The sequence below is a fragment of the Enhydra lutris genome, unplaced genomic scaffold (assembly GCF_002288905.1).
Source record: "Enhydra lutris kenyoni isolate GAN:26980312 unplaced genomic scaffold, ASM228890v2 scaffoldscaffold50, whole genome shotgun sequence".
NCBI lineage: Eukaryota > Metazoa > Chordata > Mammalia > Carnivora > Mustelidae > Enhydra > Enhydra lutris.
The window spans coordinates 16826957-16899045 of record NW_019154134.1 but is presented as its reverse complement, the minus strand read 5'-3'; positions in this window follow the sequence as shown (position 1 = coordinate 16899045).

The following is a 72089-nucleotide window of genomic DNA, read 5'->3' as shown; positions in this document are numbered from 1 at the left end:
GTATATTTGTAAACAGATATTTTCTCTGCTTCACACACACACACACACACACACACACACACAGCTTATGTGTCAGGTTCACCAAAAGTGACGAAAGTACTATGTTCAGACAACTAGGCTTTTGCATCTTTCAAAACAAAACAAAAAAAAATTAACACAATTACAAAAAATAACTCCTAAGCCTATTAATCCCAATCAAGTTTATGAACGTTCCAGTAAAATAGGCATTATGTCTGATTAATATATTTGTGAACCAAAAATTGAGACACAGTGTCTGACATGTGGAATCTGCAGAAAAAAGATGCCAGTCACAGGAAATCCTGGACATGTGGTTGCTGTAAGGATTGCACAAGTGAAACAGCACCAATTTTTAAAGTTCTTCACTTGTAAAAATTGTGTTCTACTTAGTCCTTATACCACGCCATCCTAAAGGACCTAAAATGTTACTGACCATGCAGCAGGGGTCAATATGTGTGGAAGGCACTTTATGGTTTACAAAATATTTTATTTATTTATTATTTCTTATTTCATTTAATCATCAGAAGGACCTTGAGGGGGACTTGGGTGGCTCAGTCAGTTAAGCAACTGATTCTCAATTTCAGCTCAGATCATGATCTCAGTGGGGTGAGATGGAGCCCAATGTCCAGCTCCCTACTGAGCACAGAATCTGCTTGATGTTGTCTCTGTCCCTCTTTCTGCCCCTCACCCTCATGCTCATTCACACAGGCACTCTCTCTAAAATAAATAAAGAGGCACCTGGATGGCTCAGTTGGTTAAGTGTCTGCCTTGGCCTTGGGTCATGATCCCAGGGTCCTGGGATCAAGCCCTGTGTCAGGCTTCCTGCTCATCCAGGAGTCTCTTTCTCCCTCTGCCCCCTCCCCTCCCCCCTACTTGTGAGTGCACTCTTTCTCTCTCTCCCTATCTCAGGTAAATAAATAAAATCTTTAAAAATAATAATAATAAATCTTTTTTTAAAAAGTACTTTGAAATGAAAGCAAAGAAGCTTTTATGACTATACCCATTCTATTAGAAGTACTATTAAATTAACCATTTTGTCATTACAGGAAAAAGGACTGGATGTGAAAGGTCACATAAACAGCAAGGGGCTGAGCTAAAATGCCAACACTCACTGATTACCAAACTGATTCAAGGAATTGCTCTCTGTTACCTATGTTATTGGCAAACATAAAAACTGAAACACTTTGCTGACGTGGTTGTATGTGCAATCCCAGGTACTTTGGCTCTGAGCACACACTGGGACAAGCTCTCTGTGAAAGAATTTGGCAGTACACATGACAAGTCTTTAAATCATTCCAATTTTCCCCAAAACCCCAACTCTAGGAGGCTTCCCTAAGGAAATCCCATGTCCAGCAATGGTGGACTGACTAAATTATTTTGCATCCATACAAAAGAATACTCTATGGCCATTAATAACTTCAAATGATATTTAAAGACAGAAAAAAAAAACTTGATAAAATATTAAGTGACAAAACAGGATAAGAACCTTGACTGAAGAATGCTTTTTTGAAAAATTGGAAACAAGGCAATACAGCAAAATGCTAGCAGTAATGATCTTTGAGCAACATGCTATGGTGACTTTTATTTTCCTTTACACTCTTCTTTATTTTCCAAATTTTCCTATGATCAGAAAATAGTCTTTTTTTTCCCCCATGGAAATAAGGAAGATGCCTAGGCCTTACCTCTAGGGTCTCAAATACCAACAATTTTCAGTAAGTGAAATCATGGCAATAAGGATGGTCAATGATGAGAACTGGCCCAGATGACATGAGGCTGAGAGGCCATGCAGAGAACACTGGGGCCTCAGTCACTCCAGGGCACTGCGTGGTAAGGAGGGACTGCAGGATGGACATGACCAGGCCAGGGAGAGGAAGGAGAAGGGACTCAGTGCTCCATTTGCCTCCAGCCTAGCAGAGTACATGGGGTTATGGAAATGCAGTTAGAGGCAGTGATGGGATAAGCCAAGAAGAGGAAGCTATATTGTCTCTAGGCTTTCCTGAGTCTGAGACAACATACCCTATCAAGTCAGCTCCAATAAAAAAAAAAAAGTATAGTAGGAGTTGGGTAGTAGAGAAATGGTAGAGCGTCCTTGAGCAGTTCCACCTTCCTCAGCTTTTTCAAACCACACAGATGCCCTGTTTCACAGCCACCAGTTTCCTAAATCCTGACAAAGAGGTTCCTAGCCCATCAGCCTACACATTCTGCATTAAGAGAGACCTGAGAGAAGGAGACATACTCAAACTCTGTCTCAGACACATCCCCTCACTACTCCCTTTCCTACCTACTGACCTGCAAACTTTTAGCTACTTCCTTCTTCCTCTTTGCCACTTGCCACCCCTGGTTCTCCGTTCCTTGTGTGACCTAAACTGTGTATGGGCTTGGAGTGGGGGCCCTCTACTAAGTACTTCTAGATTCTTAGCTGTAAGCTCTACCAGCCCACAGATACTTCCCCGTCAATGGAAGGGAGCTTCACCTTCTGGGTCTACAAGACAAGACAGGTACAAAATGGAAAGGACTCTGCCTTCCACTTTACCACTCTGCCCATACCAGGGCCTTTTTCCACAGCACTGAGTGCCAGCAAAAAGATGTTTGTTTGTTAAGAAACAAGACAATATTAGACCAGGCCTCCCCAGACTTGCCACACCAAGAGAATAGTGTTGTCAGAAGCCAGCAGGATCAGATGAAGCTGTCTCCCATGTCTTACTAATGCTGCGGCTGGCACAGAGGCAGTTCAACATAACGCATGGAGCAAACTTCCTTCAAATCCATGCTGAGAGTATTCTCTTGGACAAGCTAGTTAATATATCTAAACCTTGATTTCCTTACCTTTTAATGAAAAAATACAAACACCTTACATAGATGGTGTAAGAAAGACTATGAGACAAAGGTATAAAGTATATACAGTTTCTGAAATGCAGAATTTATCCAGTTAATGGTGGCACATAGGAAGGTAGATGAAAAATAAGGACTGAAATCCAATACTCTTACACTAACACCCTTCTTCCCACTATACCATTATCTCCATTTGTTACTGGCTTTTTCAGGGAAATTAGAGAAGATTGACAGGCTAGATAATAGTTCATATTTTCACCATGTTTCTTTGTGGTTTTGTTTGATATTCATATTAGAGAAGTAGGCTTATACACACAGAGGTCAACTTCATGACATATTTGAAGATTATTTTTAAGATTTTTTATTTCTTTATGTAAGAGAGAGAGATCGCAAGTAGGCAGAAAGGCAGGCAGGCGGGGCGGGGGGGGGGATGCAGGCTCCCTGCTGTGCAGACAGCCCGATGTGGGGCTCGATCCCAGGACCCTGAGATCATGACCTGAGCCAAAGGCAGAGGCTTTAACCCACTGAGCCACCCACGAGCCCTGACATATTTGAAGATTAAAGGGGATAAGGAATAAAATATAATACATAAGATTAAAGGGGATAATGTATAGGGAATAAAATATACATAAGATACATAAAATATATGAAGTTTGAGAACACTCAGAAATAAGTACATAACAATGTGTATCTGGGTGGGGAGTGAAACACATTAACTACTATGAGAACCAAAAACAGATATTGTAAGAAAACTATCAATATCAATATCCTTCATGAACAGAGATGCAAAAACCCTTAACAAAACATGAGCAAACTGCACTAATAATATATAATAGAGTAATATATCATCACCACGTGGGATTAACCCCAGGAAGGAAAATTTGGTTCAACATTTGAGAATCAATCAGTATAGTTCACTGTCAGCAAACTAAATAAGAAAAACCATATCATCATCTGAATAGATGCAGAAATAGAACTGATAAAATTTACAGCCATTCATGATAAAAACTCTCAGCAAACTAAGAATTAGAAGGAACTTCTTCATGTTCACAAAGGATATCTATGGGAAACCTACAGCTAACAGCATACTTAAAGTTGAAAGAATGAATGTTTTTTTGACTGATGTTGGGAACAAAGCAGGAAGGTTCACTCTTACTATCCCTATTCAACATTTTACTATAGGTCCTAGCCAGTGCAATAAAGAAAGAACAATAAAACAAAAGAAATAAAAGGCATCCATATTGCAGTGGAAGAAAGAAAACTGCCTGTATATCCAGAAAATATGATTCTCTACACAGGAAAATCTTCAGAACTCACACACACAAAAACAGGCTATTAGAACTAATAAGTGAATTTATTTAGCAAGTTCTAGGAGGCAAGACTAGTATTTTCTAAAAGTTATCGTTTCCATACACAAAAAATGAATTATAAATTGATATCAATTATAAATTGAGAAAATTCTAAGTGGATTTATAAAAAGACCTAAGTAAATGGAGAGCAAAAACATGTTCAGAAAATTGAAGACCCAGTATTGCTAAGATGCCAATTCTCCCCAAATTAAGATATAACTTCATGACAAACACAGTGAAAATCCCAGAAGGACTTTTTTGAAGAAATTGACAAGGCCATTCTAAAAGTTATATATGAAAAAGCAAAAGATCTGAAAAAGCCAAAACACTTTTGAAAAAATAAGGGAAAAGGTGGATGTTTTAGCAAATGTAACTTGTCCTCCTTTGTGTCTCCTTTACTCTCACATGATTACCACACTCCCAACACTTCTGACATAATATATGCGGGTTTTCTCCACACCGAGCAATTCTTGGCAACACTAGCTGGGTATCGTACAATTTAATTCAATTCCAACACCATCTACTTGGGAGATAGCATCAAATCCCACAGGTTAAGAGCTCAGTCCCACAAGATGACACCACCTCCTGTCTTCCACTTCAGATGTCAATCACAAGTCCCACACTGTCACCTATACATATAACTGACCAGCCATAAAGTAGAGTTCCCACAATTAATTCCTTGAGTTCAATAATTTGCTATTAATTATCAAAATCTTGAACAACGCAAGTGAATATCAACTGGAAGGTAGATCAGTTGTGGTACATGTATATATTGGAACACTACTTGGTCATAAAAAAGGAACAAACTATAATACATAAAACAACTTGGATGAATCTCATAAACATTACTTTATGTGAATAGACAAAAGGCTCCTATTTTTATGACACTGTACCGAACTAGCATATAAGAAATTCCATCACCTCTTTTCTCTACACCTCCTCATTTTTGCCCCTTCTTTGCCAACCTGGTCTGTAGCAACAGAATATCCAAGTGCCAACTTCAGACTCTTTGAAGCCAGAAAGACTTAGAGTGAGACCCCTTCTCACTTGACCATCTCCATGGGGGCTGAACAAGTGAGTTCTCTCTGAGCTCTCAACATCACACCCAGTGGTAAGCCTGCTGAGAGAGAGAAGCAGAACCACACCAACTGCATTAGAACCTGCTACTTGCCCACCAAATGCCATTCTCCCTTCCTCCTTAGTAACAGACACCTATGCAGTTAGACACTACAATGTGCCCAGCTCAAAATCCACATTTACAAACCTCCTTTACAGATATAGGCAGGCCATGAGATTTCAGGTGAAGTTACTGGGGAATGTTTCAGGGAAAGACCCTGAAAAGAAGTTGATTTCAAGTACTTTTACCTACCTCCTTTCCTTCTTCCTCGTGCTTGCAAGGCAGAAGTGATGGATGGAGCGCCAACAGCCATCTCCTGACAGTGAGGTGACCTTGAATACGAAAGGCATGCAAAAAGACAGAAGCAGCCTGGGTTCCTAACGATGATGGAATCACTATACTAGTTCTGGACTGCTTGGTTCTGTTTTACATAAAAGGGACAAAAAGAATCTTATTTTGTTTAAGCCATCATTATTTTGACTCTGTTAATAGCAGTCAAAAGCAATACCTAAATGACTCAATGATCTACTTAACTTTATAAAATGATACTGAAAACTAGAGAGTTAAAAATGAAAAATTGTTGATAGTTGGATTTTTCCCTTGGTTTAACTTTCTGAGAAGAATTTGCAGATCTCATAGATGAATTCTATTACCTTAATTCACTAATGTTTGCTCTTCCTTTCAGTTAAACTGTAAATGGATAGAAATGTACAAGTTATAAGTCACACTACTCTGTGTGCCCAGAACTGTAGGAAAATAGTATCCAGCCCTGTTACTTATTCCAAATCAGGACTAAGTTACCTTAGCTACCAAATTACTAACTGCCTATCCTCTTATATTAATACTCAATGAACTCAAAGAGCATCAAAACACCTGCGTAGGGGGAGACATGATGGCGGGGAAGTAGGAGGAGGTACCGTTTCAACCTGTACCCTAAAGTGAGCTGATTACCTACCAAAGAACTCCGATCACCCATGAAATCAGCCTGAGATCAGAATTATACACGTCTGGATCTCTACAGGGGCAGAAGACACCAGTGGGCAGGTAAAGCAGAGTGGGAACGTGGGACTGATATCGGAAGATAAACAAAAGGGGAAGGGAGCCACCAGAGGCGACCGACTGGAAAGTCATATCCCAATACGAGAGTGCCCTGCGTATAGGCACCAGCATTAACTCGGAGTCTGGTTGAAAGCACTCAAAAAGAGCAAAGGATCACGGGGGGAAATTGTGGGAATCGGGGCAGTTAGGGACAGGGGCTTAAGTCCCTGGACCCAGGACAGTCTCCCCTGGCGCTGAGCCAGAGAGTGCGGCAGAGAAACCAGGTCTTGGTCCCTGAGCCTCCAGCATGCCCCAGAACACATGGGGTCCGGCTCCTGTGAGGGGCTGGGAGCCTCGCCAGCTGGCAGAATGCCGCACGGTGCTATCAGAGCCTGAGACACACGCGCCCCACACCCTCCCCTGGGAGAGGTGCACGCAGGCCCCAGCCCAGTGCTCTAGGACCCAGAAAGACCAGGCACTCCCAGCCCGGGCCAGCGGGAAAATCTCAGTATGCGATCGCTGCTTGGAACCTCTCTGGCGGTCTGGAGCTGCCCAGACAGCCACCGCTGCCGTGGTTTTGGGTACAAGCAGGAGATCCTGCATCCCCAGGGACCGCGACTCGGAACTAGCTCTGCCAGCAGCCAAGGGGGAACTTATGTGCTCTGGAGCACTCGCAGGGGTGCAGAATGAGGCTTCTCTCTGAGAGGGAGGTCGCAGTGCAGTTTGGTTTCCTCTAAACCTCCAAAAACCATCAAAAGCTGTCAAGGCGAGAGAAAACAAATGAACAAACATAAAAACCTCCAGAGAACAAAAGCCTGAAAAACCAGTTTCCTCAGAGCCCACCCCCTTGAGGGAAGTGGGAGGACTTAACTCAGGGAACATCATTGACTGAAAATCCACGTGGCAGGCCCGCAGAAAAACAATCAGGAAAGAGAAAAAAAAGACGACAAGAGAAAAACCACCACTATTTCATAGATACAACTTTTATTTTTAACTCATTCCCACTATTTTGGTTCATTTTTTTTTAATATATAATATTTTAACCTATTTACCATCACAGTGAGATGTCCAGTACATCAAATTCCATAATAACCTTCTAACCTGAACTTTTTGATACATACACCCATGTTTTTCTTTTGCTTTTCTATTTTTTTAATTTTTTTTTAAATTTTAGTGTAGTTTAGTCTATTATTTTTTTATTTTTATTTTCTAATAGTCATATAGAGTTAAACTTCAAGGTAATCCCCTTTCCCCAATCAATGCTACCCCTATAGGTAAACGATTTTTAATCCCCCTTTATCTTAGGAAAGTTGAGTCCTTTAACAAAGATATCAAGATACATCCAGGAAGAATCAAAATAACCTTCCTCACCCACACTGAGAATTTATAACCACTCTCCCATCTTTTTCTTCTGCCAGTGTTTCTGTGTATTTGTGATTGTCCTGATAGTATATAAATCTTAAACTTGGGGTTCTTTTTGACGAGGTTCTTCCTTTTTTTGCTTTTATATATATATTTTTTTCTCTTGTCATATACTTTTATGTCTTTTTGTTTGTCTGTTTTTGTTTGTATACTTCATAAATCTTACCTTGGGGCCTATTTGGGCTGAGCCTTCTCTTTTATCTTCCCTTTTTTTCCTGTCTCTCTCTCTCTCTCTTTCTCTCTCTTTTTTTTCTTTTCTTTTTTCTCTCGTTTGGGTGGAGAATCCTGATTGCTCAGAAGAGTTCGAGGGTGCACCTTGACTGCGCCATGGTCGATACATCCAGCTACATCCGTTCAGTCATCTCTCACCAAAATGACTAGGAGGAGGAATGCCCAACAGAAGAAAAATACAGAGGACAGGCCTTCTACAACAGAGCTAATGGCTATAGACATAGACAATATGTCAGAAAGGGAATTCAGGCTAACAATTATCCAGGCAATAGCTAGGTTGGAGAAAGCCATGGATGACCAAATGGAATTAATTAGGGCAGAACTGAAAGCCACCAGGGATGATGTTCACAATGTTAGGGAAGAACTGAAAGCTACCAGGGATGATGTTCAAAATGCTCTCAATGAGTTCCAATCTAATCTAAATTCCTTAAAAGCTAGGGTAACTGAGACAGAAGATAGAATTAGTGATCTGGAGGACAAACAGATAGAGAGAAAGGATGAGGAGGAACCTGGAACAAAGAGCTTAGAAGCCACGAAAACAGAATCAGGGAAATAAATGATGCCATGAAACGTTCCAACATCAGAATTATTGGAATCCCTGAAGGGGAGGAGAAAGAAAGAAGTCTAGAAGATATAGTGGAACAAGTTGTCCATGAAAATTTTCCCAATCTCACGAATGGAACCAGCGTTCATGTACTAGAGGAAAAACGGTTTCCCCCCAAGATTATAGATTCTTGAAAGTCCTCGAGACACCGAATAGTAAGAATGAAGAATTATAATTGTAGGCAGACCCTCTTAAAAGCAGCTAGGACAAAGAAGCTCCTTACGTACAGAGGAAAGCCCATCAGAATAACGTCAGACCTGTCCACAGAGACCTGGCAAGCCAGAAAGGGCTGGCAAGATATATTCAGAGCACTAAATGAAAAGAACATGCAGCCAAGAATACTTTATCCGGCAAGACTGACATTCAAAATGGATGGAGAGATAAAGAGTTTCCAAGACCAGCAAGGCTTAAAAGACTATGCGACCACCAAGCTGACACTATGGGAAATATAAAGGCGGGTTCTATAAAAGAGAAAAAATCCTAAAAATATCATTGAACAGAAATATAGAGACAATCTACAGAAAGAAAGACTTCAAAGTAACACGATGTCAATAAAAACGTATCTATCAATAATCACTCTCAATGTGAATGGCCCAAATGCACCCATAAAATGACACAGGGTTGCAAACTGGATAAAACGACAGGACCCATCCATATGTTGTCTACAAGAGACCCATTGTGAACCTAAAGATACACCCAGACTGAAAGTGAAGGGATGGAGTAGCATCTTTCATGCCAATGGGCCTCAAAAGAAGGCCGGGGTAGTGATTCTCATATCAGATAAATTAGATTTTAAACTAAAGACTGTAGTCAGAGATACAGAAGGACACGACATAATTCTTAAAGGGACTATCCACCAAGATGATCTAACAATTGTAAATATCTACGCCCCCAATATGGGAGCAGCCAATTACATAAGAAAACTATTAATCAAGATAAAGAGTCATATTGATATGAATACATTAATAGTAGGAGATCTTAACACGCCTCTCTCAGTAATAGACAGATCATCCAAGCAGAAAATCAATAAAGAAACAAGAGCATTGAATGACACATTGGACCAGATGGACCTCATAGATATATACAGAACATTCCACCCTAAAACAACAGAATACTCATTCTTCTCAAGTGCACATGGAAGCTTCTCAAGAATAGACCACATACTGGGTCACAAATCAGGACTCAACCAATACCAAAAGACTGACATTATTCCCTACATATTCTCAGATCACAATGCTTTGAAACTGGAGCTCAATCACAAGGAAAAGTTCGGAAGGAACTCAAACACCTAGAAGGTAAAGACCACCTTGCTTAAGAATGCTTGGATCAACAAGGAGATCAAAGAAGAACTGAAACAATTCATGGAAACCAATGAGAATGAAAATACTTCGGTCCAAAACATATGGGATACAGCAAAGGCGGTCCTAAGTGGGAAATACATAGCCATCCAAGCCTCCCTCAAAAAAATTGAAAAATCCAGAATACACCAGCTGTCTCTACACCTTAAAGAACTAGAGAATCAACAACAAATCAAACCAACTCCACACATAAGTAGGGAAATAATCAAGATTATAGCAGAGATCAATGAGGTAGAAACCAGAGATATAGTAGAACGTATCAATGAAACTAGAAGCTGGTTTTTTGAAAGAATCAATAAGATCGATAAACCATTGGCCACACTAATCCAAAAGAAAAGAGAGAAAGCCCAAATTAATAAAATTATGAATGAAAAGGGAGAGATCACAACTAACACCAAGGAATTAGAAACAATTATCAAAAGTTATTATCAACAGTTATATGCCAATAAGCTAAGCAACCTAGATGAAATGGATGCATTCCTGGAAAACTATAAACTCCCAAAATTGAACCAGGAAGAAATTGACAACCTGAATAGACCGATATCTAGTAATGAGATTGAAGCAGTGATCAAAAACTGCCCAAAAAACAAGAGACCAGGACCTGACGGATTCCCTGGGGAATTCTACCAAACTTTCAAACAAGAAATAACACCTATTCTCCTGAAGCTGTTTCAAAAAATTGAAGCAGAAGGAAAACTTCCAGACTCTTTTTATGAAGCCAGCATTACCCTGATCCCCAAACCAGGCAAAGACCCTACCAAAAAGGAGAATTTCAGACCAATATCACTGATGAATATGGATGCTAAGATTCTCAACAAGATCCTAGCAAACAGGATCCAACAGCACATTAAAAAGATTATCCACCATGACCAGGTGGGATTCATCCCTGGGTTACAAGGATGGTTCAACATTCACAAATCAATCAATCCAATAGAACAAATCAATAAGAGGAGAAGAACCACATGGTCCTCTCAATTGATGCAGAAAAAGCATTTGACAAAATCCAGCATCTGTTCCTGATTAAAATGCTTCAAAGTATAGGGATAGAGGGAAAAATCCTGAACTTCATAAAATCTATCTATGAAAGACCCACAGCAAGTATCATCCTCAATGGGAAAAAGCTTGCAGCCTTCCCATTGAGATCAGGAACATGACAAGGATGCCCACTCTCACCACTCTTGTTCAACATAGTATTAGAAGTTCTAGCAACAGCAATCAGACAACAAAGAGAAATAAAAGGTATCCAAATTGGCAATGAAGAAGTTGAACTCTCTCTCTTTGCAGATGACATGATTCTTTATATGGAAAACCCAAAAGACTCCATCCCCAAACTACTAGAACTCATACAGCAATTCAGTAACGTGGCAGGATACAAAATCAATGTACAGAAATCAGTGTCTTTCTTATACACTAACAATGAAAATACAGAAAGGGAAATTAGAGAATCGATTCCATTTACTATAGCACCAAGAACCATAAGATACCTGGGAATAAACCTAACCAAAGAGGTAAAGGATCTGTACTCGAGGAACTACAGAACACTCATGAAAGAAATTGAAGAAGACACAAAAAGATGGAAGACCATTCCATGCTCTTGGATGGGAAGAATAAACATTGTTAAAATGTCTATACTACCTAGAGCAACTATACTTTTAATGCCATTCCGATCAAAATTCCACTGGTATTTTTCAAAGAGCTGGAGCAAATAATCCTAAAATTTGTATGGAATCAGAAGAGACCCCAAATTGCTAAGGAAATGTTGAAAAACAAAAATAAAACTGGCGGCATCACGTTACCTGATTTCAAGCTTTACTACAAAGCTGTGATCACCAAGACAGCATGGTACTGGCATAAAAACAGACACATAGACCAGTGGAACAGAGTAGAGAGCCCAGATATGGACCCTCAACTCTATGGTCAAATAATCTCCAACAAAACAGGAAAAAATATACAGTGGAAAAAAGACATTCTCCTCAATAAATGGTGCTGGGAAAACTGGACAGCTATATGTAGAAGAATGAAACTCGACCATTCTCTTACACTGTACACAAAGATAAACTCGAAATGGATAAAAGACCTCAACGTGAGACAGGAATCCATCAGAATCCTAGAAGAGAACATAGGCAGTAACCTCTTCGATATCAGCCACAGCAACTTCTTTCAAGATATGTCTCCAAAGGCAAAGGAAACAAAAGGGAAAAAGAACTTTTGGGACTTCACCAAGATCAAAAGCTTCTGCACAGCAAAGGAAACAGTCAAAAAAACAAAGAGGCAACCCACGGAATGGGAGAAGATATTTGCAAATGACAGTACAGACAAAAGGTTGATATCCAGGATCTATAAAGAACTCCTCAAACTCAACACACACAAAACAGATAATCATATCAAAAAATGGACAGAAGATATGAACAGACACTTCTCCAATGAAGACATACAAATGGCTATCAGACACATGAAAAAATGTTCATCATCACTAGTCATCAGGGAGATTCAAATTAAAACCACATTGAGATATCACCTTACACCAGTTAGAATGGCCAAAATTAGCAAGACAGGGAACAACATGTGTTGGAGGGGATGTGAAGAAAGGGGAACCCTCTTCCACTGTTGGTGGGAATGCAAGTTGGTGCAGCCTCTTTGGAGAACAGTGTGGAGATTCCTCAAGAAATTAAAAATAGAGCTTCCCTATGACCCTGCAATTGCACTACTGGGTATTTACCCCAAAGATACAGATGTAGTGACAAGAAGGGCCATCTGTACCCCAATGTTTATAGCAGCAATGGCCACGGTCGCCAAACTGTGGAAAGAACCAAGATGCCCTTCAACGGACGAATGGATAAGGAAGATGTGGTCCATATACACTATCAAGTATTATGCCTCTATCAGAAAGGATGAATATCCAACTTTCGTAACAACATGGACGGGACTGGAAGAGATTATGCTGAGTGAAATAAGTCAAGCAGAGAGAGTCAATTATCATATGATTTCACTTATTTGTGGAGCATAACAAATAACATGGAGGACATGGGGAGATGGAGAGGAGAAAGGAGCTGAGGGAAATTAGAAGGGGAGGTGAACCATGAGAGTCTACGGACCCTGAAAAACCACCTGAGGGTTTTGAAGGGGCAGGGTTGGGAGGTTGGGGGAACCAGGTGGTGGGTATTAGAGAAGGCACAGATTGCATGGAGCACTGGGTGTGGTGCAAAAACAATGAATACTGTTACGCTGAAAAGAAATTAAAAAATAATAATAAAATAAAATAAAATCTTTTGTTTAAAAAAATTTTTTAATTAAAAAAATCTGTATAATTTTGCATTTTGTAGATGCAGATTTATTTGGACTCTAAAGAATTCAGAAAATTCTCTTCTGATAATCAAAAACATCATTAAATGTACAAAACAGGTATAAGAGCTGCAAGTTCTAAAACCTTAATAATAATAATAATAATAATAATAACAATGTAAAGCCCCAGATGAGAGAAGAGACTAGAGAGAACTGCTGACTAAAATGGTTAAATGCAAGTTTATAGGGGCTCCTGGGTGGCTCAGTTCGTTAAACATCTGCTTTCCCCTCAGATCATGATCTCAGGGTCCTGGGATCTAACTCTGTGTCAGGGTCCCTGCTCAATGGGGAGTCTGCTTCTCCCTCTCTTTCTGCTCCTTCCCCAGCTCATGTCCTCTCTCTGTCATTCTTTCTCTTAAATAAATTTTTAAAATGTTTAAAGCAGATTTATAAAAAGAATAGCTAGACTAAATGATAAAATATAAGAATAATAATTATAAAAAACCCTTTTCGGGTTATAAAATAGAAGAGGACCAGCTGCTGGTGTGACTGACTGCCCATGGGTCTAAACCCTTGTGGCCTCATTTCTGTTTATAACAGCCCCCTTCGCACCAGTTCACAAATCCTCCATTCACACCACCTCACACACCATCTTGGGTGAGCCAACTGGGGACTGCAAGGACTATAAACAGAGGGAATAATAAACAAGATCACAGGCACTGCCAGGTACAGGACTTAAGGCAGAATAGTTCATCTACACTGGGCTCCTAATCTAATCTTACCCTCATTTGAGTTTCCTTTACCCCCACAATGTTTTGTAACAGGCAGTTTCAAACCAGTGTGGGGAAAAACAAAAGTGACAAGTTTTTGTGGGGTACACTTCCAGTTGAAAGGAAGCCACTGTACACTCACACAAAGGATGAGAGATGGAGCACTCCCCAGGGAGCCACATCAAGGATGCTTCCCAAACAACTGCACACATCAAGGTGTCTGTTTATGACATTAGGTGACAAAATTGAGAGGAACAAAGAATCACTTCAATCACACTTGAATTTCAGCTCAGAAACTTAATCTGAGCAAAACTAAAAGCTCATTCACACCATGGAGAGCAGTGACTTTGGCTTGGTAGGGTGCAAAGAATCAAGATTCCAGCATCTGAAGGCTTGGACACGAATCTCCACAATTTTCTTATTCAACCTTAAGTTAGTTACCTAACCTCCTTGAGTTTCAGCTTCTTCATCAGGAAATTATGTTGATAATGCATTTATTCCAGGATGAGGTGAAAAACAACGACCTATAGGAGCTCAGTATATCCTGGTTCCTTTGTCACTTCTCTATATTCCCAAAACCTCAGCCTGTAACCATAACCAAGAAATCAACCTGTAGAGCAAAGCTGGCCTAAAAACATGTTTTTGCTGCAAACTGTGTATGTGTGTGTTTTTAAGGCACCACGATTAAATTCTTTTTCAGTTTTTATTTAAAGTTCAGTTAGTTAACACACAGTGTTTCAGGTGTATAATGTAATAATTCAATACTTACATACAACACCCAGCACTCATCACAAACACCCTCCTTAATCCCTATCACCTATCACCTATTACCCCTTTTCTGGTAATCATCAGTTTGTTCTCTGTAGTTAAGACTCTGTTCCTCGGTTTACCTCCCTCTTTTTCCCCCCATGATCATTTGTTTTGTTTCTTAAATTCCACATATGAGTGAAATCATATGGCATTTGTCTTTCTCTGACTGACTTATTTTGCTTAGCATAATGCTCTATAGCTCCATTCACATCATCGCAAATGAAAAAATTTCATTCTTTTTATGGCTGAGTAATGTGCACACACACATGCACCACTTCTTCTTTATTCATTTATCAGTCAATGGACATTTGGGCTCTTTCCATAATTTGGTTATTGTTGATAATGCTGCTATATAAATACCGAGGTGCATGTATCCCTTTGAATTAGTATTTTTTTGTCCTTTGAGTAAATACCCAGTAGTGCAATTGCTGGATCATGGGGTCATTCTAACTTTTTGAAAAACCTCCATACTGTTTTCTAGATCAAGACAATATGGTACTGGCACAAGAACAGACACAGAGATCAATAAAACAGAAAACCCAGAAATGAACCCACAACTAAATATTTTTCTAAAACTACTATTTCAGTTTATCTTGAAAAATTGTAATGGTAACACTGGGCCCGCATTCCTCCATGGCCACATGACTGCTGGAGTTGATTGTTTATACAGGGCCTCTACTACACAGCTCATTGACTTCCTAACCCAACCATGTTCATTGCCATGAGTTAACTGCCTGACAATACAAACATCTGAATCTGCCAGAAGTGGTAGCAATCACAAAGGTGTCGTCTCAAACCACCATCCTTGCTGCCCTCTACCACATCACAGGCTCCTTTGGTACCCTAGTACAGAAGTAAAGTTAAACATGCCATTTGAGCTTATTCTACTCACTGATGGATCAATAGACTGCATGTGAAATGGAAAGTTTAGTCAATTACATGAAACCAAGTAATGAGGGAGGGAGGCCAAGAAGACACAGCCAGAGAGACAGACAGACAGACACAAACACACACTCCCAACCTATGATAAACTGACCAGATTCAGTTAAGTTCATTTGTTCCCCTTTATAAATTCAATGAAATGAGTTTGCGGGAATATACAAAAGTATAAATCATGCACTTTAATTCTACAAGTGTTAATTAATGTTTAAATGTATTTCTTTATTCTAAGATAATTTGAGTCAGCTTACTCCTACATGTAAAGTCAAATATTAAATTAATTATGAAATAACTAGCTAATGGGAACAAACTGAGGAGAGCATGGAGAAACAGGCACTCTCATATTGCAGATCAGAGTACAAAATGGTACAATACCTACAAAGGGGAATTTGGGAATACCTACTAACACTCCAAATGAATTTACCATTTAGACCCCAAAGAACCCACTTCTAGGAATCTATTTTGAAAATACCCCTGTGTGAGTGGGAAATAACATATGCATAGGTGTATTAAGTATCTGTTGCTGCATTATAAATGTGGCAACCAACCATCCTGGTTTGTACAGGACTGTGGGGTTTACTGAAACTCAGAACTTTCAGCACTAAAACTAAAACAGACCCACAAAAACAGGGACTGCTGGTATTCCTAGAAACAAACTACTCTCAAATTTAGAAAACATAGGCAATAAGCTCCTTGACAAAGGTCTTGGCAATAATTTTTTTAATCTAACACCAAGAGCAAAAGTAACAAAAGCAAAAATAAACAAGTAGGACTACATCACAACATCTTCTGCACAGCAAAAGAAACCATCCACAAAATGAAAAGGCAACCTACCAAATAGGAGAAAATATTTGTGAATCATATATCTTATAAGGGATTAATACCCAATCCAAAACATATAAATTCATACAATTCTATAGAAAAAAAAAACACAAAAAATCTAATTAAAAAATGAGAAGATCTGAATAGACATTTTCCCAAAGAAGACAGAGAAATGGCCAACAGACATATGAAAAGATGCTCAACATTATTAATCATCAGGGAAACGCAAACCAAAACCACCATGAGATATCACCTCGCACCACGGCCATCCCCCCAAAAGAAAAACAGAAAGAAATATCAAGCACTGGTGAGACTGTGGAGGAAGGGGAACACTTGTATAATACTGATGGGAATGCAAACTGGTGCAGCCACTGTGGAAAACAGTATAGCAGGTTCCTCAAAAAATTAAAAATAGAACTAGCATATGATCCAACAATTCCACTTCTAGGTATGTGTCCAAAGGAAAAAAAAAACACAAACTCAAAAAAGATAGCTGCACCAACCCCCACATGTGCAATGCAGCATTATTTACAACAGTCGAGACATGGATAAAGAAAATGTGGTGTATATATACAATAGATTATTCAGCCACAAAAAAGAATGAAATCTTGCCATTTGCAACAACATGGATAGACCTTGAGGGTATTATGCTAAGTAAAATAAGTCAGAGAGAGACAAACACTGTTGTGTAATCCAAAACAAACAAACAAAAAAACAACAAATGCACAAATAACAACAAAAAATAAGCTCAAAGATATAGAGAACAGATTGGTGGTTGCCAGAGGCAGGGATGTGGGGGTGGGAGGAATGGGTAAAGGGAGTCAAAAGATATGAACTTCCAGTTAATAAAATAAAGAAGTCATGGGCATGCAATACACAGCATGGCAACTGTAATGTATATCTGAAATGTTAATATTACTGTACTTCATATTTGAAAGTTGTTAAGAATGTACTGTAAAAGTTCTTATAACATGAAAAAAATGGAGAACTATGGAGGGTGATGGACATTAACTAAATTTATCATGGTGATCATTTTGCGACTCATACGGATATCAAATCATTATGCTGTACATCTGAAACTAATATAATGTTAGATGTCAGTTTGACCTCAATAAAGAAAGAACAAAGAAACTATCAGGGCTAAAACCAGAACAGCACCAGGCAAATGAAGCTGTTGGTCATCCTGGTAACACAATGCCCTAAAACAATATATATATTTTTTCTCTTTTTTGAGCTTGCAGTTCCTGTGCGTCAGGAAACCAGACCCAGTTTCGCTGGACCTCAGCTTCACAGCCTCTCAGAAGGCTGCAATCCAAGTGTCAGAGAGGGGAGAGGTCTACTCTGAATGTTCAATTACAGGAGGACTCACTTCGAAGCTCACTTGTGTGGTGGTGATAGGCAGAATTCACTTTCTCAGGGCTGTTGGAATAAAGGCTTCAGCTACTTGCTGGCTGTGGGCCAAAGACCACCCCCAGTTCCTTTCCATGAGGACCTCTCCAGTATGGCAACTTGTTTCATCCAAACCAACAAAAGAGAGTTTTCTAGCAAAACTTGAAGTCAGAAAAAATTTTTTGACCCAGTCACAGAAGTGACAGCCCTTCAACATTGTCATATTCCAGTGGTTAGAAGGGGAGGGACTTACATAATACCAGGAGGTAGAAATCACCTGGAACCAGTGAAGACTCTGACCCCTCACCTAAGTAGATCTAACACATCTGTGTTCTATTTCAAATCTTCTCAACTCCCACCCCCTACTCTAGCTAACACCATAGTAGAAGCCCCAGATAGTGATCAACTTGACACAGGTGTAACCTGGCTGTGCTCTGCTTCAAGCCTGTGATGGTGGGCATACAGATCATGGTATTTTGAGGGTAACAGACGGACAGCAGTAGAATGTTTCTTGACATTAAAAAAAATTTTTTAAAAGTAAGAGCTGTCAGGCAGAAAGTTGAAATCAGAAGCCATAATAGAAAAATCATGGTGTTCCACCAGGGTTCCAGCTCAATCAGTTCATAGACCCAGAGCCCACTGACTGAAGGGGAGGCAGTTTTCCTTGAAAAATAGCCCAAGTCTATTACAAGTATATACAGTAAACATCCTTCCCCAAAGTGACCTGTGACCACTTCTCAGAGTAACTGTACAGGAGAAAGGAAAACACAGAGATGTTTTGACCTTACATTGCTACCAAGAAATCATAAATGTCACTTACTACTATTCTCTGGTTAGAAAATAAAGTATAGAGGGGCGCCTAGGTGGCTCAGTGGATTAAGCCTCTGCCTTTGGCTCAGGCCATGATCTCAGGGTCCTGTGATCGAGCCCCGCATTGGGCTCTCTGATCAGCAGGGAGCCTGCTTCCTCCTCTCTCTCTCTCGCTCTCTCTGCCTGCCTCTCTGCCTACTTGTGGTATCTCTCGCTCTGTGTCAAATAAGTAAATAAAATCTTAAAAAAAAAAAAAAAGAAAGTACAGGTTACAGGGGATAAATGAAATTCTGGTCCAAATCCATCCCACAGTAGACTCATTAGTTATTTCTCCAGTAACTGAGATCATAATTGGGATGAACTTAGAGGATGGAAACCCTCAAACTACTTCCCTGAATTCTGAAGTTAGAGCCTTTATAAGGGCAAAGATCATTGTGACATTTATTTTTCTTAACAGCAAAGCACAATCAGGCAACACCCATTTTCTTCCTGGGCATCATTTGAGATGAGGCTGAAAATCCTAAACACAGAATGTGTCCTCTGGGCACACTGGGCAGGTCTCCAGCCCCCTAAGTAAGTCTTCCACCCCTTATTCTATCTTTGCCAAGAAGGGGGAGACGATTTAACAGGCCATTATACTCTCTAAACCACCCATCAGAGGATTTTTTTTTTTTAGCCTGAGCTAGATACTCTCACTCACAAGATGACCATAAACCACAAGTGGTGTACCTAGAAGGATGCAGAGCAGGACCCCAGGGCACGAGCAGGGCAGAGCCAGGGATTGCCTTCAATGAAAGCCCATTTATCAGCCCACACAGCCATTCAGCACCGACTTTTCCCCAGGGACAGTTCAAGGACAAGGGATGAGATCCACAATAGCCAAGTACGGGAGCTAACCTGGTTTAAAACCCTCAGTCCCCAAAGGAGCCAATATCCCTGTAACAAGTCCCTAGACATAGCTTTCATCACCCCTACAGGACACCCATTACACAAGTCACCACACTTAGGAAAGCCCAAAGCATGTCTCCCTAGCAGGAATTTATGGTTCTTTGCAGTTCCTCCCACTCCAGATACAATTCCCCACTCAAGGGTCATTTATATCATCAGCAATACGGTAGAGTCTGCATAAAGAGGTTGCCGAAGCAACGGAGCTACACAGCTAACCAAAGGGCAAATTCTTCTGCAGAAGAAAAAGGTTTGTTTACCGTTAGCCCACCCATCCTTTCATGAAAGAGTCCATAGATTCTGCTCTTCAGGAAGTAGCTACTGTAGCTACAGGTATTCCAATGTCTTTGGGGGAACTACACAGAGAGTCACAGATGGAGGGAGAGGAATTCCAGAACCAACTTTATCTCCTCCACTTGTTTTTCTGCAACAAGCACTACTTGAAGTATGAGATCAATATGGGGTTTTTTTGTTTTTGTTGTTGTTATTGTTGTTTTTTGTACTGATGGATTATTTGTTTCAAATAGGGAGGCTACTGTAGCAAACTCCAGCCAAATCTTAGGGCTTCATGGGAAAGCCAGAGACTGAGGTGCTTGGGACTATTAATGCAGGACGTCCACATTGCCTACTCTCTACTATGCCCTTCAGATCACAGGGCAAGACAGTCTCACCCAGGGTCCAGAAAGTCACCTGTCAAGCCACCTGGTAAGTTTACCCTGGGAGGGTAATCAGGAGCAATTCTCCTTAACCTCTGGGATCTCCACTAGCTCCCATGTGGGCCTGCATGCTTAATGACTCATGTTCTGGGGCATCAAGGACCTCTCACCTGTAGCGGTTCCTCTGTCAGGCCCCTGAGCCCAAAGGCCCCTTCTAACTCTCTGCTCCCTTTTGTAGTGTACCCTCTTTCCCTCTCCCAGATTTTGTGACTCGGCTCCATTCCATGTCCCCTGGGATGGAGCTGGAGAGGATTCTGGGTCCATATGGATGAAGGGCAGAATGAAGGTCAAGCATTTATTTACACAGCAGTCAAATCATTTTCCTAATGAGAGTGAGTGGCTCCATAAAAATCTCCTGCTCCATTTGGCTCAAAGGATCTCTGTTTTCTCCCCGTTTAAGTTACATTAAGAACAGGTCCTCTTCTGTCCTCTTAGCCTCATGGGTGCCATACCCCAGGGGATGGGGGAGAGGCAAAGAATTCATTCCACACATAAATGCTTCCAACTTTCCAGAAGCCTGCTTGGTTTGTTCCAAGAAACTGAACATCCACAGAAAAAGTTTCTGCCTGAAAGAAGATCTCACCTTCTCCCAAGGGTGTATAGCAGGCAAACTCTTCATGGAGACCCATGTTGTCATCTTCAGGCTCTGCTCTGTCCTCCTTGAGGCCAAAATCTCCCCATGCAGCTTGTGGCCTGGCACCAGCCCAATGGAGAAAACTCAGTTCTTTTCTCTTGCAGCAAGTCAATACGTGTCCTTAATGATTCTAGTGGTGCTTTGGTCAACTGTCCAGAGAGCCAAGAACAGGCTCTATGGGGAGAGTGGGGAGCTGGCATCTATGGGCCAAGGAGCATTGTGCAGTGACTCCTTAATGACTTTGTTTAGTGGGAGATGAAATATAGAGCAAAGTCCGAGAAGACAGAGCAGGGGAGCTAGGGAAAGAGAACAGATGTTGTAGAAGATACCCTTTCATGTTTCCTGTGCACCAGAAATCTGCAGATGTATGTTGGCAGGGCTACAATCAGAGAGCAGAGGGAGGCTGGGGTTTACACATCTGGAAGTCATTTGGCAGGGGCAGAGTTCAAACGCTTTCTGCTTCAGCTGCTCTTAGACGTACCTTGCCATGCCAGCGGTTGCGGAGTGAGGGGTCAGCCGTTCCCAGAGTCCCTCTGGCCTCACTCTGGTGGAAGCCCTACCTAAGCTGGTGGGTTTTCCTCTGTATCAGTTCAGTCACACAGAAAAGCTGAAATAATTATAAAAAGAGAGAAGGGGACCAGGGAGGGAGGGAAGCAAAGAGGAGAATGCACCACAACTGAGAGAAGCCTGGCTGGAAATCAAGAAACAAAATGTACTTGGACCAAATCCAGTGCATGAGTTAACTTGAGAGCAAAAACACCATTCAGGGGGGAAGGAGGGAGGGGCTTCTCTGCAGCATAGTAACACCCAGGGATCATGCTCACACCACATTTACTTTTCTCAGAAATCCCTGTACATTTTTGCCTTCACTGATTTTAGGAATGTACAGGACTCTCTTGATCCTGAAGGAATTACTCCCTTTGGAAGGATTTATGGGGTTCTGTAAAGAGAGAAAGCAGGGTCTCTGAGGGCCTGGTCATCACCCCACTGACCTCCAGCCTCCTGCTGCCACCCTGAGATACAGCCCTCCCTCTCAGAAGGGGGCAAGGTCAGCTCGGGTGTTTTGCTTCCCTCAGAGGAGAACACATCTTTGGGGTGAAACTGTGTCCCAGCTCAAAGTTCCTGCCATGTTCAGCTCTGCAGACCATATTGCCTGCAGCTGCTGGCAGGCCTAGCTTGGGACTTCGCACAGCCCCGTGCGGCGAGCAGAACTGGCAAGGGTGGGGGCATGGTAATGAGTTTAAAGGCTCCAGGGCATCCCCAGGTTGGCTAGAAGACCTCAGAAGGATCACAGCCCACCAGGGGAGACAACAGAGTACTTGAAGAGATGAGTAACAAAATACAACCAAATATAATAAATGCCAAGTGTGAGATAAAACACGTTCAGACAGATCTTCTCATAATTCTCACCCCCTCAAACCTGCTTAACTTCCTGTACCCACTAATTTGATGGATATCTCTGTCATCCCCACAGTTCTGCCCAAGACAGAAATGTTCACTTATACCCCTCCATCACCCTATGTGTCCAATTTGGCCCCAGGTCCTGCTGATGCTATGTTCGTCCCATCTTTTGAACCTGTCCACCCCCGAATCCCAGCTACCCTGAACCATGGTAGCTGCTACCAAATTGGTCTCCCTTCTGCCAGTCTTGACCCTTGAGTCTATTCTCTGAGTTCCTTCCTGAAATATAAATTTGAGTGTGTCCTTTCTCTAAACAGCTCAGTGATTCTCCACAGCTTTGGGGTCAATGTTCAGCCTCCTAAATGTGAGATAGAATATCTTCACATCTGGTTTTTGTCCAGACTTCCAAACCTCATCTTCAGGGGTAAATGTTGAATAATGAGACCTCCAGACACACCATGTGTTATCTTCCAGACACACTTCCCCTAGAACAACAAGGAACTTCTACCAACCTCCTGCTCATACCCTAATCTCTCTTTCACCTGGACTTCTGCATATATTTCTCTCTCTCTGCCCAGAAGGACCTTCTTCCTTCCTCCCTAGTCATCCTTCAAGACATAGCTCCTCCCAAGAAGTCACCCCCTAGCAAGCACAGTGGCCATGAAAATGCTGCACTGTAATTGTGTGCTGTGGGGGCTGCTGCTTGAGCCAGGCACGTGAGAACAGGCACTATCTTTATCTTTGCACCCATACTGCCTTACACTGTGCCTGGCACACAGTAGCTACTTAGGAATCACTGAATCAAAGATTGCAAACAGTGCTAGTTCTTAATTCACTACTTAACTCTACCCTCTTGTACAAAGAATGTAAGTGCTATAGGCCTTCCATGGGCCTGAGGACTACATAATCAGAGTAGCTAGAGAAGACATCTTGGAGCAGAGTTGCCAGATTTAGCAAACTAAAATATAGGATGTCCAGTTAAATTTGAGTTTGACTTCAACAATGAGTAATTTTTTTTAGTATAAGTGTATCCCATACAATATCTGATAAATATTTACAGTAACAAAATATTTATTTATCTGAAGTGCACATTTACCTGGGTATCCTGTAGTTTATCTGGCAAGCCTATCTTTTGAGGAGGCTGCATCTGAGCAAGAACTTGATAAATGAGTCAGATTTAGAGAGGACAAAGAGAAAGGGGGGCTGGTTCTTCTCATTGGAGACTGGCAGGAAGGGCCATGTGCAAAGAGCACAGAGAATGGAAAGATGCAAGGAATTTTCAGGTTGGTCTGGCAAGAGGATGAGGTCTGTGCTGACGAAGGATGAGAAGCTGAACACAAAAATGGACACTGAAATTGAAGTGACCTGAGAGGGAAGAAATATAATTATTCAGACACTTGTTCAGAGTTTTTAAGTCCTGACCTGGCCCAGAGGTGACTGGAAGAAAGGACGGGAAGAATGGGCAGATTACTAGATGGAGCAGGGGGTTGGGATAAAAGGGAGGATCTAAGGAATCCTCGAAGACTGAGGACTCAAGAGAAGAAACCAGACTGGAAGGGGCAAGCAAGGAGGATGAGCTTCATTTACACAAAGTGACTTCAGTGTAACAGTAAAATGCACAACAGAGTTGGAGATGGGGTGCCAGGCCCTTGATGTGACAATGACAGTGGAGTGACTGGGGTGGTTTGCAAGGGCTCTCTGTCACTTACATGACACAGAAACCTATCCCAGGCAGCACAGGAGAACCCTAACATGCTGCTGTGTTCAAGACTCCACATTCCGGAGCTTCTCAAGAGTCCTCCAGGCCACCGAGAGGATGTCTCACCCTTTGGCTTCCTGACAGAATGACTGATGTCGTTCACCATAAGACATTCCTAAGATGGAAAGGAGCATTTTTCCAGTAAGTCACCTAAATGTGTTGTTAAACCCAAATGTAATAGAGTTCAAATCCAATCCCGAACAGAGCCAAGTACTTATGTACCTGAAACTGGCAGAGGCACAGTCTATAGAAATAATAGATATGAAAGTGCTTTGAAAATTATAATGTACAAGAATATTACTATGCACACAAACTGAATATTTCCCAGATAACTGAAAATAAATGCCCAGACATTTAAAATTACATTCTTGTACTGCCAAACATCTGGATATCTCAAGACAATCAAATCCAACTCTTTCCTTGATATTCCCTATGTCCTTTCATCTTTTTCATAAATACAAGTTACCACCATCCATCATATTCTATAAGCAATACCTTATTTTGTGTTTTCTCTGACCACCCACCAAAGAGTACAAGCCTGGAGGGCAAAAATTGGTATCTTTACTTTCTTTTTTTTTTTTTTAAGATTTTGTTTATTTATTTGACAGACAGAGATCACAAGTAGGCAGAGAGGCAGGCAGAGAGAGAGGAAGGGAAGCAGGCTTCCTGCTGAGCAGAGAGCCTGATGCGGGACTCGATCCCAAGACCCTGGGATCATGACCTGAGCCAAAGGAAAAGGCTTCAACCCACTGAGCTACCCAGGCGCCCAGCATCTTTATTTTTCAAAGGGCTGGCTGCGTCTGCATACAAACATCTAGGTAGCTCAAAACTGTCCTGAAAATACAAATATGGAAAAAAAAAAAAAAACTCCAAATAACAACAGCCATTGTCCCATAAGTGGGCATCCAACGTCATGCAGGCGTATATAGGAGACATGGTCCATGTGAACAACTTGATTGTCCTCCCAATAAGACAATTGTAGGCCAGTGCCTAGGTCCTTCCTGGTAGAGAGAGGGTAGTACAGAAATGCTGGGTGACCCACGAGAGTTAATTTCCCTACTTGCTAAGCTGGGCTCTTTGGTATTTCCTCTCATACCCCAAGAGGCCTCAGAGCCTCACCCACCCCCACTGAGGATTGACTCATCAAAGACAACATGTGGACCATGCTTTTCTCATCGTCCTGGGATATTGTGTTTGTTTCCAACAACAGAAAATAGCTGTATTTGAATTCAGATTCCAGAAACCAGCATGTCTACTTGAGCCTGTGGTTCTTTTTGCACAGTTCAATCTCCTGTCTCTGGAGTAATCCTAACTGCCATAGAGTGTTGACTGAACACGGCCTTGCACATGCTGCTCTACAGAGCAAATGGAAGAGAAAGGATTCCTGCTCAGCTTCCCAGCGTGAACTGGCAACCCCGATATAGACAAACACAAGAAGTACACTGCAGCTCAAGCTCAGATGAGCCTTGAAAGACATCCAGCTGCACTCTTCAACCCAGCTGGTATGTGTCCTGGTTAAATAACGGAACAGACTGGCAAGTCCTGGAGAACCCAATGCTAAAGTCCAAAAAATTGTCATGTTTCTTGAGTCTGCTTGCCCCCCCTGGGAAGCAGGAGGCTGGGGGGAAAAGGATTCAGTAGCAGGATGTCAGAAAAGATGGAGGTGTCCTAAGTGAGACAGACCCTACTAAAGAACGGACTCTTTCTAGTAGTCTAGTGCCAAGGAGACGGATGGAAATCAGCAGGGACAGGCGGGCCCTAAGGCCCACAGGGGGCAAACTAGAGAACCTGAGGAAGTCATGGGCGGAAGCACCTGAACTCCCAACAGGTCATGGTGATAAGAAACCTGCTGCCCTTTGCTCCATTCCTCGATTGACTACTCTGTGTCCTCTCTCATCTGTGTCAGTCATACGGCCACCCACAAGGAGGCTAGAGAGGAGGCTCCCCTGCTGTCTCCTTCTAACACAGGGACTGCCTCCTGCAAGTCCTCCCCTTCTCTGTAAGGCCATCCAGCCTCACGGAGACTATCAACCCTTCCTCTTTTCCATGCTCGTCCCCAGTTGATTCATTGTAGTATTCCTCGGCCTCCTAATTACTGCCAGACACGAGGCTGATGGGTCGGGCTTTACAGACACTATTACTGCCAGATCCTCTTCCTTTCATTGTCTGGAAGCCTGTCTCCTTTTAAGCCCTAATCCTTTTTGCCATGTTTGACCTAGTTTCCATCATTTTATATTTTTCCATATTAAGTTAAATAAGCCACTTGTCAACCTGCATATGTCTTATTGGATCCAGTTTTTCTTTTGTGACTCAAATGAATGCCTGATGGAGGGGAAAAAAAAAATATATATATATATATCCCAGCCAGTACTAGAGATTTATCCACTTTCTTAACTTACATCATAAAGGACTAGATGGAAACCCCTTTAAAAAATTCTGGTGATATTCCTTAACAAGGCAAAGCTTTGCTATTACTCATTACCCACCTACTCTCTGCTGTCTTCAGACAGACCAATGTGTTTAAATATATAAAAAATATGAAGCATGTGTGGATAAATCCCTCCTTACAACTGTTAAATCTAGCCATTCCTGAATAAAAAGTGCTAACAGTTGATGAATGTGCTCCACGGATAAGGAAGAAGGAGTAAGTGAACAAGAGAAGAAAGAAAGAATGAGGAATGAAGAGTTGAACAACAATAATTAGACACTCATTTAAAAAGCATAATTAATCCCCCTTCTTATCTTAAGCCCCAGATAACTGTATGTGAGGCTAGGCAAAAGCCTAAGAAGCATGCTGTGGAAAATATTTCTTGAAACATACATGGCATGACCACAGGTACGCAGGAACAAAGACATGTTTCATGATAAAAACGCACGGACTGGTCCACCGCCCCTTTCTGGGTGTACTTCACAAGGAATCACACGTACTAGATCTATACCACAAAACCTTTGCACCAAACCAAACTTTTAAAGGCTCTCACTATTGCTTTAATATTCTTCATCTTGCTTATCCAACATATAGGGAGACATTAGGACTACTTAGGGTGTTCTCAGGTACTATTCTTAGTCTTTTTTTCTTCTCCAAAATCAAACAGTCTTACAGCTGACAAACTGAAACTGGAGAGCAGTGGGATTCTCAGGGATTGTACCCAGAAATACTCATGTCAGTGTGGTTTTATAATCCTGGTAAGGAGTGATAACTGCCTTGCCCTGTGTGGCAGAACTTGCATTGTGCAATCCAGAGATGACATTTGGGAAAAGTGAGAAATAAGCAAATTGATTAGTTTTGACCTGCCGAGATGACAAGCTGATGCTTATCCAATCCTCATTGAACGACAGATTCTATTTTAAAAGAATATTTTTATGGATATAATATTCTTTTAAAGACTTATTTGTTTTATTTTTTAGAGAGAGAAAGAATGGGTGGGGGTGGAGGGGAAGAGGGAGAGAGAGAATCTCAAGCAGACTCCCTGCTGAGAGTGGAGCCTGATGCTGGGCTTGATCTCAGGACGCTGAGATCATGACCTGAGCCAGAATCAAGAGTTGAACACTTAACCAACTGAGCCACCCAGGCGTCCCTAAAGGAATATTTTTAAATTATTGATAAAATACCAATACTAAAAAATAAATTAAAATAAATAACAGGAATAGCTGTGACAAAAATATGTTATGCACTTTTTATGCATTATTTTAACACAGCTATCTATCAGGCAGGTATTATTATGATGTACTTTTTATAGATGGAAACCTCAGGTTTAGTTAACTAACCAATGTCAAAGGAAATTAGGTAGATGTGCACAGGTCCATCTGACCCCTGAGCCCATGCTCTTAGGTACAATGCTTTAAAATACATTTACAATAGAATTTTTTCTAATTAGATATGTAAAAAGGATAGCAAAACAAACTACAATTACATTCACTCACAGACAACTTGGCAAAATCTCTTCTACATGTATCCTACATATCCCCACAATTTAGCAAAAAAAGGGAGCAGAGATCATTCTTAACATATTGTTGTATAAGCTCTGTATTTTCATTTGAAATACTGTGTGGAGGTCTTTCATGTCAATACGCTTCTACCACATTGTATCTAATGACTGTTTTTCATTGTTATCCCTATACCATAATGTATAATCAGTCCTCCCTTGGGACATTGTGGTTCTTATACAGAGTGATGAAATAAATATCCTAATAACTGACTTCTTACACACGTTTTTACATCCTTAAGATAAATTCCTAGAAACAAAGTATAGGTTTATCACATATTGCCAAATTACCTTCAGAAGTACAAATTTTCATTCTTACCAGCAATGTATTAAAGAGTGCCTCTTTCCCATGCCAGCACTGGGTGTTAGCATTTTATATCTCTGCCAATTTTAAATGGGAAATAATAAAATCTCATTGATCTTTTATTTGCTCTGCCTTAATTAGCACTAGGGCAGGGCATTTTTCATGTCCTTGGTATTTGTATTAGTGCTTTTGTCAAATATCTACTCCTGTCCATCATGATTTTCTTTCAGGGCTCATTAAATAGTAATCATTTGCCAAGATAATGTATTAAATACATTTCTTCCAATTTTTGCATTTTCTAAATTTTTTTTTCAAATGCAGAGTACTTAAAATTTTTCTTTTCTTCCTTGGTTTCTGTTATCATCATCATCCATAAAAAGAATCTCTACCTTGAGGTTATAAAAATATCTAAGTTTTCTTATACCTCAAAGTATTTTTTAACATTTCAATATTTAGTTTATCTAGAATTTCTTGGTGTAAGATGTATATTATTTCTTATAATTTATTAAATCAAATGTCCAAACACCATTTACAAAACAATCTATAAATTCATAATTCATTCGTAATTATTGATTTTATACCAAAACTTTATATATACTTATCTTCACTTCTAGCATTATTGGTCTATTTCATAGACCTATTTCCTTCTAATTCCTATGCTACTATTATCTATTTTAGTTATTACAGCTTTAAAGCCATATTAATGTCTCAGGGGGCAATTTTCCCATCATTATTACAACTGTTTATTCTTTCAAATGCATTTAATAATTATTCTGTCAGTTCCCCCTCCAAACAAAAATGACATTATTGTTAGAACTGTATTAAATCATTAGAATTATTAGGAAGGAACTGATAGCCTTACAATTTGAGTAAATTGTTCCTTCTAGGAACAAGGAAGGCATGTCCACTTATTCAGGTTTTTTTATTTTTCTCAATAAAGCATTCACTTTCTTCATACATAACATGTACAATTTTATGAATAAAAGTATCTTCTTCCTGTTATATTTTACAACTATGATGAAACTCATACAACTGGAATCCAAGTGGTCCTCATTTTGACGAGGGTAAAGCTGATCCGCAGTCACCCTCTTCATGTGCAACACAACAGGATATATTAGAGGCAGCAGTTAGTCCCCATGACACTGTCTCCAGGCCATATCCCTAAAGATGTGTCCACGATTCCCCATCACCACCCTGCTCACGGCACCAGTGACTTTGATGACTTTGTCTAGGCCGTTATTTGTATAACTTCCAAACTGACACTCCTGATTTCACATTTCACTCTTTAATCTATTCTTTGAATTTCAAAAGTAAACAAATCATACCACTCCCCAGCTTAAATTGGACTCTTAAATCCAAAATCCAGGGCTCTACAAGATCTTGACCCTGTGTGCCTTTACAGCCACGCCTCCCTGCGCTCCCTTCTCGGCGTGTTCCACCACTCTTGCTTTTGTTCAGCAGCCCCACCATCCCTCTGCCTCAGAGTGCTTCTTCCAGAGGGCTGCCCCTTCTGACCACACTCAAAGTTCACCTTAAGGGTCACCTGCTCAACAAGATCTTCCCTGATCATCCAATTTAAAGTAGATGCCATGACTCTTATCATATCTTCCTGCTTTATTTTTGTAAAAACATTGATCATGAAAGTTTAATTTGTGTATTATGTATCATATCCTCTCAGTCTGTCTCCCCCAACTCCATCTCGGAGGCAAAGTCTTAAAATAATGACTTAAAATGGTCATAATTTCTGTCTTACTGGATTACAAGGGACTAGTTAAGTACCTGGTACATAGCAGATGCTCAATAAAAATCTGTGGAACAAATGACTAATTGAACAAACTCACATTTCTCTGGGTCATGGTGAGCACCATTTGGTGGAAGCAGCAGGCATTTTACAACAAAGAGGATCTGTGTTTGCATCTCAGTCCTAGTCCTTGTGAGTTCCTGGGGAAAATACCCAGTCTTGGAATATTGGTTTTTTCAGTCATAAAACAAGGAGATTAGTAATATTCTATGCAAATTCTATGCATAATAGAATTTGACAATTTAATAAGAAAACACTAGTATAAACACTAGTACAATTCCTAGCACATAAAATGTACTCAAGATAGGTTTGTTCTTTTGCCCATTCCTGAACTACTTTGACTTACCAACTAGCATGTTAACCTATGTCGTACCTGGGAAACTGAGAAATTTAGTGCCCAGAGAGTCTCAATATTAGGTTAAATCAGACTTTCAAAGTAGGTATAAAACAGGAAGCGCTGACATCTGAGATAGGTCTTTGCTGCAGTTTGCTTTCTGAAATTCAGAGGGAACAGACATTTCAGCAAATTATTCCCTAGCCTAAACTACAACATACAGTCAAAGACAAGGACAGTCAAACAAGTCAACAACAAATTTCGTTTTGCTATAAATCAACACAATTAGGGTATTTAATCTTAAGTCCAAATTAGGGGGAAATACTCATTGCTCAGATGCCATACAGCACATTGGAACTATAAAAGGGGGCATTAAACACTCTCCAGGGGAGGATCCAAAATTCAAATAAATCGATGATTATGGTTTCCTAAAGCAATTTCACTTAATTTCCATGAGCCATCAATATCAGGGGAATACATAAATTATATAAGACTATAAAGTCTGACACAGTAAAAGTGGTTCATTCTGAAAAAGGAAATGAATTCTTTGACCTTGACTATCAAAACACTACCACTGATTTTTTTTTTTTTTTTGCACTTTCCTTTGGAGTTTACACTTGAAAAGCCAGTTCATTTTGTTTCCTCTTTTGTTTATATTTTTAGGGTTTAGCCCCATGGATACAATGTAGTTTCCTAAATCTCAGGAATTGTAGGCTTGTCATTGAGAAGGCCAACAATCCCTGTTCATGGTACCCTTCCAATCATGAGCAGCCCTTCTTAAAACCAGGACTCACTCCATTTGAAATACTACCTGGAAAGTAGTGGGTACAAAATTATAGGTCACACCCTATAATGAAGAGGTTATGTGAGCCTTTAAAAAAAAAAAAATGCAGCATATGCTTTCCCAAGAAGTTCTAGAAGAGAACCAGCCAGCACCAAGAAGGAGGAGTATCAGCCAAGCATAACAACTGAGAGTGCAGATTCCACACCAGAGTGCTGAGTTTGAATCCCTGTTCTACAGCTTACTAGCTGTGTGAACCTTGGCAAGTTACTTTTCCCTTCTGTGCCTCACTCTTCTTGTCTGTAAAATAAGGAAGATAATAGTGCCTACATTACACAGTTTTAATGAGTTAGGATTTTCAGGGAACTCAGTAAAGCTAATTAAAGGCTTTCTATAACCCAGTTACAACTCAAGGGAGAAGTTTCATGTCTCTGTTCTGTGAATTTGTGTCCTTAGTGAGATGAGATGAGCCCCTCCCACAGCCTTAATGGAGTGATAAACAGGGACTCTACTCACGTTGTCCCACATTGTTCCTCCTTTGTCCCACAAGGTGAAAGAGGTAAACATGAGTCATCCACTCACTTTTATCAGTGAAAAAATGACATCAGTGAAATGAATAAAAATCCAGTTCCACTCATCTTAAAAATCAAAGAAGGATACAGTAATTAAACCCTGGTCCTTGGGTTTCCAGACCTCCACACCACTTCCTACAGGTGTCATAATAAACTGTGACCTATTCTCAGGGCAAAGATGCTGAAGGTAAGTATCCACTGCATGGGCAAGTATAAAATATCAAAATTTCTTCCTTCAGAGGGTCCCCACAGAGTCAAAAGTAGACAACACCATTCTAATGCTCCCCAAAGTATAAAGCTGGAGCATGAAAAAAAAAAAAAAACCCTTGAAACTCTTTAGAGGGCCAATCTAACTGTGCCCCATACCTCACTACTCACTACTCACTACCATGCTGTCTCACCTTTGCCCCCTGAGCACTAGATGATCTCTTTGAAATCTGAAAATAACTTGCATTCCCTGCCATGAGAGGAGCCCATCTGCTGAGAAAAAATTTAAGTGAAGGGTTTGTTTGTTTGTTCGTTTGGGGGGTTTTTTAAACCATGAGATGGGAGTGATTTTAAAACTAAGGTTTGTAGGGGGAAGAAGAACCTAATCTGGATGCTAACCAAAGAGGGCTGTTCACAGGTATTGGGCAGCCAGATAAGCTATGGGTCTCCCTAAGAACCAGTGCAGACTCTTAACTAGAGGATAATTCAGGAAAGTGAGAACTAAGACAGCAAGAGCCCATTCATCACAACTGTAATAATGAATAGCCATAATGACAATGAAAGGAGAAAGCAGAGAAAATAAAATGTTTCAAGATGGACAGGTGGTTAGGAAAATTGCATACTGATCATTTTTCTTCCAGAAACACCACTGAGAAAAATTAAGTCTTTAACCTTTGATGGCTTCCTGCAGCTAAGCCACAGAAATCTAATTGAGAGACTCAGGTCCATAGAAATCCACCATCTGCTCTGGCTTCAGAATCATATTATTATAAGCCTTTGACTTGATTACTGTAAGAAACAAAGAATTATTGCTACAGCACCATTATAAAGACTGTACATCCAAATGATGCTTTTCTAGTCTTTGTTTACTAGTCTTTCCCCATTACCTCCAGCAAAGAGATGATGGAGATACCTCAGGGGACACTGTATTCTGTTTGGTTCTGGGTTTTTTCCAAATGTATTTTGTATTTCCATTGTAGAAAAGACACAGAATTGAGTGCCTGTATAACAGACAAGAGGACAATTACTTTTGGGATAGCACTGTAGTATTACCAGTATTACAATACACTTTTTAATCTTTGGGTTTAGGAAAGATGTTGCAACCATATAGCCTCTCACAATGATGTGCTTGCGTGCTTCTTATATTGCCCACTGCACATTCAGAGACAGTGCAAGTGTATTGTTCCATTTGCTCCCAACGTTTAGCTCTAGCAGTATCTGCACAGAACAAGCCCCAGCTAAGAACTGGGTCTCCAGGTAGCTTTATACTTTTTCATTTTCTAGCTAGTGGCAGGTATGAACAATTTGACAAAGCCAACAGGCTTTCAGAGGAGGAAGAGGCAGCTAAGATGTAATCTCAAAACTCCCTCTGTACTTTATTCAGTGTTGACTTAAACCTCCATCTCTTGTTCATCAGGAAAATCCCCATGACAAACATCATCTCATCTGGTGGCCTTCACTAGCTCTCTCAGAACAGAAAGAACGGCCGCCATCTTCTCCTGCCCAAGCAACTCCCTTTACACAAAGCTTTCTCACACTCATCACTTCCAACTCCAATGACCTCTCTGCAACTCTGCTTTCCCAGTTTGGTTTTTGAAAACCTAGCACCAACCCCCATGCCTGGCTCTCAGGAAATGTTCTCTGAATAAATGAATGGATGAATGAATTAATCGACCAAGGATTACAATTAAATGGTTGGGAAGCCTCAGGAACATGAGATGGTGACATCTGTTAGGAGTACAATTCTCTCTTTAGGTATGTAGTTGACACTACAATCACAAAAACAGGACTCCCAAGAGAACATGGCAATTTTTGAATAACCAAAATATCCAGTATTGGTTGTATCAGCTTCATCGTTTATGGCATGCAGTTTACATAGCCTGTGGGGATAAAATTTAGTAGCCACTATGTCAGTTCAAGGAAATAATAATGACGGTGCTGCTAATGATAACGAAACCATCAGTAAGGGGCAATACAGGTTAATTTACCATAAAAGAGTAGCAGTAAGAGTAGGTTTTATTTTGGGTGATGGCCTTGTTTTGGGGTTGGGGAGTAGGTTCACAGGTGTTCATTATCCTATTAATGAACTACACATGTCTTGAACCAAAGATCATAATCAATAATTAATAAAATCCTGTGCTAAAATAGAATAAAAAGTAAAGAGAACAAACTTCTTACAATGTATAATTCTCAACCTATTATTATAATTATTTATCTTTGGATAGCACTTCAACTTAAATAGCACTCAGTGTTCTACTTCATGAAATGATTTAGATTTTTGTCTAAAGTTTAATGAAATCCTGTGTTAATATGGAAAGTGGTAGAGAGCGCTCAATATCCATAAGTGAGTTGAGCATATAAGACTTTAATTATAAGCAGATGTTCTGTTTTAGGGGACACTATAGACTCATGACCTATTTGTATCTACACAATAAACTATATTAAAAATAAATTAATAAATAAAAACAGCAGGGTTCTATGATATTCAGACACAAAGCTCAAAAGGACTTGTGAAAATCAATTCAATCCTTATTTTCCTTCATTCATGAGCAATGCCCTTAGTTGTCATAAAAACTAATCCTGGTTAAAGTTCAATTCAGAGGACAGAATTCAATTAACCAATGTTCCAACAACAATAAAAAGAATAAAAACCAAGTGATAACTTTACACTTGCATAAAGTTTTACTGTTTCCATGATATTAGAACCTCTATTTGTTACCAATGCTAGGATCATTCAGCACGCAGTCAGCAGAGCAGAGCACCCAGGATGAGGTGGATAAATATGCATTGGTGTCAGTGATCATGTTGACAAAGCCATCCACAGTGCTATGCATCATTCACTCAGGACTCTGTATGATATCTGACCAGAAACACTTCATTTTATGGCCTACTTAACATTTACCTTCAGAGGGCAACACAATGAATAGGAATGAAGTTAGAATTGAAGTAGAGGGAGCATTCTACCCTGTGAGGCTATAAGGGTGCCTAAGAGTCAACTAGCTCCAGGTACAGAGCCAACCTTGAACACAAGAGGATTTTTAATCATGAAGAAACTCCCATTTTGCTATGTTATTCTAGTGACCTCTGGGTAACTTTTGTGAGTTACAAAAGACTATCATTCCTGTTGCCTTTACAACAACTGCTCTAAAGGTGAGTCTCCTGAATTGTAACCTGTCACGCACAGACATTAGAGGAACTGCAGTGTCACAGAATATGGGTTAAGGAAAAGGCTTTATCAAAGAAAGTGGCAGCTGGCACATCCAGGTTCAGCAAGAGGAGAGGTGAGGAGGTGGGATCACCCTTTGCCCTCTGAAGAGTGGCCGGCAGGACACCCTACTAAACAAGCAGTATGGCTTATGGTCCAGTAAAGGAACACAAGGCCCTTTCCTCTGTATCTCTGTTAAGGACATGCAGGAGAAAGGGGCCTTGTTATAGGAAATGCAGACAGATTCCTGTTGCTAGGTGGACTGTGTTTATTTTTTATTTATTTATATACTTTGATATAACTGGTGATTTTTTTTCAGTGTTCCAAGATTCATTGTTTATGCACCACACCCAATGCTCCATGCAATACGTGCCCTCTTTAATACCCACCACCAGGCTCACCCAACCCCCCCACAACCCTCCTCTCCAAAACCCTCAGTTTGTCTCTCAGAGTCCACAGTCTCTTGTGGTTTGTCTCCCCCTCTGATTTCCCCCAACTCAGTTCTCTTCTCCATCTCCCAATGTCCTCTGTGTTATTCCTTATGCACAAGTAAGTGAAACCATATAACTGAGCTATGTTTAGATGCTAACTGTTACCATAATTGTCCAGGAAAGCCAGCCACCCAGCACCCAGAGATCTTGAGGCCCATGTGGGATTACAGGCCTCCCTGCCGAGAGAAAAGCCACCCGTCATATGAGAAGCTGAACTTGGGCACATCTTCCCCTGGCAGAGGGAAGTCCCTAGGACCAGCTGAATCATTGTAGAGGCAACGCAGAGAAGGCATCTATGATTGTTTGCAGATACCTGTTACTTGTATCACAGTACGACCCGTGAGTCTACAAAAGACTAGGAAATAAAATTATGCTAACCTGAATCTTCTGCTTCCCTGTGTCTTGACTTGCCTGTATTAGAATGATTGTTACAGCCAATGCCAAATACACATTCTGTAGCTTCCTGTAAGAAGAGGACATCCCTGCCCAGGTTCCTTTCTTTTCTAGAAATATTTCTCTACAAAGCAATTCTAAATCCTTGGCTTCCTTTTATTTTGTAATCCTATTATACTAAGACCAATGAAAGGAAAAAATACAACCAAGGTATCGATCACATTTGTCATCAGAGCTCCTGACCTGCACAGTTCCTCTCCCTTCGCAGGTACCAGATTCTTGGGTTGCCCACCTGGGACTCACCCTCAGGGTGCTTTTGCCAATAAAATGTACCTGTTTTCTGCCCTATCCTATAACAATAAAGGGTAATTCAATATACAGATAAATCAACCCTCTTAAGCTTTTTCACAATCTAGTGTGCAGTGCAATGAATGATTAAGGAGTGATGAAAATTCTGGGCACTCAGAGAGGATACTTTTGTCAGGGAAGGCTTCCGTGTTCCTTACTTTCTGCCTGTGGTCCTTTTTACACTTGACTTCAGCCTGGCTTGCTGTCAGCCAGGAGGCTGGACTGTAACAGCTGGTGAGCCTTCAGGTAACATTGCTGGAGTCCTTTGGTTAAGTTCACACCAGCTTTTTGTCTTGATCTCTATATTCCGGCTCCTCTGTTTTCTACTTTATCATTATTTATTGGACATTTTATTTCTGTAGACCAGTAATTTCCTTTAGAGAATGAGGTTCTGTGTAAATAAATAAGTAATACACACACATTTTGAGTGTTGCTTCCTAAAAGTTAGTTTTTTGTGTACATGAATCTCAAAAATGGAGCTCCAGTCTCAAGTTCTTGTTGATCAGCTATTAAATACTTGGTTTGCTAATAACAGTGCCAAAACAGTGTACTGAACCTGGAACCCAGAAATCTCTGTTTGATTCCTGATCCTGCATTTGGTTTTCTTCCCTAAGTCTCCTCTTTTCTCTATTGTTTCTCCATACTGGAAAAGAGTGGAGTATCATAAGAAAAGAAATGCAAAATGTACACACCACAGGAAATCACCACTATATATATATCACCACTATATCACCACTGCTATATTCTTGGCAACCCTTCATGGTCAGGGGAAAAGTTCTTTTAAGAAAAAAGGAAATAGCATACTGAAATAATTTATTAACTGATTAAGTACCAAGATAAGTATGATTCAAATCTCATTAACAAACCAACTTCTAGCCAACCCTTCAAATCTCTTTTATGAGACCTTTAAAATTCCTTACATTAGGTTTCCTAAGGTCTAAAACAGATTGCTTAAACTTGAGACCAAATGAAGAAAATTCTCCCAAGTATTCCCCAAGCCCTCTGGGTGATGGCCTGACAGCTGGGCGTGGGCAGGACGCAGGAAGCGCAGTGTGTACTACCAGGTACGCACCAAGGAACGTCTGCAGCCTTGGAGAACCAAGCAGGTACCTGTCTAGGTTTCCTGTGGTCTCCAGGAGCTGCGAACTGGACTAAATCACACAGAGTTTCAGCTGCAGCAAAAGAAGCAAATGGCAGCGGTATAATTCCAACAACAAGCAGGGGGCACTTTTTTGACATCAAAGAGGTTATCCTGAGAACACCATTAATAGGCTAGAAGACAGACAACAAACCTTTCTCATAGGCAAAGAAGACTTGAAGCTCTCAGTTCATCTAGGTCTTCTGATTCCCTTCTCTATATTGGGCATGTGAGACCCCTTCATAATATATATGAATGCATAAATGCACAAAGAAACGGCCAAATAAATGACACTCCTATTACTGTTTCAGAACCACTAGAGGACACAATTAGAAACTGCAGCATAAACCCCAGGTCTTCTGCTTGTCAAAATGATTCTCAGTTGCTTTTACTTCTATGTTAATCAGCCTCTGGCTGGTTCAAGATATGCTATCATAGAATGAGATTCTTCCCTTTGTTTTTTAAATCTCAAATTAAGAATTCAAATCCTTTGTGATGCCCTTCTCTGAGATCTATAATGATTTTTTTTCTTCTCACATACTATGTCATTCAATTCTGATAGCTATAAGATACAGGGCATCTTTTCTCATTTTAAAAAAATCATCAAAATACCTGAATATTTTAAGTATGACTGTGTGATGAACTGTCCTAAATAAACCACTTAGACTTCCCATGTGCTATAGGACTTGACACCAAAATCAAATATCCCAGTATACAAAAGTATGATATGTATCAGAAATAGCCCACCTGCTCCAGAATAAGTTCAGGTAGATGACCCTAGCCCATCTCCCCCATCACTCTCCCTTCACACACCCCAAACAAAATATTTCCCTCTACACAACTTCTCAGATGGACACATAGGTATCTCTGCAAAATAGAGGCTAAAAACTACTACCCTAAATATAATTCAATTTTAAAGTCTAATTGTAGATATGTAATTCTTGCAGATACTTCAAAACAATAAAAAACGATTGGTTATACTGCTCAGATGGTTAAAAAAAAAAAAAAAAAGATGGTTATACTATACTACTATAGGCTTAGATTCTGCCAACATGTTGAGATCACTGTCCTTAGACTTACATACTCTCATTAACATAATTTTTCCCTAAGCAGGAACCAGTTGCTTTCTCCATCATGAATTGTATTTCCAGATGAGTCAATGTCTCTGTAGCATTAATTAGCTGGGAGCTATCACAGCTACAATTTTCATACCAACTTATACTGCTTCCCCAGCTATGGTAAAAATCTAGTTTTCCCAGGTCCCCTGCCTTGTGGGTAGCGGGAAATGTTAGTTATGCTTACATGGAAGTTGATGAAAATTGTATGAGAAGTAGAAAAATATATGTATGTATGTATATACACATGTGTGTTTATTATTCTATCTATAGCCCTCATCTGGTTGTAGGGAAAGCAGGTTTCTTTTCCTTTCAAAGTGATCCACATTATGTTACCAGGCCTTATCTAAATACAAATTGCAAGACAACCTAGACCTTTCCTTTTCATTTCCTGTATTTCCTCCCTTGAATAATTTCTGAACTCAACTCCTGATCTGCCACACAGTGGCTTTGAGACAATTGACATGTTACTTAACTTCTCAGAACCCCTCCTGAGAATGGAGATATTAACATCATCTGATTCGGAGAGTTGCTATGGGGACAAAATAAGGGAACATCCATGCAAAGTTCTGGATGCTTCTACTCATTTGTGTTAGATAACTTTCCACTCCTGCCTTTATTCAGGAGTAAGATTATTTGGACCATTATATGAACACCCTCCCTTCAAAGCACAAGCTTGAAAAAAAATCAGCTTTTCATCTCTCCATCAGTAAATGATACTCTAGACACACACAGAATGCACAAACATGAAAACGTTCACTTTTAATAACAGTATTAGTGGCAGTTAGTGGCATCAAGGGAGTCACATAAAAGACACTATGTTTTAAAGTAAGGGGTTATTTTCCAAGTATTAACTTACCAACTTTCGACACACCAAGTTCCCACAGCAGTCAAGAACATCTGAGACACTGCTAGCCTCAAGTTTCCCCTAATGGGGCACTAATTATTTTCAAATAAAGGCCTCTAGTGTGCAAGCTGTCTATGTAGAATGCAAGTACATTAAGTAATAGTAAACTTAACCCATCATTCTGATGTCTACAATGTCGTGCTTCAGAAGAGTCCAGGAAAGATCTGGTTGGAACTAAAAATATTTGAAATCCAATAAAAATATTTAATATTTGAATTACAAGAGTATCAATCACTGAACACCTCCCTCAAAAAACAAATACAACACAATTCTATCACTGCTCCCCATAACATTTACTTTTCCTGAAATGATTACATCTTTAATACTCATGCTCACACAAATAACCATCACACATGTGCATTCCACTCCTGTGATACAAAGTATTTTCTTGTGAAAGGCTCTTTAATTTTGTGTTTTCCCTTTATTTGCAACCTGTTTTTAGGACTTTAAAATGAGGTGTTTTACCAGCGCCACCTTGTGGTAATAAGCCACTTTTAATTCATCTACCCACTGACTCTTCCCCCACCTTTTCTGTTTTGCGAGTGTTTTTTTTCATTTGTATTCATTTATCATTCATAAGCGTTAGTGTTACTGAAGATAGGATTTCATCAAAACAAAGTAAGCCATTAAAAATACTAACAAAAAAGCATTTTTTTGCCATTAAAAAGCCATTAAAAATACTAACAAAAAGCATAATGTGAGCAGAACAGTAGAACCCATACACTTAAAAACATGCCACTCTTCTGGGCAAGAAATGTAGCTACAAATCAGAGATTTATGAAGAAGAAGAAGAGGGAGAGAGGGAGGAATCCCAAATGGATTTTAAAGGGAAAGCTAACCTGATTTAAGGCATTTTGGCTACTTCTCTTCATATATCCAACACATTTTCTGCCCATTGCCAATCTGAGAGCCAAGCAGCTTAGAACAGCAAGCAAATGCTTCCCAGCCACAAACAATAGAATATTAAAGCCATTGATATTCTTCTCACAGCAGCGGGAGCCAAAGCCAGGTGCTAAAGGAATCAGTTGTTTATGAAAAAATAATCAAATATTCCTGCCTTCTTTCCTTCCTCCTCATTTCAGCTTCCTCTCACATAACTACCAGCGTCACTTCTCCCAAGGGCCAGAGTGCTACTTGGGGAAAATAATAATGTGTAATGTATGATTTTTTTTTCCCCCTAAAACACTTCAGCACTAAAAATTTAGACCTTCATTAAAGAGCTTTTACACCCAGTAGCAGGTGTGGCCAGCTGGCCATCAAAACAGGTGATACATGTACTTTTTTTGGTTTCGATCATTAAACCCAATGAAAACTTCATCCAGCCTCTGAAAGCCCTTGACTCTTTCAACTCTGAAACAGATCGTGATGTGGATCCACCTGATGAAAGGGAGTAGCGATAAGACTTGAGAATTATGGACAGAGAATATCCACTCATGAGTCTACCTAAGGGCATCCAGGCTGCAGAAGGAGCTTCCCTGAGCAAAGAGGCCCAAGGGTGACCTTCTGATTTAAAGGTCAAAGTCAGATATACGCATGTATGTGCACACATAGGCACACACAGGCAGACATATGAAGACTCACACACAGGGACAATCACCCAGTCCACTGGCATAATAGGGTTCAACCCCACTCCTTACACTGATCTTCTATGGAAAGTCATGCCTTTCCTACGGCTTCTAGAGCCTCAGACCTGGGACCAGATCCCAGGGATGGAAGCATGCAGCAGGAGACACAAAAGTCAAGTTGTCAAGTTTGTGTAAGATAGAACTGAAAGAAGAGAAATTGTGTCTACTGGAGATTTTGGTTAACAGAAAGAAATCTTAGCATCAGCAGATGCTAAGCCAGGGTGAAATACTGGGAGGAATCATGGACCGGACTGTGAGGAGGGAGAGATGATTAGAGCAATGAAAGGAAGCTCTGAGTGAGCCACTGTAATCACCAAATCCAACGTATTATTCCATGAGTGCAGAGCCCTGGAGGCCTGCCAAAATCAGACATGCATCCTAGCTGACCTTTCCAGGTCTCAGTGACTCCCAACCAGACCGAAGACTGTGACTGAGGAATGAATTCCTTTTCCTTCCTGGTGACCCCACATTACTTTCCAGTAAGTTCTCCCACAATACAATTGTTCCTTTATCTGCACAGGAAGGGTATTTGTGATTCCTTCTGGAAACCGGAGCACTGTGGGTGCCAGGCTCACTGTCTTGGCAGCTGGCTCAGAGTCTGACCATACACAGACCTAGAAGGAAGCCCAATCATGTGTGGGCTGTGATGCAACAGCCCAGCTCACCTCCGGGCTAGGTGGGGGTTTTAACTCTCCAGGACCCAGTAGCCTGTTAGTGACCAACAAGTAGAAGTTACTGTAACTCCAGTGGTATAAAACAGGGGTCAGCAAATTATAGCCCCCAGGCCAAATTAGGTCTGCCACTGTGTTTATAAATAAAGCTTTGTTGGAACACAGCTATGTTCATTCATCTCAGTATTTTCTATGGCTGCTTCCACACAAAAATGGCAGAGCTGAACAGCTGCAAGAACACCATTGGCCTCTAAAACCTACATTACACTATTAGGGCCTCTACAGGGAAAGTTTGTCAACCTCCACTTTAAAAGAAAGGTCCTCAAAAGAAGGCAGTGTGATATACCACAGAGATCAGGAAATGGGGACTCCAAAGGCTAGTTCATAGTCCTGGCTCTGTTGAAACTATCTGGGTGTCTAGTTCTCAGTAACCCTGAATGCCTCTGCTAAGCTGAAAAAGACACAACAATTCTGTAATTTATGCATTTGGTAATGCACAGCATTTCAAATGCCAATTTTACTATACATTTTCCAAAAAATGTCATTTTTCTATTTGTAATCCAAGGATTGTGATGTTTAAAATCATTATGTTGGAATCTATACCTTCTGCTTAAAAGGGAAATATATACACACAAGCACACATATATACACACACCAGGGCAAGCCATCCAGTCCACAGATATAAGAATAGGGTTTCCCCACCCAAGCTCCTTAAACAGACCTTCTGTGGGAAAGGCATGTGGCTTTCAGGGCCTCACCACTTGCTCAGAGAAAGCTGCTGTGTGTCTAGGGCCTCACCATCTGTAAAGCTGTGATCAAAACATCACTATCAGTTACCACCTAAGGCACAGCTGTAGAATTATGGAGAAGTGTTTTTACATAACTTAACAACTGTCTGAGTCTGTCTCCTGACTAAAGGAATAAGAATCCCTAACTCACAAAACATTTCATACTTTATAGCACATTTATATAAAATTCAGTTGATGTTATCCTATTTATTTGTATTCCATACCATCTGGCTACTTTGAGACTTGCAAATAGTCTCCAAACGCCTCTCAAGCTAAGAAAAACATAACATAGTGAAGCTGGTTTTAAATCAGGGCTCTGGGACGCCTGGGTGGCTCAGTTGGTTGGACGACTGCCTTCAGCTCAGGTCATGATCCCGGAGTCCCGGGATCAAGTCCCACATCGGGCTCCCAGCTCCATGGGGAGTCTGCTTCTCTCTCTGACCTTCTCCTCTCTCATGCTCTTTCTCACTGTCTCTCTCTCTCAAATAAATAAATAAAATCTTAAAAAATAAATAAATAAATCAGGGCTCTGACTTAGTCTGGGCCTTCTTCAAAAGCAGAGCCTAAGACAAGATCATTATTTTGGGAAGTGATTCCAAGGTACAGAAGTAAAGGACTAGGCAGACTGAAACAGAGGGGAAGGGAAGCCAATCCAAGGACCCTTTATTGATATAGTGACTGCTATGGGCAGTTATGGCTAATCCACCCCCTGGGATGCTTTGAATTGCCTTGTAGAATGAGTCCCCATATGTTCCTGCAGAATATGCAGAGTCGGTAGTGTTCATCCAGCAATTACCATCATTGGCGCATAGGCTTTATTTCACTCCCACCTCCAGTGTGAGCATGGGGCAGAATGAGTGGCCTGGCTGCTGCAAGCAAAATCTCTGGAGAAGCCCCAGGTCAGAAAGCAAGACTTATGTGGAGCAGGTGAAACAAGGAGATGATGGGTCACAAGTATACACAGTTGTCATAGAAACAGCTGGAGTCAAAAGGTAGGCTGGGATGCCTGAGTGATACAGCTGATTAAGCATCAGACTCCTGGTTTTGGCTCAGGGCATGATCTCAGGGTGAGGAAATCAAGCCCCAGGTCAGGCTCCACACTCAGCATGGAGTCTGCCTAAAACTCTCTCTTTCTCCCTCTGCCCCTCCCCACACTACACACACACTCTCACTCTCTCAAAAAAAAAAAAAAAAAAAAAAAAAAGTAGGCTAAGGGGAAAGAGGCAAGATGGTGGAAGTGTAGAGGACCTCATTTCATCCCCTGACTTCAGCTAGATATCTATCAAATCATTCTGAACACCTATGAATTCAACTCAAGATGTAAGAAAACAATTGCTGGAATTCTATAAATAGAGAAGTGATGACTTTCTGCAAGGAGGGAGATGTGGAGAAGTGAATCCGATGAGATGTATCAGAAGATAAACTGCAGTGGGGGGAGCCTCCAGAACCCAGCTACCAGAAAGTGATAGAGCCCCAAAACTTTTAGAATTCTGCTCCAGTGAGACACGTCCCTGCCTCAAAGGTGCTCAAGTGGTGAAGTAGGGCAGAATCCTAGGCGGGACATTGTGGCCTCAGGATCCCTCAGGTCTCAGAAAGGACAGGGGGTGCCTGAGCCAGCAGAGTTCCCAAACATCACAGCAGGGAAGCCAACTGCAAACAGCAAGTCCAGGAGTGGGCTTTCACCTTGGTGTTGCTAGAAACCACAAACCATGGCATAATCGGGTGACCACTCTCCCTGCAGGGTCCTTCAAAGGGCAGAAACGTGGCGACCCTCCTACATCCCCTGAGAGGGAGCAACTATATGAGAACAAGTTAAGCAATCTGGAAGAAATGGATGCATTCCTAGAGACTTATAAACTACCAAATTTGAAACAGGAAGAAATAGAAAACCTGAACTGACCCATCACCAGCAAGGAAATTGAAGCAACAATCAAAAATCTCCCAACAAACAAAAGTCAGGGCTGGACAGCATCCCAGGGGAATTCTACCAAACATTAAAGAAACATTAATACCTATTCTTCTGGAACTGTTCCAAAAAATAAAAATGGAAGGAAAACTTCCAAACTCATTTTATGAGGCCAGCATTATCTTGATCCCAAAACCAGACAAAGACCCCACCAAAAAGAAAAATTACAGACCAATATTCCTTACAAACATGGATGCCAAAATTCTCACCAAGATACTAACCAATAGGAACCAACCATAATCAGAAGGATTATTCACCACAACCAGGTGGGATTTATTCCTGGGCTGCAAGGCTGGTTCAACATCTGCAAATCAATCAACATGATAAATCACATTAACAAAAGAAAGGACAAGAACCATATATGATCCTCTCAATTGATACAGAAAAAGCATTTGACAAAGTACAGCATCCTTTCTTGATTCAGTCTCCTCAGTGTAGGCATAGAGGGAACATACCTCAATATCATAAAAGCCATCTATGAAAAGCCCATAGCAAATATCAGTCTCAATGGGGAAAAACTGAGAGCTTTTCCCCCAAGATCAGGAACACGACACGGATGCCCATTCTTACCATGGTTGTTCAATATAGTATTAGATGTGCTCGCCTCAGCAATCAAACAACAAAAAGAAATAAAAGGCATTCAAATTACCAAAGAAGTCAAACTCTCATTCCTTGCAGATAACATGATACTCTATGTGGAAAACCCAAAAGACTCCACCCCAAAATTGCTAGAATTCATACAGGAATTCAGCAAAGTGGAAGGGTATAAAATCAATGCACAGAAATCAGGTGCATTCCTATACACTAATGATGAGAAAGAAGAAAGAGAAATTAAGGAGTTGATCCCATTTACAACTGCACCCAAACCATAAGATACCTAGGCATAAACGTAACCAAAGAGGCAAAGGATCTCAGAAAACTATAGAACACTCACAAAACAAACTAAGAAAGACACAAAGAAATGGGAAAACATTCCATGCTCATTCCGTGCTTAAGAAATATTGTTAAAATGTCTACACTACTTAGAGCAATCTATGCATTCAATGCAATCCCTATCAAAATACCATCACCTTTTTTCACAGAGCTGGAACAAATAATCCTAAAGTTTATATGGAACCAGAAATGACCCCAAATTAGCCAAAGGAATGTTGAAAAGGAAAACCAAAGCTGGTAGCATCACAATTCCAGTCTTCAAGCTCTATTACAAAGCTGTCATCATCAAGATAGTATGGTACTGGCATAAAAACAGACACATAGATCAGTGGAACAGAATAGAGAACCCAGAAATGGCCCCTCAGCTCTATGGTCAACTGAATTTCGACAAAGCAGGAGAGAATGTCCAATGGAAAAAAGTCTCTTCAACAAATGGTGTTGAGAAAATTGGACAGCCACATGCAGAAGAATGAAACTGGACCATTTCCTTAAACCATTTACAAAAATAGATTCAAAATGGATGAAAGACCTAAATGTGAAAAAGGAATCCATCAAAATCCTAGAGGAGAACACAGGCAGCAACCTCTGTGACCTCTGCCTCAACAACTTCTTCCTAGACACATCTTCAAAGGGAAGGGAAACAAAGGCAAAAATGAACAACTGGGACTTCATCAAGATAAAAAGCTTTTGCAAGCAAAGGAAACAGTCAATAAAATCCAAGGACAACCATCAGAATAGAGGTATTTGCAATGTCTTATCAGATAAAGGACTAATATCTAAAATCTACAAAGAACTTATCAAACAACAAATAATCCAGTCAAGAAATGGGCAGAAGACATGAACAGACATTTCTGCAAAGAAGACATCCAGATGGCCAACAGACACATGAAAAAGTGCTCCACATCACACGGCATCAGGGAAATACAAATCAAAACCACAATGAGATACCACCTCACACCAGTCAGAATGGCTAAAATGAACAAGTCAGGAAATGACAGATGCTGGCGAGGATGCGGAGAAAGGGGAACCCTCCTACACTGTTGGTGGGAATGCAAGCTGGTGCAACCACTCTGGAAAACAGCATGGATGTTCCTCAAAATGTTGAAAATAGAACTACCCTATGACCCAGCAATTGCACTGCTGGGTATTTACCCTAAAGATACAAACGTAGTGATCCGAAGGGGCACGTGCACCCGAATGTTTATAGCAGCAATGTCTACAATAGCCAAACTATGGAAAGAACCTAGATGTCCATCAACAGACGAATGGATAAAGAAGATGTGGTATATATACACAATGGAATACTATGCAGCCATCAAAAGAAATGAAATCTTGCCATTTGCGACGACGTGGATGGAACTAGAGGGTATCATGCTTAGCGAAATAAGTCAATCGGAGAAAGACAACTATCATATGATCTCCCTGATATGAGGGAGAGGAGATGCAACATGGGGGGTTGAGGGGGTGGGAGAGGAGTAAATGAAACAAGATGGGATTGGGAGGGAGACAAACCATAAGTGACTCTTAATCTCACAAAACAAACTGAGGGTTGATGGGGGGAGGGGGGTTGGGAGAGGGGAGGTGGGGTTATGGACATTGGGGAGGGTATGTGCTATGGTGAGTGCTGTGAAGTATGTAAACCTGGAGATTCACAGACCTGTACCCCTGGGGATAAAAATATATTATATGTTGATAAAAAATAAAAAAATAAAAATAAAAATAAAAAGATCTGGCTTGCTAGGAACATGTGAGACCAACAACTGATTGGTCTGCAGAGGGATCAGACAAGCCCTGAAAAGGAGAGAGGAAAAAATAAAAACGGGACTTTAGAAAAACAGGATAGAATTTTATTTAGCTTACTTCAAAGATCATTTTACCTTCTCTGGTAATAAGTAACCATATGACCTCACACAAGTTATTTAACTTCTCTGGACCTCAGCTTTCTAAACATAAAGGTAATAGTTGTTATCTCATAGGGTCATCATGAGAATTCAATCAGTTAAATGTAAAATGTAACATTTTACAAATGTAACATTCACTCAGTGAATGTTAGGTGTCATTATATTGCTAGTATTATTACAGGACTCAAAACAGACAAAACTACAATTTGCAACCATTTTTCTACTCCCCCTCCTTAGCTTGAAATGATTTTTATCTTTTATTGTTATTCCTACAGCAAACAGACTTTTTTTAAACCAAATAAAAGGCTGCAAACAACTTCATTTTTAGGAAGTCCTTTATATACTACCACCTACGCTCTTCTTTTCTCTGAGATCTAAGTTATTTTTCCAGAGTTATTTTTTATTTTTGTCTTGTGTGGCTGACAGAGGGGGTGTGTGTATAAATGTTCACATTCCTAACCATATGCTGAAATTTTATCAGGAGATCTAAGGTGCTAATCCCTGCTTTCTGGATGCACTACTTCTTGCTTTCACGTGGAAAATACCATATGGAATTCATATGACCCATGCAAGGGCAGCTGAGCTTCTTTAATATTCACAGATATATCGGCCCCTGGATTAAATCTGGGATTTAATATACCAGACACCAATCCCCTGACAGAGGCTGGTAAGTACCCACCGGAAACAGACTTTCTAGGTGACCACTGAGTTTCTAAATCACTTCACATACTTTTGTCCAGCCACAGAGCAAGTAAATGATGGAATAATTCAGAACCTGAGGTATCAGGGAAAAGCATGCCCTCCAAAGAGGAAGTAGCTCTCCAAGGCTCCCTTTCTTCTTTGCCCTCCCCTTGCCTAGAAGTGTCTTTTAAAATTGTGAGGCATGCACCATCTTTCCACTCCCAGTCCTGTCCTTTTCAGAACTGCCAGCCAAAAAGGGTTTAGAACACCACCCACACAACGTCCCATCCAAATCCCTACACTCTGTGTCTCCTGGAAGTCTCCAGAGGTAAACATTTCTGATCCAAAGTAAATAAATTTCCTACGGGCTGGGCAGAATCTCATGAGAATAAGTAACTGCAAACAAAAGCAGAGCCAAGAAAAATGGACAATAGCAGAAAGGGTTTTTCCCAACTTTTCAATATGAAAATTCTCTAAAATGAAAGCTGACAGACTAGTATAACCAGTATCTATATGCCCACCACCCAGATGCAACACCTATTGCTATTTTGGCATTTTTTATGGATGTGTGTATCCACTCAACTGTGTGTGTGTGGGGGGGTGCATTTGTGTGTATTTTAAATAACTGCAAAGTTCCTGATATCCTGATAATTCATCCCTAAATATTTCAGCATGCCTCTTCTCACAATGACATTCTCCTCTGTATTCCCCTATTGATAGAATAATAACACCTAAGCAAATCAAGAGGAATACCATAATATTTAATATTAGCCCACATTCCAATCTCCATTCTCATCCTGAGAATTAAAGCACTGCATTTGATTGCTGTAGCTCTTTCAGCTCTTTTAATATAGAGCAGTCCTCCTACCTCTTATTTCAACAATGGTGGCTTTTGCATGTGTCCAGACTATGTCTAGCAGGACAGCAAACAGAACTTTCCATCACACTCCGCCGAGTGGAGAACAAAAGTCCCAGCTCCTTTCCCCCACCACGCTTCACCCTTAGGCACATCACTGCAGCCACACTGGCCTCCGTGCTGCTCCCAACATGCTAACATGCCCAGCTCGACATCTGGCTCCTGAAGGGGACTGTTCCTCCCACAAATCCCAAGAGGTGCCCTCCAACCTCGTGCAGGTCTTTGCTCAATAAAACCTATCTTGAACATCTTAATTACAACTGTAAACCACCTTCCCCACCTTATTTTTTCTTCACAGTGTCTTTCACCATTGAACTTTCTAGGCATTGTGTTTCTTTTGCTGGTCACTTATCTCACCACCTGGAATGTACCCTCCTCCAAGACAGGGTCTTTGTGTGATATGCTCATTGCTGCATCCCTGCTCCTATATGAGGGTTGGGCTCTAGTCAATCAACAAGTATTTATTAAGACCCGCTGCTATGCTCCAGACACTGGCAGAGCAGCGGTACCTGCTCAAAGCTGGCCCAGCCTGACTCTCCAGTCCCCGATGCCCCAGAGCAGTGGCAAACCCACTGCCCAGTATCCAGAATGGCTTCTCAGAAGTTAGGTGAGGCCCTGGGGCCATTCACATTAATTCCGGAGCCCTGGCATTTGCTTGAAGGTAGGACTGACCCTACATCTCGCTCCTATTGTCCCACTGTCCCCCTCATGAATACCATGGCTTCCGGTGCAGGTCTCTGACAATTCACCTGGGCCTAACAACTCCTCAATCTGTTCCAGTCAAAGCGTCCACAGCAAACCTGCCTGTACCCACCCCAAAGGACCACTTCAGTGGTTCCAGTCACCCACCCTCCCACTTGTCCTCCTCGAAGCCATTGCAGTGATCTTTCTAAGACACAGTCATTGCCGAATCATTACCTCAGCTCAAAATACTTAACTGAGATTCTGCCTTGCCCAGGATTAAATATTAGCACCTAGACTGATGTACACACAAGACCCTTCTTATTCTGACTACCACCTCCCCCATCCTGACCTCCTGCCACGCCCCACCTCACATTTGACACCACGAAGTTATTTTTAGTGGTTTCTGGAATATCTATGCTCCGTAGGTGAACTTGAACACTCTCTTCCGTTTATACTCACATGGAGCATTTTGCCTAAAAAGAAAATCACTTTAACGTTAGCACCCTCCCATTAGTAGTGTCTGCCTTCCAGCTAGATCTCGCTGCAGGCCTGGAACCCATGCCCTATGAAGGTTCCATAGGGGTGTGGGTGAAGGGGTGTGGGCCTTTGCATCTTCCTATCCAGAGAGGTTATGGTAAAACACTAGGTGTTTAATAAATGTGTACGACTTAGCCCAAGGAGCTACTTTGCCCTGGGCAGAGCTGTGCGTTTAGGGCCTCAAGGATCAGAGTTAGTGACCCTGATCTTCCCTATTCTGATTTTATGGCTCAGGCCTAGAGTTAATGGTAAATGTCCTCATTGTTTCGGTTTACTGAAACATTATGTAAACCCAGCATCAGGCGGCTGTTTGGTGACAAACAACTCTGCATTCCAGAGCATGCTGACCCTGTGGCCAGTTGCTTTGTTTGCTTTTCACTAACAAAGAGGCTCTCATTTAAAGTTCTGAAAGTTAAACCACATTATATTCATTCCATCTTGTTCTCCCTCATAAAAATGTGAGTATGTGTGTGTGCGTGCGTGTGTGAAAGAGAGCGACAGACAAAGCTAGAATGCCGTGAAATTAGCGTGGCAGCTATGCTTCAAGCTAACTCTTATGCCCTGACCCGAAAGGACTGGATAAAACACGTGGGATGAGGCGCCAGGTCCAAAAGGGCCACGGTCGGTTGTCACTAGACTTAGCAGACCGCCTACTTCCAAAGTATTAACAAACATGGACCACTCACCAGTTCTCCACTCCATTTTATGTCCCTCTGAGAGTCATCACCTTCTTCACCCACCTGAGTCCACAAAATTGCATGTGCCTAACATTCCGGTCATGGATAATAAAGAGCAGTGTTAAGATTTCTCTAAGGAGAGGAGACTAATTTTCCACAAGCTAAGAATCTTTTATATGGTAAATATGCTTCCGTCATTTCTATCTACAATATATGCACAAAACTACAATAACACTTAATATCATTATTTAGAAATTTGCAACCATTATCCTACTCCATAGAAGAATGGGTATCCCTGGTTCTGTGCGGTGAGGGAGTACACAAGGACGCGAAGGCTGCTCGCATACTCATGCTTAGACTTCACGGACTTCAGGCTGAAGGTGAGTAAGCATTTCCGGCAGGGTCTTGAGACTCCTTCCCCTGGCTGTTAGCATTGTTTCACTTTGTCTGGTTTAAACTAAAGCCAGCTGAATCTCCTCCAAGTTCCAGTTTTGGTCAGATCTCAGGAGACAGCCTGTCTGGTTGTTTAAAAACAAATATCTGCCTGCACATCCACCCCAACCTGATATCAGGGCAGATCCCTGGTGCCTTGTGACCCCACCTGGGTCCGCATCTGTGGTGGAGGGAGGGGTAAGGACATTAAGCGCTGGGATCTCCACAACTGAGGTTACCAAAGTACAAACAAGAAGGCCTATGAGCAGACAGTGAGGCTACGGAGCCAGTTACGCTCCTACACAACCAGTCTCTGCCACCACACACCCATGTTGTCTTCTCCTTTCCCCGGTTTACTCATGAACGTCTCCTTTCATGGCCTCAAAGCACATCCGATTGTCTGCCACTAATCAGTGAGCACACAGTAGGCTTGCCCCTGATCAGTTTCCTGAAAAGACAGGAGAGAACAAGAAGAGGGGAGTCTTCACTCCCAAGGAGTTTATAACACAGAGGTGGAGACAAAAAAACACACCAACATGAGAAACAGAATAAAGATATGGGATTATTGTATTGTAGACACAAAGAAGGAGACTTTTGCTCACTAGGTTTTTCTGTAATGAATGAGTTCATCCTCAGAATGGCATGTAAGACTTGTCCATCAAGGGGACAGAGGCAGGAGGATTGGATTCAGTGCATGAAATAATCCACTTTCAAAACATTTAACATTTTGGAATTCAATTATATTGACTTCAAATATTGTTCATTGAATTACAATTTGACTTTTTAATTCAGTGAAAAACTCCCTGTCAAATTTACCATTTAAAATCTTTGCTTAAGGGGTGCCTGGGTGGCTCAGTGGGTTAAAGCCTCTGCCTTCGGCTCAGGTCGTGGTCCCAGAGTCCTGGGATCGAGCCCCGCATCGGGCTCTCTGCTCAGCAGGGAGCCTGCTTCCTCCTGCCTCTCTGCCTATTTGTGTCTGTCAAATAAATAAAAAAATCTAAAAAAAAAAAAAAAAAAAAAAAAAAAATCTTTGCTTAAGTGTTTAAGAATATATATATGTATTATTAACGTAAGCTTTTCTCCTCTCAAATCTGTGCCAGTCTCCCCTAAATCTTCCCAACTGTCTATCTTCCTGCATTTCTCTTCTACCAGGAAATACAGAGCAAATTCTAATGCTAATCTCCAAATACTGATGTAACAGGGTTATATGGTAATTAATATTATAAACAACTCAGTAAAGAGGGAGTTAGGTGTGGTGGGAAGAGCTTGGGTACCAGAGAAAGGAGGCTTTAATCTGAATGTGCCCCTTTCTCATTATGTGAACTTGGAAAAGAATAATAATCCTTATCTCATAGATTTTTTTCCTTTGATCTAATAAGTTTTTTAATAGGAAAAAGTATTAATGTACCTAAAAGATCTAGCACAGTGTTACATACACTATTTTATACTGCCTTATATAATCTGGGAATTAGATAGAAATCATTAAGAACCATATAATTTCTGTTTTCAAAAGTCAGTGTTTTCAAAACCACAAGAAAGAACAAGTGTTGGTAAAGATGAAGAGAAGGGGAAAAAACAACAACAACAACAAAAAAAAAACCCTGTTGCACTGCTGGTGGGAATGCAAACTGGTACAACCACTGTGGAAAACAGTATGGAGGTTCCTCAAAAAATGAAAAATCAAATTATCATATGATCCAGTAATTTCACTACTAGGTATTAATCCAAAGACTTAAAAAACACTAATTGAGAGATGAATGGCTAAAGAAGATGTGGTATAGATACATGATGGAACAGTACTCAACTATAAAAAAAATGAAATCTTATGATTTGCAACAACACAAAAAGATCTAGAGGGTATAATACTAAGCAAAATAAGTCAGTCAGTAAAAGACAAATACAGTATGATTTCACTCAAATGTGGAATTTGAGCAACAAAATACACAAAGAAAAAAAGAGAGAAAAGTAAAAAACCAGACTCTTAACTACAGAAAACAAACTGATGGTTGCTGGAGGGGAGGTTTGCTGGAGGTGGGGGGATGGAGGATATAGGTAATAGGAATTAAGAGTATACTTACCCTGATGAGCACTGAGTGATGTCCACAACTGCTGAACCACTGGGTTGTACATCAGAAATTAATATAACACTGCAAGTTAACTATACTGGAAATAACATTTTTTAAAGTGAATAAGTATTTACTGATAACTGTACTATCTTTAAGGATGAAATTGTGCTCTCAGGTCTCTCCCAGAGACTTGAGATAACCAGAACACCAGCAATGGAACAGCTTCATCAAAGTTGGGTTTGGTTTGCTGAGTAATAGCTTGGAAGAGGAATTTGTGTTTGAATGAGGTTTAAATTAGGAGGATTACGTGCAGACAGAAAAGGGAGAGCAAATGAGTGAGACTGGAAGAATGGGAAAAAGCTGGAGACAAGAAAAATCAAATCCATCAACTCAAACACACCCTCGAGTCCCAGTGAAGAGAGCATGGTACAATGGGAAACTCACAGATTTGGCAATCAGCTGCTTCCAAATTCCTGGTCAGCCCCTGGTAGCTGTGTGGCCCTAGGCAAGGCACATGACCCTTCTGAACTTCTACATCTTCACAGAAAAATCTTTGAATAATACATAACTAGCATGAAAGATTAGAGATGATCTGTGTGGAAGTGCATGACACAATACCTTGTCCACAGGTATGTTTAATAAATGCCCTATTATTACCTCTTAGTCATCATTCGCTATTGTAATCCCCTGGAACCAATGCGAAACAGATCCCTAAGAAATTAAAACCAGCCAACTGTCCAGCCAAAATAGAAGCAGATACTGAGCTAGAAACACACACTTGACAAGAAAAAAATATCTTTTTGTAGCCAAGGCAAGATCAAGCAAGGAAAAAAAAAAGATAATATTGGAATATTATGGAAAAATGTTTTGATATACCCAGAAGGAATAAGTTTTGGTGGACTTGGTAGCTAAGTATCAGGAAACCAGAGTCCACCAGCTACGTTTTATCACCCTTGGTAAGTGCAGCCATGTTCCAAAGCAGAAGTGTCCAGAGGAACCACAGATAAAGAAAGCCGGGCTACCAAATTAAAACTACAGACATCCAATGAAGAAATTCATTATGTACTGGATATAATAGCAGCAGATGACACCCTTTCTATGGAGAAGATTAATATGCTGACTTGAGAGGTGGGATTCTGGCCACTGGAAAGGGGTGTCCAGGTGGAGCCAGCAAAGTTCTCCTCTTCCCAGAGTTCCTCCATGATGGCCCATGGTACAACAGTGGTCAAGAGCAGAAGGACGGCACTCAGAGACTGACTTGAAGACCAGGAAAAGAAGTAAAACTGCAACAACTGGGACCCACAACATTCCTTAAGAATTTCTCTGCAGGGGTGCCTGGGTGGCTCAGTGGTTAAAGCCTCTGCCTTCGGCTCAGGTCATGATCTCAGGGTCCTGGGATCGAGTCCTGCATCGGGCTCTCTGCTCATCAGGGAGCCTGCCTCCTCCTCCTCTCTCTCTGCCTGCCTCTCTGCCTACTTGTGATCTGTATGTCAAATAAATAAAAAAAAATCTTTAAAAAAAAAAAAAGAATTTCTCTGCAAAAGTTTCACTTCTGCAGGAGATGAAGAGTGGGATCACTTCAAGAAAGACACCCTGCTCTTAGGTCCTGGATGCCAGATTCTGGACAGCAGCATTACCCTACAACACACAGGAAAACCAGAGTGGAAACCATCAGGTATAGAATCACTTAAAGTACTAATATCATGTACTAAATCCTGCAACATAAGATAAATATATCGTATGAACCAATAATACAAGGCCTCCCTGTGTTCGCAGAACAGCTCTACTGTATTCAGTCTACAAATGTATATTCTAGCTATAAGGAGTTGTGAACATGTAACGGACAGTAATTATCTTCTTAGAATTCAGTAGTTTTTTGAGGCAGTGCTACAAATGGCCTAGCTCTCATAACACAAACCAAACAAACATGAACTCTAAGCCGAGAACTTCATTCAGCTGCCTTCTGATTCTGGTCACATATGTTAAATTAAACAAGGAAGCCATTAGACTGAGGTGGCTTTAATCCTTTAGTCGCCTAGTGAGCGAACCCATACCTAATCCTGTAAATGCCTCAAGGTTAAGAACCTGAAACCTAAGGACAACCAATCACAACAAACAGCCAACTAGGCCTCCCAAGCAAGGCAACCACTTACGCTACATCCAAATTGAATCATTCCTTTGCTTGCTTCCCAGCCTTCCCTTTGAAAGTCTTTCCTCTGACTAACTATTCTAGTGTGTCTCTGCCCAATTAGAAACCCTGTTTACTCAAGCTAACAATTTAATATGCCTCAGTTTATCTTTTAGCACATTCAAACTCAGCCCTGAATACCCTCCTATCTTACGGTCATGTCCTCTGACTTTTAAAAAGGGAAATGTCTTAGAGACCATCTGGCCCACCCCACCCACTCTCACCCTGTGACCATTTAAAATAAGTGACTCTTAATCTCACAAAACAAACTGAGGGTTGATGGGGGGAGGGGGGTTGGGGGGGTGGGATTATCGACATTGGGGAGGGTATGTGCTATGGTGAGTGCTGTGAAGTGTGTAAACCTGGCGATTCACAGACCTGTACCCCTGGGGATAAAAATATATTATATGTTTATAAAAAATAAAATTTAAAAAAAATAAGGGAACCAAAACTCAGGGAGGCTGAGGGATGTCCAAGATCATAATGATTTTAATGTTTATCCTTCCTTCTGTGAATGCTAAACAAATCATTTTAATGAGACTTAACAGTATCCACATAGATCACCCCTCCCAGCATGTATGAGTGAACAATGCTACCCCATCGTGATTGACAGAAAAAGGGAAATGAAAGTTAAATGATGTGTCATGCTTTCTCACATGAGAAACCTATTTTGTGGAAAGTAGCCACAAACAAATAATGTGGATGTTCATACCAGACCAGGGATAATTTAGAAACAGAAAGTATGTCCAGTTACATGAAGCTTACAGTGATAGCCCTCCAAGTAATTCACAGAGAAGCATTTTTTAAATTATCATTTTTATAGAGCTGTATTTTTAAAATAACTTTAAAAATATTTCACCAAAATGATTATTTCACAAAATTTCTGGAAGTCTGAAAATTGAGCAGAGCTTCCTCTAATTCCCCTTCTCCCTCTCTGAGCCACCACCATCAGTCCGCACTCAACTCTGGCTCCACTGGCCCAGCATGAGTCTGCAAAACCCACCATTTTGGTGCTCACCCTGTTGGCCTCTGGACAGAATCACTCTGGTCTGTTCTTAGGTCCTTCTGCCACAAACAAGTACGTCCCTGTCTGAAGCTCACTGGTCCTTTTGTGTGCCTTGAAAAGACCTACTTTCACATCCTCTATATGCCAACAGCAAATGGACTCCACATTGCAACCTAAACCCTACCCAAACCCATACAAAGGAGTGGCCCATCCAAGCCCCTACAAGCATCAATTTATTAAATGGGTGCACAAAACCAACATGGGAATAAATCAGCCTGGGTGCTGTCAGTGAACTCAGCTTTCCATATAAAATTCTTCACACACTGGCCAAATGTAAGCCCACTCCTAGCTCCCACCAACGTATATATTTAAAATCATCCCACAGAGGACCACTTCTTCCATACAATGCACCTCAGAGATTTGGATGATTCAGCCACAGCCTGTAGGATCCTGGAGATCAGCTGATAGAATAGCAATGGTGGGCACTGAGGGGCCAACAAAATGCAGAAACTATAGGACGCAGGGTATATTATTATTTATCAGTAACAAGTAAGTCACATTATCTCAATCTGAAGCACTCATCTAAGAATTCTATGAAGTTGTCTGGTTCTGGGGGCGGGGGGAATCTCAAAAAAAAAAAAATGAGAAAGAGTAGGATCTATAGGAAAATGAGAAATGTTTTGTTATCATGGAAGTCAGGAAAAAATTTTTCCTATATTTAGTGAAGGAGAGTACCCACCAATACAAAAAAACATGTGAGGTGAAAGGCAAGTTCAACTAAGTCCAAATGTTACACTATATTCAAGGTATCCAATAAACTCTAATTTTTAAATACTAACATAGGTCTGCAATTTTTAAAAGAGAAAATCAGCCTCTCCTTGCCATTATGAAAGGACTATTAAATGCACCTCAGAGATTTGGATGATTCACCCACAGCCTGAACGATCCTGGAGATCAGCTGATAGAATAGCAATGGTGGGCTACCTGAGGGGCACCTGGCTGGCTCAGTTGGTAGAGCATGCAACTCTTGATCTCAGGGTTGTGAGTTCCAAGTCCCAGGCTAGAAGTAAAAATTACTTCAAAATTAAAAAAAAAAAAAAAATTAATATTTTATTTATTTATTTGCGAGAAAGAGAGAGAGAGAGAGAGAGAACGCAAGCAGGGAGAGGGAGAAGCAGGCTCCCCACTGAGTAGGGAGCCTGAGGTGGGGCTCAATCCCAGGACCCCAAGATCATGACCTGAGCCAAAGAGAGATGCTTAACCAACTGAGTCACCCATGCGCCCCCAAAAGTAAAAAATAAAAATCTTTAAAAAATTAAAAAATAGGCACTTGAAGGTTGCCAAATTATGACCCTGCTCCCAGAATCTTCCCCACATGTGTTGGGTCCTGCCCTGAATTCAGCCCCATAAGTACAGCCATGCAAAACATCAATCCCAACTCTTCTGCTGTTCCTTCCTTACCATCGCAAATTGCCCCGACCCCTGCTTGCCATTTCTGTCTCTTGCTTCTCCTATTTCAAAAGCAGAAAGGTCTCTTTCCTTTCCAAACTGCTTCTTCCTCAGCTCCCACACATAATTTTGGTTGTATCAGTCCCTTGCCTCTTCAGTCTACCATTCTGTACTTAAATACTCCCTTCTGAATATCACCAAATGGTGCTTGCGTCTCCCATTACCCTAACACTCCCATTTACTCCTCCAGAGCACCATGCTCTAGCAGCCTCTTTTCTGTTCTGCACATCATCGCCAAACTTTCAAAGGAACAGTCTAGATTTCCTTACCACTTCCTTATGCTTGAACCAAAAAAATGCAATCGAGCAGCAGGTATGGGGGCATGTGCCTAAGTGCACCTGAAGCAAACTGATACGGGCAGCGCCCCACCTCCCACCATAGCCCTGATACAGGGGTTCCAGCTAACATCCAGCCCAAGAGAAATGAGCGCCCTGGGTGGCCCCATCACTTAGGTTTGGAATTTGGAATTTTCATGTGAAAGCTAATAATGCTGAAATAGTAGCAATTTATTTGATTTTTAAAATATTGAGTAACAGGGGCACCTGGGTGGCTCAGTGGTTTAAAGCCTCTGCCTTCGGCTCAGGTCATGATCCCAAGGTCCTGGGATTGAGCCCCGCATCAGGCTCTCTGCTCGGCAGGGAGCCTGCTTCCTCCTCTCTCTCTCTCTCTACCGGCCTCTCTGCCTACTTGTGATCTCTGTCTGTCAAATAAATAAATAAAATCTTTTATGAATAAATAAATATATATATATATATATATAGAGAGAGAGAGAGAGAGAGAGAGAGGAACAAGTAAAATACCTCTTCAGGTTGCATTCCACCTACAGCCCTGAAATTTGCAAACTATTCTTTGAAACCTTTGGCTTCTCTCACCCAACTTTCCAAAACCAGTTTTCTTAACACTCATCAGCGACCACTCAGCTGCTATATACAAGGGTCTTTTTCAACCCCCTTTCCTGAACCGTGGAGGGGGGACATGTTTTATCACAAACCCCTTGTTAAACTGCCACGGCTAAGATTCTGTGCCTCCACCCTCTCCTCATTGTTCTGTCTTGTCTCCTCTTAGGCTTATCTTGCTTGATCGTTTTCTTTTTGGCTTTTTCAAAAACCTCTAATTGCAAAGATCATAGAGCATCTGGGCTTCAACTAATCCCACTACAGAGCTCCCCACAAAAATCTTTAGCTTCTCTCATTAATTCCATTCTCAAACTTATTATGTACTAGATTCAAAAACCCCCAAAACACCCTGTGCTGACTGAAACTCTTCCTCAGTACCAAGCCACCAAATCCACTGATTCCCCCTCTTCCCTTTTAGCCAACCAGCCTCAAAACTTCACCCACTGCTCCCTCTCCTCTGACACCCAATCAGCCACCCCTTCTCTTCTGTGCCCTTTGCAAATCGTTTCATGCATCTCTCTTCACCTCCTTTCTTCCTCCTGGACTCTCATTAGCTCTCAGCTGGACGACTAATCCCAGAGCCTGAAAACCTACCTCCTTCACTGCTTCACTTCCACTGTGGTGCCAGATTCATGTTCCTGAAGGCCTCAAGTCCTGACACTCCTCTGCTCACAACTAAATGGCTCCCCACCACTGACAGAACTGGAACTCAAGACTCTCTGCCAGCTGACCCTCTCCCCCCACTCACCCCACCCCCACCTGGTCAGCCTCTCTGCCTTCCACTCCCTTTCAAAGGCCAAGCATTTCAACCAGCCTTCTGTTTCCTAAACACACTTCACTCTTTTTGCTTAAGCTACTCACAGTTCTCCCCTCCATCAAAATCCTAAATGGCAAACAAAGCATTTTTTAAAGGTCCCAAATTCCTCCTGACTAATGCAATCCTTCTCTTCTCTGAAACCTTATCATCCTGTATCTATTCCTCTGGTGTGACTTATCACACTACAGCCTTCATTAGAGTTCATGGTGGCAGGTGTTGTTTCCAAGACAGTGGGATCCTCGATGTGGCAGGCTTGGGTGTCATTGGCCTTGGACTCCTCACCACGCTAGCACAGTAATGTCCCTTGATGTATTTGAGGACCAGATGACTGAGCCAATCGTCTGTTTGTATTGGTGATAACAATCACACCATAGCTTCGCACCACCTGGGATTGAGTCTAGTCATAGGAGAAAGTGAGGTGGACTTGTCTTGCAGGCTGAGACAATCTTGGAATTAGAGTGATATATTCATTGCAAGGGAGTTACAGGTGCGACACTGCCCATTTAAGCTTGACAATGATTCACGTCAAATGAACTTTCACTGCTATTTCCAATCCTCCTTCCAATCTGATATTACAGCTACTGCTTAGTCACCAGGACAGCAAGCTCCTCTGCATCAAAACCACCCTCCTCAAAAATACCCCTGCCCTTCCATCCCTGGTACTCTATCCATTCTATCACATTACACTTTCCTCCACCAAGATTCAGCTCTAGCATCTGATCCACAATGCTATCTGGCCTACAAAGCTTCATTTCATTCACCTTCAAAATAACTGTGGTATGTTTTCAATGGAAACCAGAATACATCACACATGGTTAAAAATAATTCAAGCAAACAAAAGTTCTGAATGAAGTTCTGAATAAAACGTCTCCTTCCCAAAACCATAGTTCCTTGGCTGAGGAGTTTCTCAGTCTCCTAAAGCGCAGCCACTATATCATTTTTTGAGATACCCTTCCAGAAGTTTTCCCTCTCCTGGAAATACACACAAAATATATAATAATTTTTTTAGAGGAACAGAAGAACACAATGCACACTCTTGTACAACTTGATTTTTGTTCTTAGCACATTCAGGAACTTGTAAATCTAAGTTAATACACGCGAAGCCCTTAGCAAGGCTGGCCCACAGCAAGGGCTAAATAACTTTCAGGTGGAGTGTATCAGAGGCCATCCCAGCACTCAAGAGTTTCTACCAATTAGACCCCAGAAGCATACAAATAAAGGCTGGGGGTTTCACTGGACAAGAGCTCAGGGGTGCTCTTCCCCCTCACATCCCTAGAAGTAGGCTCCCTGCAGACTTGGCTGTTACCTTTCCCCTTTGTGTGGCATTTGGGGGAAAAGGCCGCCCCAGAGCTCACACTTCTTAACTAAAATCACACCTACCTCCCACTGATCCCCAAGTCTAAACAATACGCTGAGGAGTGAAAACAAAACACGTTCTTGCACTTTACTTTGATTACACGGTAAGGAAGGATACATTCAGCCAGATACGATTAGCTTTGTGGCATCAGCTCCCTGAAAATTCTGCCCGAGCTGGCTCAGCTCTACGCTAGGTCCCAGAGTGTTTCTAGAAGGTAAGCTGGAGTAACCTTGCCTTAAGCTCCGGTCCCAACCCTTCCTGTGTCCCCTAATAAGAGCAGAACTCACAGGAGGTGTGAAATCAGATGTGACTCCAGCGAGGGCAAGGCCACGTGTTCCGGCGGCTTTGGGAGATGATCGCAGAGCCCCTGTCAGTCCTCACGAGCAGTTTTCAGGTCAGAGAACTTGGAAAGCTCTGACGAACGCGCCAGTTTTCGCCATTTTCAGCTCCCTCACCTCAGGCCCGCAGCACTTCCGGCTCATTTGCATACCTGATGAGCCTTTCACCACCCGGGATCTTTCCGCAGCCTACCCAGAATGCACCTTGCCGGCCTGGGCACCAGGTGGGGGAGGGGCAGGGGCCATGGGAGCTGGACTGGCAAGAGCTCTGTGAATTTTGGCGTTTGGGGCAGGGGTGGAATTTGGGAGAGCTTGTGACTGCAATTAAAGGGAAGTTGGCAACTTAAATACTGCTCCTTAACAGTTAGTTGAGGGTCCATTAAATTTAAGCCCCCCCCCCTCGCCCCCGCCAGACTTCTTTGCAGGTACCTGTACCCCTGGGCTCGCGGACACCTGTGCACACATTAACAGGATCCACTCAGCAACTGAAAAGAGGAGAAGGAGAAAGAGAAGGAAAAACAGTGGCATCCTGAGGCTCACAGGGGAAGAAACATGAGAGGCTTGACCCTTTCATGTTACTTTACTGAGAGGCTTATGTGGGGTGAGGGACTGGGTCAAAACAAGGTCTGTCTTAGACACCTGTTCTTGCCACCGACTCTCCCAAACGTTTCCCAAAGCCTTAAGAGCACCCGATACACGTACACACATAAGTGCACATACATAAGGAAAATGAGCCTTCTTTTTTAACAGCTGCAGCTTCTTAACGGAATGGACTTTCCACTGAGCCTGTCATATAAACTAACCCACGGTTAGTTTTTAATATTCTCTGTCAAAGAGAATATTAAAAATCCTGGAAGAAGTTGAATAAATAGGGCATAGCTTACCTAAAGTGACACTTGGCCTGGCCACCTGGGTCAATAGAGGTTCAGAGGCTACTGAGTGACCTCAACTGTTCTGGACCAAAACAAAGAGAAACTTTTCTGAGCAAAATAATAATCAGGTCAGCCTCCTAGAGCCTTAGGAGTGAACACAAAACCGAGGGTCAAAAGGACAGGACAGTGTCAGACCAATCTCAAGAGGAAGGCCCAGGATGCACTGTGACAGTGTGTCAAGGCTGGAATGTAGGCTGAGCATTGTGCTGAAGGCAAACTGACCTAGTCCCCTGTGCACAGATGTGAGAGAAAGAGGAGTGGGATGTAAGTTTAGGGAAGGGATCAGACACTCTCCAGGGAAGGATGGATGACAACTCCACGCAGCTGTCTGGAAAGTTCAGGGCTGTTGAGCTGTTCCAGTGACTTTAGGGAATTAAGATGTTTGGAGTAGGAGTCCCAGACAAAACTCTGAATTTAGTCTGGCTTCCAGTTGCTCGGACCAAAAACCTTCGTGTCGTTCTTGACACACATCTGCTCCATTGCCAACACTCCCGCCAACATCCAGTCTATCAGGAAATTCTATCAGCCTTATTTTCTCAATATATCCATTTCTGCCCATTTCTCACCACGTCTGTGCTATCACCCTGGTCCAAGTCATTATTATTGCTCAACTTGATTACTGAAATAACTTCCCTAGGATTTTTGTTTCTATCCTTGCTCACCTACAGTCCACACAGCAGCCAGAGCGATAATTTGGTAAGTGATGAATTACTAAATTCTCCACCTGAAACTAATACTACGCTGTATGCTAACTAACTGGAATTTAAATAAAAACTTGGAATTAAGGGGGGGTGCATGATGTGATAGGCACTAGGTGGTATTCACAGCTAACAAATCATTGAACACTACACCAAATGTATGTAATGATGTACTATATGTTGGCTACTCGAATTTCAGCAAAAAAATAAATAAATAAAAACTTGTAGGAAGAAAAAGAAATATTTATTTGAGCAGCATAAATAAATAAATAAAATGCAAGTCAACTTCTCTGCTGAAAATCCTGTGATAGCTTCCCTTCTCACTTAGAGGAAAACCAAAGTCCTTCCACTGCTTTATAAGGACCTCTAGAGAGTGGCCCTGTGGCCACGAGGCCCTCACCTCCTCCTCCTTACAGCCTCACTCAGTGCATCCACACTGACCTCCTCATCCACCTGGAACTGACCAGGACCGCTCCTGCCTCAGGGACCTGCTCAAATGCAGTTCCCTCTGCCTGGAAATGTCCTCCCCAGATATATTCAAGATTCATCCCTTCAGCTCCTTCAGGCTTTTTTTTTTTTTTTTTTTCCCAAATATCAACTTCTCATAAAGCTCTACCCCATTTAAGAATATAAGTGCATACAAATTCCCCTTAAACTGTTCTATTTCTTTTCATATAATTTATCACTTTCTAATGTTAATAATAAGCACATTTTCATATATTGAACATATTTATTACACATTACATATTTATTACACTTCCTGTCTGTCTTTCCCCACACAAAAATGCAAAGTTCCATGAACACAGGGAGTTTTACATAATTTGTTAACTCATGAATTCAATGAGTCTACTAGATGGTCAAGATATAGATGATTCTCAACAGAAATCTTCTAAATAAACAAATATAGTCATTTAGGTCAAAAGCCACTGAATGGCTCCTTTGCCAGACGAGGAGCTCCTCTATAAAAAGAAATGTGGCATCCATCCATGCACGCATGTGATAAGTATTTATTGAGCACCTAATCTATACCAAGCACTATGTTAGAGAGTCTAAAATACAATGGTGAACAAAACATGTACAAGTTCTTGCCTTCATGGAACTTACAAATTAGTGCCTAGAGACAGATACTCAACACGTAACTGCACAAATGAGATCATTACTGCCGACATAGTGTACCATTAAAATAGTCCAGGTAAAACTTTATGTTTTGTACTGGGTTGGTGGTAGAGGAGGTGGAAAAAGCTAAGCAGATTAAAGATTATTTAGTAAAGAAAGCGTAATGGGAGATATAAATGTATTAGGTGGGGTTGGGGAGAATATATAACAAAGGTAAGTCCCAAAGCTCTGGTTTAAGTAACTAAGTGGATGAAAGTGCCCTTTGCTAGAGTAGTGTAGTCAGCTAAGTAATGGTCCACCAAAGATATCCATGTTCTAATCTCCGAAATTTGTAAATGCTATCTTATCTGGAAAAAGGACATTTGCAGGTATGATTTAAGGATTTTAGGAACAGGAGATTATTCTGGATTATCTGGCTGGGCCCTACGTGCACTCACATGTAATCACATGTATCCTTATAACACATGTATTCTTATAAGAGGGAGATCAGAAGATTACACACACACACACACACACACACACACACACACACACACACACACACACGGCAATATGAAGATGGAACCAAGAGAAATTTGAAGATGCTGTCATTGAAGATTGGAGTGATGGGATCACAAGCCTACTGTGATGATTAATTCTATGTGTCCACTTAACTGGGCCACATGATGTCCACACATTTGGTCACACACCATTGTGGTTGTGTCTGTGAGAGTGCCTCTGGAGAAGATTAACATTTGAATTGCAAGACTGAGTAAAACAGATTGCTTCCCTAATGTGGGTGAGCCTCAGCCAATCAACTGAAGACATAAGGAGAACAAAAATGACTAGTTAGAGGGAATTCCTCCAGCCTGACTGATTGAACTAAGACATTTGTGTTTTCCTGCCCTCACACTGGAGCTGCCATGCCACCACTGGTCCTCCCCAGTCTCTAGTTTGCAGATCTTGTAACTTCTCACCCTCCATAGTTGGGAATACCAGTTCCTTATAAAAAAAAAAAACACACATACACACACTATTGATTCCAGTTCTCTGAAAAACCCTAATTAATACACCAAGGAATGCTGGAAGTCATCAGAAACTGGAAGGGTCGAGAAACAGACTCACCTTGATTTCAACCCAGTGAAACTGATTTTAGATTTCTGGCCTCCGGGACTCTAAGACTATAAATGGATACTACTTTAAGCCAATCTGACTGCAGTCAGTTGTTACAAAAGTCACAGGACACTGACGCAATGGGAATCACTATAAGAGGAGATATGGGGCAGGAGGGCATCAGGATTGGAACATGAAATCTGGGATGCCTATCACACACCTAGGGGAGAGGCAGGCCAAATCAGGATTTGGAATGCAGGTATGGAACTGATGGAACGGTCTGAGCAGGTGTATAAACCCTGGAGCCCACGGACTGGAAAGCATAAGAAGCAGAGTAAAAGGAAGGACAGCTAAGTGCCACAACGTGAGGCAGTCTCAACAGTGAGAGGTCGGGAAGGAGGATAGCCTGAGAAGGAAGCAGGAGAGCATGGGGTCTTGGAGACCAAGAGAGGTGAGAGTTTTTGAATTACATGGTCCTCAGCTCTGGAGCAGAACCCAGTGTGGAGGAGATTTAAGAGTGAATGGTCGATGAGGCAGAAACAGCCTGTGTGGACAATTTATCCTTAAAGTATGTTTGATTTGGAAAGTAAATAAAGAGAGCAGATAGTTGCCGGGAATTTTGGGCCTGGGAGGATTTTTTTTTTTTTTTTTTTTTTTTTTGTCCTTATTCTAAATAGGAGAGTTTAGGGCATCAGGGCATCGGGTGTGCCTTGGAAAATTACCTGAGAGAATAGAAACAATTGGAAACGCAAATGAAGGTGAGGTTGCTGGCTGAAGCCTGAGAAGGCTGAAAGGGGAAGCACACACAGAAAGCAGGTCTTAATCTGGGCTGTCATCTAGGATTTCCTAGGGATAATTTTAAAATCTTACTACCTAGCCTGCACCCAAGACAAATGGCATCAGATTTCCTGAGTTAGGACCCAGACATCAGTTGCTGTGCATGCTTTCCAGGTGATTCCAAGAAGTGGACCAGGGGCTTCAGAGCACACCCGGAAATCAAGACCTTGAGTCCAAGGAGGATCAGGCACAGGTTGGAGGTTTGCTGGGTGTAAGTGAGGGAGTTGCCAACTTCACCGTTATATTTTCAAAATTCAAGACAAGGTCACGTGCAAAGTATGTCCTGAACATATAATGGAATAAGGGAAGACTGAGAGCCAAAGAAAGGGAAAATAAGATGACTTAGTTCATACTGAGAGTGGAAAAGGGAAGATGACCTCTAAATGGGGAAATGTGGCAAGAGCACTGGAAAGGGATGTGAACTTACAGCTATACCATCTATCCATCCATCCGTCCATCCATCGGTCCATCCATCTGTCATTTGTTGGAAAGACACCAAACTAGGCAGTAAGGATAAAACATAAGCAAGACACTATCCTCACAGATTTTACAATTCAGTGAGAAAGTAGACATATACGTAAAGAGAAGATTCAGGAGCTTTACTCCGTCAAAGGGATAGTGGAGACCATAACCCTTATGGGGACAGGAGGCATCTCCTCCCATCACAGTACATGGCACACAGGAGGCCCTAAGCCATGTTCATTGTACTCCCAGGGCCTGACTGTTGTGGGAAAGGGAGGGCATGAAATTGACATGAAACGACAATTCAGCTTTTATTCTCCAGACGTGACAAAAGCAGCTGCAAAACCTGATGACCTACCAGCAACATAGTGTCACGTGGCATCTGCAAACAGGAGAAAGTCTCAGAGCTCTCAGAGGGGCGCCAATGCAGAAGTCAACGTGGAATTTTCTACATGGTAATCTCTATGTGAAATTCAGAAAGTGGTCACTAGGTGGCAGGATTAACATTTACAAAATAACTTGCCAAGTGTAGGAACTAATCAGATACCAGTTGGTGCCCAAAACCAAACTTCCTGGCCGGCCCAGGGAGTTTCCTGTGCCAGTGTGACCAGCAAGGAGAAGAACACTAAAAACTGGTTGTTTGGGGTCACTGTTTAATGTAAACTGATTAACCTATGGTTATTCAGTCTCCTATCTCTTTGGCCTCTAGAACTATGTTGTCCAGTAAAGTAGACACTAGTCCCATGGACCTCTTTGAGCACCTGAAGTGTGACTAGTGCAAATGAGAAACTAATACTTAATTTTATTTTCTTTAATTCATATAAATATAAAAGCTGATATTCTATTTCAATTATTGAAAAACTCTCAATTATGCTTGAAACAACTTGGGTATGTCAATCCCAAGTTGAATCCTTTTCAACTATAAATTTTCTGAAATCTAAATACAGACCAAGAATTTCCAATCAAAATGTATTGTGAAATTGAGATCTGGTATAAGGGTAAAATACACATCATGAAAAATAAAAGGTAAATATCTCATAAATATTTTACACTGACTGCAATGATTTTTACATTGCATGGAATTAAATATAATATTTTGATACATTAGATGAAAATGCATTACCAAAATCAACTTCACATAGTATTTATTTTTAATGTAGGTGTCTTAGCCTGCTGTAACAGAATACCATCAACTAACTAGTTTGTTTAAACAACATCTACTTCTCACAGCTCTGGAGGCTGGAAGTCTAAAATCTAGGTGTGACAGATTCAGTGTCTGGTGAGGATCCTCTTCCTGTTTGAAGACAGCTACCTTCTTACTCTATTTTCACTTGGTGCAGAGAGAGATCATCTCTCTTGTGTCCCTTAAAAGGGCACAAATCACATCACAGGCTCCACCCTCATGACCTAATGACTTCTCCAAAGTTCCACCTACAAATGCTATCATATTGGATATTCAGTCTTTAATACATAAATTTTGAAGAGACATAAACATGCAGTCCATAACAGTGGGCTACAAGAAAATTAAAAATTACTTAGGTGGTTCCCATTGTTTCTCAGAAGGATGTGTCAAGTTCTCCTATGCAATAGAGCTTTTGTTAACATAACATGGGGGACTGGGAGAACATAGGACAGGAAACTGGCTAAGGAATGAGGTTGAGCTGGGTGGGGGGCTCCACAGAGCAGTGGGCTGGCATTCCCCTACCTTGACCCACTCTTAAGCATGATACCCTGACCAAATGGGTTTTTGTTTTGTGTTGTTTTTTGTTTTTTTCATTTCCAGCCCAAAGAGACAGAAGATCCAAGTCCTGGGGAGACAAGGTGTCTGGGAAGGGTCTTTCAAAATTCACCCAGAGCTTTTTCTGTATACAGTCCCCCACTTCTAAAGCTAGACCCCTCTCTGTTCTCAGGGCACTGGTCTCAGTTCAGATCCTGTCCTAAGAGAGGCTTTTCAAAAGGGGTAGGGGGAGCAGAGAAGAGAGTTCAAAGGTTTCTTCAAAGCATTGGGAAAAGCTGGTTGTTCTGATGGTTTTTTCTCTTCTTCAGATTTCCCTGTCACCTTCCCTCTCCTATTTTATCTCTAGTGTCAGACTCCTTAGGTTCAAACCCTACACATCCCTGAATGACTCTGAACAATTTATTTAGCTTCCTTGTGTTTCTTTACCCAGAAAAGTCTACTCAGAGTGTACTCATAAAGATTAAATGAAAAAATATCTGTGAAGTACTTAAAACGGTACCTGGGCATAATAAACACTATGCAGTAGATATTATTATTTTCTCATAACTTTTTTTTAACTTCCTCATGAAGGTGATAAAGAGTTGGCATTCTAAGTCACAATTTAAAAAAAACAAACAAACTAAAAAGCAAAAATACTTCTAATCCCAATTTTGCAGTTGAGAGTATCAAGAAAAAAATGTCAAGCCAACAGAAAGTACATCTGTTCTTCAACTGTGAACCATGGTCAGGCTGTTTTCCTGGTAGATTTCTAGGTGGAACAGGCCACCTCCTGCCTTGGGAAGCACCCGGATCCTCAGGTATCCAGATTTCTGCTCCATCTCCTGCAGAAAAAACAGCCTGATGCTCGATCAGCTTGTGCAGAGCAACCTGTCACAGGTCTTAATGGCGGTGGTAGCTCAGTCATTTGTATTAGCACATTTTGACATGACAGCTGACTTCTCCAGACTCTACAAAACTGTACTGCCCCTGCTCAGGCTCTACACCTTTCTCAGAAAAACCACAGCTTCGGATAGCTCTAAGACAATTCCAGCACTCACTCTGACATTATTGGCTCATACGAAGCAAACACTGTTTGTCATTTGTTTGGTTTATTTCTGGTTCCCGAATACTTACCGTGCATACGTTTCAAATCTACAAGTCAGCCTCACTTTACACAGCAGATATGGGCATAGTTAAATTTCGAAAAAACAGGTCATCCAAAAATGCACTAGATTTGGCTACAGTTTAAAGGAGGGTGTCCTGCAGTCACAGATAAACTGAGTCCTTTGTTAAAAGAAATCTATTGGGCGCCTGGGTGGCTCAGTGGGTTAAGCCTCTGCCTTTGGCAGGTTCCTGAGATCGAGTCCCGCATCGGGCTCTCAGCTCAGCAGGGAGCCTGCTTCCCCCTCTCTCTCTCTGCCTGCCTCTCTGCCTACTTGTGATCTCTCTGTGTGTGTCAAATGGATAAATGAAATCTTTAAAAAAAAAAAAAAAAAAGCATATCACTTTAAAAAAAAAAGAAATCTATTTCATGAATATAACAAATTTCAAAGTGTTACAAATGGTAGATTTTTTTAAAATGAATTAAACTATATTTAGAAAGTGAAAAGGAAGTTTTAGAATTTCCTCTTTCTCCTTCCCTTTTTTTTTTTTTTTTGGTTTGTTTTTTAATAGACCTTCAATGCAAGAGAACTGCATTCCAAAGAGGAAGACTATGTTAGAACTGAAGCTATAATCACAATTTTCCCGTTCTCAGCCACTGTTGATTGCATCTCCATGTAAAGATTTTTTTTTTTCTCTAACCTTGTTGTTTATTTATGGCTGATCTTATCACAATCTATGTTTATCTAGGAATACAAAACGGATTTTCTCTCTCCTGTTGAAAATCCCAAGACCAGTTTTTGGCTTCTTGTTTTCTTCCCACAGGTTCCCCGTGCTTGCATCTCATTTGAAAAAGGAAAAGCCTAAAAAAAAAGGAAAAGCCTAAAGCTAAATGGGTACCATCTTGGAGGTAAACTGCTTGTTGTGTTGGTCAATGTCAGGGCTCGGGGACAGGGTGCATCTCAGGTATTCGGGTCCCTCTACTCCCTGACTTCCCTCCAGCCAGGCACAAGTCCCTGGCCAGGCTCAGCTGACCACTGGGTCCCAGCCCTGGAAATGGAGGAAGCTCCAGCCTTTTCCTTTGTCACCATGCTGGCTACTGACCTGATCAGGCATCTGGGCAACCCCACAGGGTCTTGGAAGAATGCGGACCTATGGAGAGAAAACACATGGGTGCTGCCTGGGCCTTCCAGAGACAAAGACATGATGATCCTTCAGGAAAAAACATTCTGAAGAGCAAGGGATACATGGGGTGCTAGGATGATGAAAAGCCGTTAACTAAAGACGAGGCTCAAAAATAGAAAGAAATATAAAAATCCAAGAGGAAGAAAAGTTTGAGATAAAGATAATTGAAACAAGAACTGAACACCGACAAAACAGACAAACTTTACAAGAAAAAGGTTTTCAGAAAGGAAATACAAGAGAAGCAGAGTGGGAGCCAGGCGTGGAAGTAAGGGCTCCTGTACGGGACGTAAAGGAAAAGGACCAAGAGGCCTTTCCCTGAGCAGCGTCCAGGGGAACTGCGGGGCTTTGACTCACTCGCTCTCTGTACTGATGAATTCCTGCGATTGTGTTTGGTTTTGTCTGGTTTTGTAGGTCACAGCCCCTAGTAACTTGGCACACACTTAAAAACATGATTATTTTTCAGCATTTTGAAATAAAGCACTCCAAATACAAATTGTCCCAGGATAGCAAATCTTCCCTCAAAACCAAAAACCTTCAATATGTTCCAACTATACAGGACCTAAGAGAGACCTACTTGGAGTATAATTAGGGTGTCTATTTGGGACAAACAGTGACTCTCTGGTGAAGTAAAAGGGGACAGAGATTGCTTCCAACCCCGCCATGTTCAGTAGGTTTGGGCACTTTTTGGAGAACCAAGCTGTTGCTTTAAAATAGAGAGAAGCAGGTGTGTGAGATCCATGCCATCTCTAGAAACGTGTTTGCAAGACATGTGCCAGTGTTCAGATGTTGCCACAAGAAAAGCTCTCTGTGCAGAATTTTAACCTTCTATTTGTAGTCCCTCAGCTCTTCCCCAAAGCCTTTCGTCCTCTACCCAGGACCCCCCGCAACCCCGATGCTGGCCAACTGCTCAAGAACTCCTGTGACTGGAGAAAGCCTCCTTCACAGGAGGTGGCTGTAGTAAGCAGAGATTGGGCAGGCCAATCTGGTGAGCCCCCTTAATTAGCTTCTTTGTATAAATATTTCCCCTTGTCCCTCCTTACCAATCAGGAGCCATGATGTGTCCCGAACACAACAATAATTTGGGCCTGGGGCAGCCACCTCCTGCTCCATCATGAAAGAGGACTATTTACAGT